The 72,089-nt window shown below is 43.1% G+C and overlaps 2 protein-coding genes across 3 annotated transcripts; one reads left to right on the top strand and one right to left on the bottom strand.

Annotated features, from left to right (window-relative positions):
• The first annotated feature begins 25,163 nt into the window (after positions 1-25,163).
• Positions 25,164-36,271, top strand: KRR1 (KRR1 small subunit processome component homolog). Of its 2 annotated transcripts, none has more exons than XM_034771798.1 (10): positions 25,164-25,271; positions 29,387-29,559; positions 29,884-30,018; positions 30,350-30,475; positions 30,570-30,653; positions 31,862-31,918; positions 32,609-32,779; positions 32,920-32,997; positions 33,132-33,225; positions 35,228-36,271. In XM_034771798.1, the coding sequence occupies exons 1-10, from the start codon at positions 25,199-25,201 to the stop codon at positions 35,368-35,370; spliced, it is 1,134 nt and encodes a 377-aa protein (XP_034627689.1). In that variant the 5' UTR covers positions 25,164-25,198; the 3' UTR covers positions 35,371-36,271. The 2 variants fall into 2 exon arrangements, with proteins under 2 accessions (XP_034627689.1, XP_034627678.1); XM_034771787.1 differs by having other exon boundaries at positions 29,384-29,559.
• A 9,168-nt stretch (positions 36,272-45,439) lies between these two features.
• Positions 45,440-58,985, bottom strand: LOC117877999 (glioma pathogenesis-related protein 1-like). Its single transcript, XM_034771771.1, has 6 exons — positions 58,552-58,985; positions 52,383-52,628; positions 50,263-50,372; positions 48,211-48,293; positions 46,640-46,666; positions 45,440-46,551 (listed from the first exon to the last, which is right to left on the bottom strand). The coding sequence occupies exons 1-6, from the start codon at positions 58,729-58,731 to the stop codon at positions 46,400-46,402; spliced, it is 798 nt and encodes a 265-aa protein (XP_034627662.1). The 5' UTR covers positions 58,732-58,985; the 3' UTR covers positions 45,440-46,399.
• Between the last annotated feature and the right edge of the window lie 13,104 nt (positions 58,986-72,089).

Below are 72,089 nucleotides of genomic sequence, written 5' to 3'. Positions count from 1 at the left end.
TGAAGGTTGAGGATTATTAAATTCCAAAGATGTAAATTCTTATTAAATCAGTTTGGGGCTCTTCTCAGAACTGTGATCCTTTTCAACAGGTTTATCTCCTCCTTTTACTGAGGCTACAAGGATTACAGCAGTTCAGTTAAGTGGAACAAGATGAAGATGCTGCCTGTTTCGTCTGTACCTTGATCTTCCTCAACCATGCAAAATCTCAAATTACAGCTACATCCACTGAAAACTGCTGGTGATATCCGGTATTTTTCCTTGTCCAGTTTTACCAGGACTGGGTCTCCTGCTGTTCTTCTCGTGAAAGTTTTGGTCTGTGTTCTGACAGCTAAGTAGCCTGGAGACTTAGAGCAGATATATAAGAGGACCACTTCAGATGAGATTTACCTCTATGGCTGGCAGCATTATTTGATCTGTCAACTCCTAAGCAGCTGAACTAAACTTACTCTGGTGACCAGTGTGCCCAGAATATTCCTAACTCTTAAAATTGCTCATTTGACCTATGCTGTCTCTGTTGTTGACTACCATTATTTCCTGTCTCCTGCATTATAGAAATTCATGGGTGCTGAATAAGAGGTGCTTAAACACAGTGATTAAGGTGGATATTTTCAATTCTACTTGGAGTTTTCACAGTGCGATTTTCAGTAGTGTAAAGAGCTGTATGCGGAAAGGTCTATAAATAATGTTGATATTCATATATTTTAAGTTCAGGAAGAACCATTAGATCATCTAATCTGACCTCCTGCATCATAGGTCATTCTCTTTCACTGAGTTACCCCTGTATTGATCCCAATAACTTTGACTAAAGCATACCTGCCAGAAAGCATCCAGACTTGATCTGAAGAAATCAAGAGAGAGAGAGAATTCATCTCTTCCCTTGCTAGTTTGTTCTAATGGTTTATCACCCTCATTATTAAAAATGTGTGCCTTATTTTGAATTTGCCTGGCTTCAGCTTCCAGCCATTGGTTCCTATTATGCCTTTCTCTGCTACATTAAAGCCTCTGTTAATGCATGGTATTTTCTCCCCATTAAGGTACTTAGACACTGTAATCAAGTGATCTCTCAAACTTCTTTTTGATAAGCTAAACAGTTTTAAATATCCCACTGTAAGGCATTTACTCTAGTAATTGAATCATTTTTGTGATTTTTCTGCATCCTCTCTAAAATGTGGACACCAGGACTGTACACAGTATACCAGCTTCAGTCTCACCATTGCCATACACAGAGATATAATCACCTCCCTGCTCCTATGCACTAGTCCCTTGCTTACACTTCCACACATCACATTAGCCCTTTTGGACACAGCGTTGCACTGGGAGCTCATGTTGAGTTGTTTGTCCAATATGATCCTTAAGTTCTTTTCAGAGTCATTGCTTTCCAGGATATAGTCCCTGTTCTGTAGTTATGACCTGTATTCCTTGTTGCTAGATATATGACCTTGCATCTGGCTATTTTAAAATGCATTTTATTTGAATGGGCCCAGCTTACCAAATGATCCAGATCACTGTGTATGACTACTACCCTGTCATCATTACTTACCACTACACCGATCTTTGCGCAAATTTTATCAGCGGTGATTTTATATTTACCTCCAAATAACTGATACAAATATTGAATAGCACCGGGTCAAGTACTGATCTCTGCAGAACCACAATAGGAAAAAAACTATTTGACAATTCTGATTTACCATTCACAACTACTTTTTTGTAGAGATTTGTCAGTTAACCCAGCTCTTACTCCATTCAATATTTGCTTTAATAATACTGTAGTGCTAATTTACAATGTTGTATAGTACTAAGCCTTATGAAAGTCTAAGTATGTTACATCTACACAGTTACATTTATCAGCCAAACTTGTAATCTCCTCAAAGAATGACATCAGATCTGTGTGACAATACCTATTTTCCATAAAATCATGCTGGCTGGCATTAATTATATTCCCATTATTTAATTCTTAATTGAAGCCTATAGCATCTTTTCCATTATTGTGTATGGAATTCATATCAAGATAACCAGCCTATAATTACCCAGGTCATCCTGCTTGTCCTTTTTCAATATTGGCACAATATTAGCATTCTTCCAGTCTTTTGGAATTGCCATGGTATTCCGAGATTTATTACAATTATCAGTGGACCAGAGATCTCCTCAGCCAACTCTTTTAGGATTCTTAGGTGCAAGTTATCCAGGCCTGCTGATTTCAAAATGATTACCCCTAGTAGATGTTGACTAACGTTTTCTTTAGTTACCAATGGATTGGAAAGTATGCCATCATCCTCATATGATGAGTACTTCACCCTGCTTCTTTCCAAATACAGAACAGAAATATTTATTGAACACTTCTGAGTTTTCTGCATTAGCAGTTTTACTATCTCCCTCTACTAGTGGGCTTAAACAATGTTTAGGACTTATTTTATTCCCAATATATTTAAACTACACCTCTACCTCAATATAACGCAACCCAATATAACACTAATTCTGATCAACGCGGTAAAGCAGTGCTCGGGGGATGGGGGGGACTGTGCACTCCGGTGGATCAAAGCAAGTTCGATATAATGCAGTTTCACCTATAACACGGTAAGATTTTTTGGCTCCTGAGGACAGCGTTATATCGAGGTAGAGGTGTACTTATTGTCCTTGAACATTATATCCTCATACGATTGGAAAACAGACATCTCCAGCATCCATCAATGTAATTGTCAGTAGGGCCTGTCCTTTCTTGCCTGTCTCAAAAGTGTCTGTCCAACATATTTGCTACCATGAACAAATTAATAACATTAACTTGTATATTTTTCTTCTGAAGCAAAGCCAGGAGCAGGAGTTTTTGCTATATGAAGATGCAGACTAACTTTAGAGATTTTCAGAGCTTCATGCTACGTTTCAAACCTGCTCAGACTTTGTGACTTCTAAAACAACAGCCTTTGGAAATGTCCACAAATGTTTTCTCATTACCCATTCCTGTATTAAAAACTTGATCTCAGTGATAAAATGCCTGTCTTCGTCTTTTTAAAATAATTACTGTCAGATGTTAAATTTAGGGGAAAAAACTGTTTGCACCACTGGGCTTTACTGCTCAAAGGCATATAATTGCAGAAACTCCTCACAGTCCTTTCAGGTTCTTACTGAGAGGAAGAGGCTTTTACTGTCAATGGGATTTCAGCTGCTTTGTGTACAAAGTCTTTCCAGGACACAAGAAAAGCCTCATTCACAAATTGAATATAATATTCTAAATTAAACCAATTATTTGGTTGACATTCCACCCTGCTGAGGTAAAGGATAATGGTGTGTTTGTCTGCTAGGAAAAACACATGCATCCTTTCAGCAATAAGCAGGCCAATGATACCCCAAGCCAGGCTCAGCAATGTACTGTACCTGTTTCTTGAATAGTCTTAATTATGAGCCAACCAATGAGAATGCTTTGGCATAATTTCCTGGTAATAACCATAATTTGATGTTTTGCATAAATGTCAATGTATTTAGACTCAACTCAACTATGGTTTGGCTTTTTTTCCCAACTATTCTAATTTGCCAAGCTTATGCTTTGAACGAAGTGAAATACTTCAAAATTATATAAAACTTGATTTAAAATGGTTCTTTTAATAGTTCCTTTACCACCCATCAGGCCATTGCATTCCTCTTTAGATAATGTGACTTTTTAAAGACAAACCAGCGTTGGACAATTTTTATTTATTTGTAATACAGTAGCACTGCCAGACCCCAACCAGGATCAGAGCCCCATTGTAAAGACATATATAGTAAGAGAAAGTCCCTGCTCCAAAGAATTTACAATATAAATAGACAAGAAAGATGGGATGAGAAACAGGGCTAAAGTGACTTGCACAAGTTCACATAGTAGGTTAGTAGCAAAGCTGGGGATAAAACTTAAATCTCCTGTCTCCCAGTTCAATACCCTATCCACTAGACCAGTGATAATCAATTAGATCTACCCATGGGCCAATTTGAGAATTTTATGACAAGGGGCGGGCCATTTGTGCAAATGGCTGACAAAATTAAACTTCAGCTGCCAATAAATAAATATCTTGATTGCAACATAAGTATTAGTGTTTCTATCTTTAACAAAGTTTATAAATCAACATTATTGTCTACAGTGCTTAATTTATAATGAAAGATGTGCCAGGGCTCAGCGCTGACAAGCTCTGACATAAATTAAGCATTGGCAAAAGTGTGTTTTATGTCACCTTTGCACCACTCACTTCTTGAATTGCACTGAGCACTCCTTAGCCATAGCTGAAGACCCGGGCTAGAATGTACCAAAGCAGTATAAAATACATTGAAGATTAAAAGAAAAACAATCAAGTCAAAACCCAAAGCAAATCAGACTCTATAAAGTCTGTGAAGTAAAGTTTGTTAGATGTTGGGTTTTAAAACCCACTAGTACGTTTTTAAGCAAAGTATGAATGACCATATGGAAAGTCACAACTTAAATTATAAACCAAATTATGATTAGCTGCCGTGTGTTTGTGAGTAACCAGCTGTTACTTTGACAAATCAGTAAGGAATTTTCCACTGATCAGGCTCCCTGTTATTTTTCTTTGAGGCAAGTATGGAGGAAGGGGAGCATCATATGAGATTCTTGGGACAAATTCGCCACTCTGCCAAGTTCACTTCATGCCACATGAATTTAAACTGACCAGAGACTGATCCTGGAGAACTTCCCCTGTGTCAGGGGAATCTCCACAGGCATTAGACTGGTGGAGACAATACATCTGCCTCTTATGCCAGCTGCACCTCCCTTGGCATAAGCGGTTGGAGGGAGTGTGTTGTAGAGAATAAAGTTCTACTATATGAGATCCTTTGCTGGCATTTGCTCCGTTTGTGTTTGAGTTTTTGCCAGTGGCAGAAGTTAGAGTAGTACTCTTACTTCTTTAATTACCACTAGGGTCAGGCGATGGCCACTGTCCACTACGTACAAGTGCAGCTCAAATGTAGTGGAGCATTGGGCCTTACATGCCTTCTGGTACAACAAGCACTGAAGAGTTCAGGAAGGAGATGAGAGAGTTCTCTTCAAATTGTTCTAGACTACAGGTGCTTATTGGCCTGCTTCTGCTCCTAGACTATTGTGTCATATTCTGTCCTTTTAGTCATTTAAAGTAATACCTTTACTCCATGAATAGTCCTCCTGATGACAACAGTGGGCTTGCTCACTAGGGCCTGGTCTACACTACATGGTTAGGTCAACATAAGCTGCTTTGCATCCACCTGGCTGTGGAAGTATTCACTTAAATTTGGTGCCTGCCGACATAAGTGCTTAGTAACTCCACTTCCCTGAGCAGCACAGAGTCACAGTCAATATAATTAGGTTGACGCAGTGTCAGTGTAGACCCTGTGTTGCTTACATTGACTGTTACCGGAAGCCATCCCACAATGTCCCACATATTACCAAAGGAATTGAGACCCCCTCCCATACAGGCCCATTCACTTAAATTACTATCTATCACCTATGGTAACCCCAGGATTTACACTAGTCACTGTTAAGGGATAACACAAAATAGGGTTTATTAACAAAACACTCGGTGGTTTAACACCCAAAGCAGGCAAAGAACTAAAGCAAATGCAGGTTACAAAGATCATCTACTTTACTCAATTTTGCGCAGGAGACAACCAAAACCAAAACCAGGAGTCCCAGGAAACCGAACAGGAGCAGTGGACCAGGAACTCAAACCAGGAACCAGGGGACCAGGAACTTTATGGAAGCATATGCCACCATGGAACCAGGAACAGGTAAGTGTCTTCTATCTTCTGTCTTCCTTCTTCTCTGATGTTACCACAAACGTACATAGATTGCCACTGGAGCGGGCAGAACCTTGTATACTTTGCTAGGCCCTTATATAAACTTGTGTTATCTGGCAGATTTTCCCCCAAGGGCAGGTGATCTTTCCTGCCTTTCCTATGTTTTCCCACCATTGTCCCTGTTACTAGGTAGAACTCTTCTAGGCTTGCCCAATCAGAGGTAAGGAGTAGCAAAAGAGTGCCAAACAGAGCAACAAGAAAGTGAACCAATATGGAGGTTGACAAACAACAAAATAAAAATGGTGGATAATCCCTAACGTGCCCTGACAAATCAATACAATTCATACAAGCTCTGTTGTTGAGGACATGCGCCACTGATGCAAAGAACCAAGTCCATGTGCACGCAGTCTAATAACTGCGGTGGCTGTATGCCGATATAAGTTAGGTTGACATAATTTTATAGTGGAGACATGGCGAAAGTTACGTACTGCTCAATGTGAGTAGATGGGGCAGGATTTGGCCTTGTGTAATTATGTATTTCAAAATTAATTTGTGAGTGATTCCATTGACACTTTCTGATTGCACTGCTGTCCCAGTAAAATAAAGGGCATGTTAAAAATCAATTTCACTCCCCCACAGATAACAGAGAAAAGAACTATTGCTAATTAAAATGTCTTATCTACTGAAAAGCTTAAGCAGTTCATCGGAGCAACTGAATTATCTTAATGGTGCAGAAAACTCAAATGATGGGGAAATGACTTCTTCATTATAAAATCCTAGAACAATGTGTCAAATCAAATCTGGTTCCCTAAAGTCCTTCAAAGAAAAGACTTCTCAGTTAGTCACAGAACATAATATGGATACTCCTGAAATGTCTTCTGTTTAATGAGCAGCTGTTATTGGCTAACCTCATTTAAATAAGAGAGAATTAGTGCCAGCTGCAAAACTCATTCACTGGATAGTGAAACTTGCAGTTGGTATTATGCTTGCTATAAATATTTTTAATTAAAAATTGTTTTCTGTCTCTTGGATTGGTATAATAGTAATGATGCTTAGTGAGAGTTATCAAAGTTCTAATGGGATTCTTCTTCATGTATTAGCTGGGGCTATTTATTCTGCCATAATTTTGCTATAGCAGAAATCTACACAAGATGCTTGCATATTTGTGAAAAATATATGGGTTGCAAGCATAGATTGCAGATGTGTTCAGGCAAATTTTCACAGGCATTATCCAGAATTCTTTAAAAATTATAGGGTCAGAGTCAGGTTATTTAGGTCTGACTTTGAAATCCGGAAAACAGATTATCATTTTTAAATATCTCCGGCATATTATATCCCACCACTGTCAATAGAATTTTTAAAAAGGAAACAGTTTTGTGCTTTGCTACCGTAGAAAGAAGAGAATGAATATGGGAAATAACTTACTCTGGTTGTTAAACTGTACCACGTTTCCCCATGCTGAGTAGTAATTTACTCCGTTTTAAGATGCTCCCTAATAGGGACTGTTCATTACGTTAATGTATCACTTGACATGAATAAGAGTGGCAGAGTTTGGCCCATAAGAGTGATGACCTGCAAAGAATTAAATGAAGCAGGACCATGCAGACCTGACCGCCAAAGGGAATGAATTGGAGGTCAGTGGAAAAGGACAATGTGGTATAAAAAAGAGTGCTCATAATCAAATACAACTGAGTGACTGAAAACAGCTCTTCAGCTACTTACCATGGTAACTAAGCAAATACACTGATTTTTTTTTAAATTAGTGGGCCCAATTTTCCAATGGAATTACACTAGTATAAAACTGGAGAGAAACAGTGGTGAATTAAGCCAGTGTTTAAAAACAGCATATTGATCTTCTAGGATATTTTTTACTTTTAAAATTCGTTTCATGCATTTATCATCCCTGTTTTACCAGTCAAACTGCAAGTGAATCTGACCTAGCCAGTTGTACACAACACAGATTGCTAATGAGTGCTGTGACGCTGCGGGCTGGAGAGTGCCTTGAGGTATATGTCCCTCCTTTTTAGGCTTTGTCTACACTACACAGCTTTTAGCGACATGGCTGTGTCGTCACAGCCGTGCTGCTAAAAGTCATGTAATGTAGCCGCTGTTTGTCAACTCTCCTGCTGACAAAAAACTTCCACCCTCCAACAAGCAGCATTTGCATTGACTGGCACTTGTTGCGGCAAAATTTTTGTCTTTCAGGCAGGAGTAGGAGGTGTTAACACCTCTGAAAGACAAAAAATTAATTTAATTGCCAGTGTAGACATAGCCTTATAGTTTTAGTCCCCCCTTTGAGAAGCATTGCCAGCAACCTGACAGGCAGTCTATTGAAGAAAGAAAACTCCATGCTGTTTCTTTGCTAAGATGTAGATTATCGTCCCTGCCCCCTTCCTTGCCAAAGAATGGCCACTTAGCAGGTAATGGTCCATTAGCCTTGACTCCTGGCTGAGGTGTCAGTTTGCCCTGTGTCTCTGAGGAACTGGTTTTGACACTCCCCAGACTTATCTGGGAAACGTACTTCAGTCATGATTTCAGCTTATGTTCATAAATTTACACATAATGTGCTATCTATGTGCATTTTGCCATGATATTACTGATCAGCAACATATGAGTTTTTTAATGATATCTCACAAGGCATACCTTGTACAAATATTACAACACTGTGTAGGGCGTGAACATAGGGGTGTATTCTGCCACTGATTCCCAGCCCAAGAGACATAATCATGCTAGCTCTCATTAAGCTAGCGCACTAAAAATAGAGTATAGCTGTGACAGCATGAGCTGTGGTATGGGCTAGCCACCCCAAGTACATACCCATCCAAGATCTTAGGTGTGTGAGAGACAGCCTCTGCCCTAAAGAGCTTGTGATCTCTTCATCATTAATTCCCTCTGGACCTCCTTCAGTTTGGTTTCATTTCTTTCACTCCATCAAAATTGCTGTTGCCAATGATCTTTTCCTGGCCAATGCTCTCATTGTCTACATCTGCTGCTTCCTCCTAAACTTTGTACTTCTTCAACAATTTTTTGCTCTCCTCATTCTTTGGATGTTTTGTGGGTATTCTTCCTCCTTATTTCCCAGACTATCAGCATGTTTCAAGGTTCAGCCTTTGGTCTCTCCTTTTTTCTCTCTATGCTCAGTTTTCTAGGGGAACTTGCTCAATCTCATAATTTCCACTATTTTCTTTATGCTGCTAATTACCAAAGCTATGTTTCTTATTTTGTTCAGACTTTCATCTCAAACTATCTTTCTGATGCCTCCACTTAGAAATGCCATGCCAGCTCAACCTCAGTATGGCCAAGACTAAGTTTCTCACTTTTCCTTGCACAATCTTGTCTCTTCCTCCCTTCACTATCAGTGTTGATAATGCCACCATCCTCCGTGTCATGCAGGCTCACAACCTCAATGTAAATAGACCCTTCTCTACGTGAACAGTCGTTTCTAATGTTTAAATTGGGTTAATAGCGAGGAGTAACATGAATTATTTGTATATAATGTATATGATTGGTGATTGATTGGTCTCCATTTCCATTTTTTGTAGGACAAGAAGTAATTGGCTTAATTTGCAGCAAGGGAGCTATAGGTTAGATATTCGGAAAATCTTTTTAACTATATAAGGATAGATAAGCACTGGAATATGCTTCTGTGGGAGGTTGTAGAATCTCCATCATTTGAGGTTTTGAAGAATAGGTTATGCAAACACCTGTCACCGATGGTCTGGTGTATTTGGTCTTGCCTAGCACAGGTGCTGGACTAGAAGGCTTCTAGAGATCCCTTCCAGCCCAACCTTTCTATGATTCTGTTTGTGGTGAAGCACAATCTGCTAACAATGACAAAATGGCAAAGATAATGGGGAATAATGTGTGATCCTATAATAGAGCAAGTCTTCCCATAATGTGAAAGCCTCACAGTATTTGTCCATCCTATACAGTACTGTATGTTTTTAGGCATTTCAACAGCTCGGCATTTCAATAGCTTTTCTTATGGAATGCAGCAATGCTGACAGCATCGTGCTGGAGCAATATGGTGTGCTCCTTGCTTGACTGAGTTTGCAGTGAGTATTATTATCTTCACCTTCTGACATCTTGACAGGTCACTAGATTCCAGCAACAAAGGTAGAAATTTGAAGAAGCCCAGAGTAGTCTGTACTGCAGCAAAATAAGAGAGAGAAGAAAAATGAAATAGATGACTTTAACATCTGTTTGAAACAGTTGAGGGTATGTTCCCAGAATGATAGAGGGATAGAAAGAAGTTTTCTTTGTAGATGGATGGATAGCAGGCAGAGTTCCTATTTTATATTTTTAATACATTTTAGGGCACTCAGGCCTAGATCCTCAAAGGTATTTAAGCACCTAATCCAGTGGTGGGCAACCTGCGGCTCACGGGCCGCACGTGGCCCGTCAGGGTAATCCACTGACCGGTCACAAGACAGTGTTTACATTGACCGTCCACAGGCACAGCCGCCCGCAGCTCCCATTGGCCGGGAACGGTGAACTGTGGCCACTGGGAGCTGTGGGCAGCTGCGCCTGCGGACGGTCAATGTAACACTGTCTTGCGGCCCGTCAGTGGATTACCCTGATGGGCCGCAGGTTGCCCACCACTGACCTAATCCCATTGAAATCAACAGGAGTTAAGCACCTAAATAACTTTGAGGTTCTAGGCCCTAGCAGCCTTGTATAGGTGTTTTATTGTTTGAATCAAAACAAATAAACCTAAACTGGCTCATAAGAGTATCATATGAATTTTCAGATTGAGAGATTATTTCCAGTTTGCATCTGTTCCATTTAACATTCCTTTATAGTCAGAAGAATATTAATGGTTCTAAGTGGTATGTAGACAACCTTTGATTGCCATTTTATAAAATAAGTGAAAATTATAGGAGCCAGCAGATTTAAAGTGGCTATTGTTTGCTCATGCTGTTGATTTCCCTTCCACTGTAAATTAGAAGAACTGAGCATAACCGTAGCCAAGATAAAGTTGCAGTATTTTTCATCAGGTATATGAATCAAAAGGTAATATTGATTATTTAATTATGTAGTAATGATCCAGATGCAGAACACTTACTGAGGATTAATGACCATAAAGGTGCAGTTAATGGCCTACCCCTTGAGCCATCAACACGAGTCACTTAGTAATCCCCAGAAAGTGTCTTGCACCACAATCATAAAGTGCTGCTAAAAGCTAAACATTGATTAAAACACAGGCATATGGATTTTTTTTTTTTATGGGTGATAAGATTGAATGGGAATTACATGGCATTTCTAGAGGATGAATGCCATGTACATTAGCTCATCTGATTGCTTGAATTATCTCAAAATCCCAAATTGTTCTTTTGGATCTGTACATGTTATATGGGGAAGAGCCAAGTGGCTATAGAGTTCTGTCTACAGATTAGGAAATAATTACTGCACTTCAGAGTAAATGGGTAACAATAGCAATGGTCTGCTCTCTCTCATCACACACCTGAATTGCACCTAAAGAAGGTGCTGCTGCATAAAAAAGAAAATATACATATATGGCAGCTAAGGCCTTAATCCAGCATATTGTTTTGAGCAGATGTATGGATTCCTGTATGTGGATCCTTTTGCAGACTGGAGTTCTATATTACACCTCTACCCTGATATAATGCTGTAATTGCGAGTCAAAAAATCTTACCGCGTTATATCGAACTTGCTTTGATCCGCTGGAGCGCGCAACCCCACCCCCCCGGAGCACTGCTTTACCACGTTATATCCAAATTCGTGTTATATTGGGTCGCGTTATATCAGGGTAGAGGTGTACTAAAAGAAATAACTTTAAAAAGGGACTATCATATTAAAGACTGTCTCTAATGACAAATTGGATCATTCAGACAATGAAAATAGTATAAATACTCAAGAAAAATATATTGTACAATGTTAAACATGTATCTAAGTTTGTAAGAAAAATTATGGATGATATCATATCTCTCTCCTTGCTTTCAAGTACTTAGGTTGTAATAAATTGTGATAGGCAAATACATTCTTGTCACTTAGCAACCTTTCCTGGCTTTTGAAATGAAGGTATTTTTTCTGTTGTTTTCGGAATTGTTACCTGCTTATTGTGACACTGCACCCCATATTCTTCACAGTGAGGAACAAAGACTGAATTGGGGGAAGTGCTGGACCCAAGCTAAGGGAATTTTTAGCCTATGAATGGAACACCTGGGGATTCCAAGCTGTAAAGCAAGTGCAGCTTGCTCCTTAAGAATCTGCAGCCTTCTTGTATCATCTCTTAGGACGAGAATCTGCTATTCATATCTGATCTATGTAGTATATTAAGTTTAGTTTGCATTTTTTGTTTATTTGCTAGGTAATCTGCTTTGATCTGTTTGCTATCACCTATAATCACTTAAAATCTATCTTTTGTAGTTAATAAACTTGGTTTTGCTTTATCTAAACCAGTGTGTGGGAATCATAACTCAGGGGCAAAAGGCTATTGCATAGTCCTCTCCACATTGAGGGAGGGGGCGAATTTTATGAGCTTACATTGTACAGTCCCCTGTGCAGCGCAAGGTGGTATAATTTTGGGTTTATACTCCAGAGGGGGTGTGTGCCTGAGGAACTTTGAGTAGCTTTTCCATGCAGGGGATGGTCAGAGAGTCTGCTTGTCACTGCAGTTGGGTGTGTCCCTACCTGTATGTATGCTGGTGAAAGTGCAGGCTAGAGGGCTCTGTAGCTTGTCACAGCAGTACAGTGTGAGAGGGAGCCCGGGCTGGTGGGTTGGGGGGCTCAGTGGTACCCCAGTTTCAGGTGGTATCCAGGGGGGAACCCATCACACGTTTGTCTTCCTCTGTATAGTTAAATTAAGATATCATTTTTTAAAAATGGAAGGGAGGATCACCAGATTATTACAGGAACATGGCCAGCTTCATAACTAGACGTAGCAGAATTTGCTGCCTGGTTTTTATTTTGTTTGTTTATAATTTCAGTTGACAATATATGTTTATTTTTAAGCATTTTTTCTGATTTTTATAGATTTTAAATTTTAGCAGGAAATTTTAGGGGAGCAGAAAATGTCCAATTAATTACTTATTGACAGCATATGTTGAGATTCAAAAAGTTAAAGCTTTATAACTGTTAAAACACACATTGTCAGAGAAAGCATCACAATAACATATCAAAATATACAAAGTAAATACTCTTAAATCAAACTCTAATACATTCTCAAGCAGCATTTCTGTGACTTTCCTGTTCTGCAAATTTCAATTATTATCGATAGAAATGTGTTTTCATTGGTTTGTGTGGTATACGGTAAAATCTGTACATTTACCCATAAAAAATTAAGCCTTTTAAGTCTATTCATAACTATAATAAGGGATCCTAAAAACCCTGTAACATCCAACAAGCTCCAAACACTCACCACGTTGCCAAGTTAGCCAAGCACGCATGCGTAACACAGCATACCTTCACTGCCAGTTCTGGCGGTCAGTATTTAAAAAATCCTAGGAAAGTGTCAGATGCACGATAAGACCTCAGGAACTAAATGCTCAACTGTGCTGAGCTCCTTTTCAGTGCAGCTGGTGGTAAAGGTGACTCGAAGATCCCTTTTCTGCTCCCCTAATGCTGAAGGGCACTCCTTAGCATGTTAAATTGTGCCAATTGAGGCTTGGCCACAGTGTTGTGTGCTAAACTTCTTGGGGCAGTTTCAGCAGGTGGTGCAGAGCTGCTACCCCAGTATTAATCCACCCAAGGATTCCTATAATTGGAAAATTCTTGTCTGCTCCTGTAGGACAACATTCCAGTTGCCACGCAAAGCAGCCAGAACAAGGGCCAGGCATGTGTCTCCTGGTTCCTTGGTTCCACAGTCAATGCCCCACCCTCTTAATAATAGTTCTATCCCCACCCCGCACTGTGCCATGTCATTCAATCTCTCTGTGCCTTAGTTACTTCATCTGAAATGTGGCTAATATAATGCCTTTAACACACACAGTGGTCTTTCATTTGTAGATCCTGGAACACTTTACAAAGGTGGGTGAGTGTCCGTGAGGATATCCTGTGGTATTTGAAGAAAGAGGGAAGAGGCTTCCTGCTAACAGGAAGGCCCTCAGATACTATGTTGGTAGCCTGGTGCAGAGAAATTCCTCCCTCCCTCAATCTATCAGGGGTGAGGTAAGAAGCTTCCCTAAGTCCCAGCTTCCCATTCTATTAAGAACACAATTATCATGCATTTCTAATCACTTGTAGCAGACCTTCAGAATTGGACAAAAGTGTATTTCAGGCAATAGTATGGAAATATTAAAATCTGTCCGATCCTTACATGGGAGAGCTGACTGGGGAAAGTCAAGGAAGAGCAGGGACTGTTCCCGAGAGGGTACAAGTACTCCAAAAGGACTGGAAGGAGGTGAGAACTTGATCCCATACACTCAATCCCACCTTGTAAACACTGCGCAACAGCTCTGGACAGCGATGCAGTGTGGAGGAAAGTAAGCCATACCCTACTACGACTCTAGTAAATGAGCAGTCTGTTTTACCCAGGAGCTCACTGAAGCAAAATGCCTCCTGGTGCTCATTCTGGAGCACTGCACCTTCCTGTGGGCTTTGCAATTTTCACAATTTAGTCCCAAATGAGTGGGGACAGTGTGTACAACATCTCTATATAAATGCTTGCATCCCATCACCCCAAAACTCTCAACCTTATGAAACTGTTCAATTTTGGTTGTGTGTAGGAGCAGTTGGTGTTTATACGGTGCATCAACAAAGGGAATTGAGTGATTACTGCCACCTAATGGTAGAGAGGAAAAATATATAACTTTTGATAGACAAAGTACATTAAACTGCAAAAGACACCCTTTCTGGGGCCCCCTTATTTTCCCCTTTCTCTTCCACCAAACACCAGCCTAACTTGAGCTGGCAGTTGACAGCAAGATTTAGTCCCTTTGAAAGGGTATAGAAAGGCATTATAGCTTTCTATGTGCCCGGGGCACAGCTATGCTGCCTATGTAGCACTTCCATTCTCTAACAATGCACTGAATTTGCATTTGTATATAGTCTTGGGTTAGATCCACAAAGGGACTTAGTCATCATATACATTGACTGCGGGTGGGCAAAACAAACAAGGCTAGGTTTGGGGTGGGGTGGGGAACAGCTAACTACGCTCAAGCCAGTCGATGGCCTCTGAGTCAGCAGAGTATAGCTTGAGAAGAACTCCAGAGACACCACTAAGAAAAGAACGACCATCCAGCATGTATGCAGCATCCTTCACAGCTGCACAGTGGGCAGTCCTGGATGCCCCAGTCCTGGCTAGTCTTAGCACAACGAACCACTCCACACCTGAAGCTGTTAAGCTGGCTCCAGAGGCAGTATGGAAGCCCAAAGCCAGAAAGTTCCTGGGAGAGGCAGCGGCTCTCTCCCAGTCTGCTCACCACAGCGAGCTGATGATGATGTCAGCTGGATGCAAAGTGTTCAGCACTGTCCAGACAGGATTTCTACTATGCAGTGTGTGGCAGGGTACAACCTATATATCCAGTGGCAAGTGTGGCATTTGCTGTACCCTGTGATCAGTTTATTGGCTGCATTCAGATGCCAGATGTAAAGAGGAGGAATATTGGCTAGGACTGGTGACCAGATAAGATTGGGGTGTGTCTGCTCTATTTCTCAGCAGTTTGTCCTGAATTTGGTATTCTAAGGCCTTGGCTACACTTGAGAATTCACAGCGCTGCCGCGGCAGCGCTGTGAAGCGCGAGTGTAGTCACGCTGCAAGTGTAGCGCTGCAAGTACTCCACGTCTCCGAGGGGAGTAGCTTGCAGCGCTGCGAGCGAGCGTGCAGTGCTGCAGGCGCTGATTACACTGGCGCTTTACAGCCCTGCACTCGCTGCGCTCGGGGAGGCGCGTTTTCACATCCCTGAGCACAGCAAGTTGCAGCGCTGTACAGCGCCAGTGTAGCCAAGGCCTCAGTTGTGATCCACGGAGGCACGGTGACAACACACACATAGAAAAACAGCACATACAATCTGACAGGATATTCATGTTCAACAGATCAGGACTTTTAAAATGATACCTCAGAAGACATATGTTGGACAAAACGTACCATAATCATATCACCAGGGGGCTTCCAGGGTGCTACTTTGAGGTATCAAGTGTCACAGGGAATTTGAACCCAGGTCTCCCATTACTTGGGTGAGGCCCTCTAACCACTGGGGAAATGGTTATAAAGGGGGGAGGGCAGTATCAGCTGTATTTTGGGTGGGGCCCAATGTGTTAGGCAATCTCTGAGGCCTGTTCTACGCTAAAACTTAGGTTGACCTAGCTAAATGGCTCAGGGGTGAAGGGGATGTGTGTGAAAAATTCATATCCTGCGAGATCTAGTTAAGCTGACCTAAGCCCCAGTGTAGACACCACTAAATTGATGGAAGAATTCTTCCTTGATCTAGTTACCACCTCTCGGAGGAGTGGAGTAACTACAGTGACGGAATAACCCCTTCTGTCAATGTGGCAAGTGTCCACGCTACAGCAGCACATTTGCAGCACCATATATGTAGCATCCATAGTGTAGACACAGCCTGATAAGAATGCCTATCGGATCAGGTCCCGCAGACAACATAGGCAGGGGAACTCCTAGTTTGAGTACCCTGCAGGGGCTTAGGTGTAAGATAGGTGCCAGCTGTCAAGACTTAGGCAGTGATGCATGTGCTCTCTGGCAGATTTTTAGGCACCTGGGGATTTCATGAATGGAAACTTAGGTGCCTAGATAATTTAGGTGCCCACAGTGTTAGGCAGCAGATGAGTGGAAGTTTTGAGGATCTGTAGGCACCTAAAGTGGCAGTTAGATGCCTAAATCCCTTTATAGATCTAGCGCTACTGATTTTTTTTCCATCTGCATGTCTCAAATCACTTTTATAAAAGTGAATAAGCATCATCATTCCTATTTTACATATGGGGAAACTGAGGCACAAAGGTTAAAGTGACTTGCCTTAGGCCATGCATGAAGATAATGGCAGAACTGGAAACAAAACTGATTCCTACCCTGGTGCCCCATCCTTTGTCTGTTATAGGAGACAATGCTACCCATTGAACTAACCAATTACAATACTGAATTTGAAACACAGCCATATTTAATTTTTATCTCAAAGTAATTTTTAAAATGCAAAATTAATGTAATGTTTAAAACATTTTTAACTGAATAATTTGGTGCTGAACATTTGTTTGCAGTCCCTCTTGTCACAAAGGATAAAATGAACATAATGAGTGAAGATGGCTGATTGCTTTTCAGTAGAGTTCAAGCTACCGATGTGTTCTATATGCAAATAAAGGATTGCTGTGTATCTGTTCAACATGCATAAAATAATTCACCACCCAGGATTAGCCGGATCAGTATATTTCATCTTCACTGATGCAACTGAATAGTCATACATGCATTTAAATGTTACTATAGTGGAAGGTAATACAATGGAGCTGTAGCTTTTTCTCATTCAGGAAGATGTTAATTTGTTTTAAAAATTGTTTAAGAGAAATTTCTGTTCTATATATTTGATTTACTGAAGAAAAGGAAATTGTAATAGTGCAGAAGATAGGCAAGCTCACATAACCGAAGTATACTGGCAAAGAAACCTCATTCACTGTGCTTCAGGTAATTGAGTTTTGCAGTATAACTTACAATAGGAATATGATCACCTGACCCATGAAATACTTTAAATTTCTTTTCATGTATAACCAGTTTGTCATTCTTGCAAAGAACGTTATTTTTAACAATGTAAGTTCCTATATACTCTCTATAAAGGACCACATAATGGAGAATAACGGGCATGTTCTTGATTTTTTCTTTCTTTCAGAAAACTGACCAATTGTAGACGCAGAATTCAAATGACTGCTTCTGAGTTTAATGGGGCAGATGTTAGGAGGGTCTTTGCTATGTATTATCTAAAGAACAGAAAAATATTCATCTGGTGAATCTTAAATTGCATTATTTAACTGAAAAATTGCATCACTTCAGGGACATGTTATATTTTCTTAGATACAAGCACTACTAAAATACCTGAATTCTAATTTGGGAGGTTGAGGGGGGGTTCCCTTCGTGCTGCATAACAGTAAGGCTGCCTTCAAAGTTCCAAAAAATGGACTGAAAACCTGCGGCCCCAAAAAAAAAGGAGAAAAGAGGGGTTATCTTGCATCTTCCTCTCTCACCTCAGTTTAAATTTTTTGGAGTTACCCTGGCTCTAATCACAAAGGAACTTAGATTCCTAAGTTCCCGTTCTAGGCTCCACTGTGATCAGGACCGGCTCTACCTTTTTTGCCGCCCCAAGCGGCGAAGCAAAGAAAAAAAAGAAAAGTGGCTGCAGCAGTGCCACTGCAGAAGAAAAAATGAAAATGTTGCTGCCGAATAAGAAGAAATGAAAAAGCTGCCACCGAAGTGCCGCCGAGAAAGGAAAAAGAAAAACCTGCCACTGAAGAAGAAAAAGAAAAAGCTGCAGCCAAAGTGCCACCTAAGAAGGGGGGGAGATGGCAGAGTGCCACCCCAAGAACGGACAGAGTGCCGCCCCTTCAGATTTGCCGCCCCAGGCACCTGCTTCCTTAGCTAGTGCCTACAGCCGGCCCTGACTTTGATCCACAAAACTCCTGCCGAACACTGTAGGCACTTAATCTCACTCTGCACCTAAGTTTCTGCCTGTGGGCATGCACATGGTCTCTAGGCATCCAGTCAGCTATATCCAGCTTAAGCCCCAGAACAATTCATGAAGCAGGGAGGACAGGTGTTCAGATGCCTAAGTAGCATGTGGAGCCTGATTCAGAGGTTGCCTACCAGCTCAGATCTAGTTCAAAATCTGGCTGCTGGAAGAGGAGGACGTGCTGCTACTGCCTTATAACTTTTAGTCCTGTGGTTAGAGCACTCATCTGGGATATGGGAGAGGCAGGTTCAATTCCTTAAATAGTCATTGGGCCAGAGAGAGAGAATGAGAATGATTTTGTAGACCAGTGGTTGGAGCACCTACCTGGGACACCTAGCTGGAGGAGTCTCTGCGACTTGAAGTCTTTAAATCACAGAATTTGGGGACTTCAACAACAGAGTCAAGGGAAAGGGGTTGGGTCAGCTTTTGTGGCCTGCATCATGCGGGAGGTCAGACTAGATGATCATAATGGTCCCTTCTGACCATAAGTCTATGAGTCTAGTCCCCCTCCTCCAATCATTCTTCCATTATTTATCCACAGTGGAACAGCTTCAACAGGAGAGACTAAGAGAGCATCACATTAGAATATCCTATAGTCCACTGGTTAGAGATCTCTCTGAAGAGGTGGGAGACCCCTCTTCAAATCCTTACTCCCCTTCTGGCAGAGCAGGGGAAGTGAACCTACATCTGAGGAGAGTGCTTTAACCACTGGGATAAAGTTATTAGATGGGTTGTGGCACCACCTCCTCTGGCTATTTTATGAGGCAGCAAGAAGGCACCTAACTCATTCCCAAAGAAATAGCTGACCCAGGCTCTGAGACTTGCTGCCTCAGGGATTTTTTTGCAATGTAGACATACCCCATTCTGCCCAAGCCACCCACCACCAGTAGCAGTTTCCCATTTGTGGATCGCTAAGCAGAGATAGATGTCTCCCTGTAGCCCAGACTGAGGGTACATCTACACTACAATCGCTATAACGGCACAGCTACAGTTCTGCCACTTTTAGCTCTGTTGTGTAGACACTTGCTACAGTGATGAAAGAGATTTTTCTGTCACTCTAGTAAACCCACCCCCTTAGAAGGCAGTAGCAAGATTGACAGAAGAATTATTGTGTCAACATAATGGTGTCTATGCCGGGGTTTAGGTTGACTTATCTACTTCCCTTGGGAGTGCAAATGTATCATACCCCTGAGAACATAGCTAGCTTGACCTAAGGCCTGGTCTGCACTAGGAAATTAGGTCAATACAACTGTGTCGCTATGGGGTGTGAAAAATCCATACCCAAGTGACAGAGATAAACCAACCTAGCCCCCAGTGTAGACAGCACTAGGTCAATGGGAGAATACTTCCGTCAGCCTCCCTGCTGTCTTTTAGGGAAGTGGATTACCTACGCAGACAGGAGAAACCCCTCCCATTGGTGTAGGTAGCATCTTCATTGAAGCTCTACAACGGTGCAGCTGCAGTGGTGCCACAGTGCCATTATTGTAGTTTATGTGTAGATAAGCTCTAAATTGTGTAGACTAGGCCTTAGACACGTATCACCAAGAGAGGAAGGAGCTTAGGACACAACCTTCTCATCAGAATCTCCAACTAACTAGCTTAGGCTGGCGCCTAGCATGTTGGCTTTTGTGGATCACATTCTAAGGCACCTGTCTCCCCCCATTCATTGTACAGGGAGCCTAAGGGCCTAACTCAAGCTTGTGGATCACAATGTCGTTCCTGTGATTTTCTAAGCAGCTAAAAGTTAGGTGCTATAACTCTCAGCATTGCAACATCTAAGTCCCTTTGTGGATCTAGGCACTTGTGCCTGCATTTCACATTAATTTTACTATTCCTCCCCTCCCCTACACACACTTCACTGTCAGGGGCATTTGTACTTGTAGACATGCATTTCAGGTCAAAAAATCTGCTTTCTAGTAAATTCAGAAAATCTGAATAATCTCTTCCTGAACTCAGTTGGGAACCTTTCTGATCACTTATTTTCAGACCTCTCTAGGTTAATAGTGTATGTGTGGGGGGGGGGGGGGGCAGTAATGAGGCATAAAAAACAAGGTGAGGGGGAGAAAAAGTATGTGCACATAAAAAAAAAACAGAGAATTTTCCACTTTACAGAGATTGTGATACTACTGTATCTCCTATTCCATGCTTAGGAAGATATTATGGTTACTGCATGGGAGGGGGAATGTTAAGTTCTATACCTGTCCACTTTATGTGATTAGTGTGGCATATGTAGTCATGAAACTGTGATAGTCTTCTCTTTCCTCTATACTGCACCTTTATGTTTCTAAATTCTCTCCATGGATGCACAGTTTAGCAACCATTTTGTTATCAGAGTTCAGACTGTCTGAAAAGTCCTTTGTTCTTGCTGGTTCTTGTTTTGCTGTTCTCAATCTAAAATAAAGGTCATTCTGATTAAAATTAAGTTTTTCCATTCGCAAAGAGTGAGCAGATATTATTTTTGGTCTGTCATGCATCTTGAATTATCAAGCACCTGACTACATGTATTGTAGTTTTAATTAGGTCAACATTGTTCTCTTTGTCACTTTGAAACACACCAATATATCAGTGCATATTTGCATTAACTTTATTTTCACCTTTGTTTCTGGAGAAGGACAACTTCATAGGAAAATGTCTGCTACTGTGTATCCAAATTACAAAATCACTTTCAAAGATCAGTCACTCATAATTCAACCTCCTGTGTTCCTAGAGAACCTAAAACCAAAGCCCTTAGCCTAAATTCAGTTTCACCAGATCTTTGAAGTTTCTTAATAGAAGAGTATCTCCACAATATCTATTAAAATAAAGTTTCAGAGTGGTAGCCATGTTAGTCTGTATCAGCAAAAATGATAAGGAGTCCTTGTGGCACCATAGAGACTAACAAATTTATTTGGGCATAAGCTTTTGTGGGCTAAAACCCACTTCATCAGCTGCATGGAGTGAAAAATACAGTAAGCAGTATAAATATTACAGCATGTGACAAGATGGGAGTTGCCTTAACAAGTGTGGGGGGGGTATCAATGCTAACAATTCAATTCAATTAAGGTAAAAGTGAATTGAATTGGCCTCGTTAGCACTGATCCCCCCCACTTGGTAAGGCAACTACCATCTTTTCATGTGCTGTAATATTTATACTGCTTACTATATTTTTCACTCCATGCAGCTGATGAAGTGGGTTTTAGCCCATGAAAGTTATGCCCAAATAAATTTGTTAGTCTCTAAGGTGCCACAAGGTCTCCTTGTTAAAATAAAGTTGCCGTTTTGACAGCACTTCAGAATTTAGTCCTATGTCTTCTGAAGAGATACAGCACAGGCAACACCTATAAGGGTTTGATCATACTACCCTATGGAAATGCAACCATGATGACTCATTGATAGAGTGACTAGATGTCCTGTTTTTGGGGACTTTTTCTTATATAGGCGCCTATTACTCCTCACCCCCCGTCCTGTTTTTTCACAGTTGCTATCTGGTAACCCTACTCATTGATCATTTGGCTGCAATACCCACATCCTGCAATGCTGCCGCAGTCAGTCATGCTGTTAGTCAGCAGCAATCCACTTGGTGCTGCTGCTGTCTTTTTCTATTTGTTTAGCTACACATATACAAGTATCAAACCCTGGGGCTATATTACGATGACAGTATACTGATGGCAATTTATAACATGTATGTTACTTTTAAGGACTTAAATCTAAATCTGAAGATTACATTCTACCCTGTTGTATGCTATTTCAAATGGTTTAGTACAGAATATAGTGCATTGTGTACAGTAAGCATGTTACCAGCATGTGAAATTTAATTATAACTGTGTCAAAGACTAAGGTTATGTCTACACTACAGTCTATGACGACAAAACTTACGTTGCTCAGCGGTGTGAATATTCCAACCCCCTGAGCATAAGTTACACCGACATAAGCATTCATATGTACAGAGCTATGTCAACAGGAGGTGGGTTTTTTATGCTGATGAGAGACCTCTCTCCTGTCAGCACAGAGCTTCTTCACTAGACACGCTGCAGCAGCACAGCTGTGCCACTGCAGCGCTGTACATATAAATCTACCCTAAGTGGAGTACTAGAATAGTTTAACCCAGAGGTTCCCAAACTTATTTGGCCTACCACCCCCTTTTCAGAAAAAAAATTACTCAGCGCCCCCCTGGAAATCTACCTTCTTTAAGCGAACAAACAGAAAGATGCAGTGACAAATTTGCGTTCTTTTATGTACCTATATTTCTACCTACGTCCTACAATATAGTAAAGAAAAATGTGTTATTAGAATATCGCCCACATCAGGTATACAGTGGTTTTTGCATAAGACGACAAAAGACAACCAAACTAAAATACTAATGAAACTAATAAACTGGGTTTTGTTCTTTGCTCAGCATTAGATATATGTATTTGATATTGAATTGTCAAATATCAAACTAAATTTATCAAGAAATAATTAATTTAAAAAATAATCAACATGCAATTAAAAATCAGTTAATAGTTTTAACTTAGTTTGCCCTTATTTAAATAATTGTTCCTTATTAACACACGCCTTATTTACCACTTAACACAGATGATTCGATAGATATAAATAAATGTTAATAGTTAACAGTTTTTTTACGATTTCATTCCCCCGTTTTTGTTAATATTGTAATAAAATATGACAAATATATTGACTGTACACTTCAAATAGTACTGTACCGACACAAGCCTGCTATGATTTTATTAGTAAGCACTAGAGACACAGAAATGTACGGTAGATATGTAAGAAAATGTATAAAAATACTCATGTGTAAATTGCTGTTTTATTGAAACAACAATAATACAATTTGCTTTGTATGTGATCCGTAATCCGTAAAGATCGAAGGTATCGAATATGAATAAAAATTTTTAAATACTTATTGCACTATTGTTAACTGCTTTTTACGCAAGTCAGAAACAATCTAAATTAGATTTCATACATGTCGCCTATTTATAGTATTGTATTGTAAACAAGTCATTACACGCACATATTCCTGCCGATGCATGCTGGACTTCCCGACAATGCGCGACACGCTCGCCTGCCAACACTTGCTTGTTAAGAGCTGTTGGCGGACTTGACACCTGATCAGTTATAATTTGTGAATTTATTTGGAAAATAAAGTAATCAGTACAACTTTAACTCTATGTTACACAACAGATGAAACATGTATGAACGTTTTTTCAAAATTTTCTTATATTCTCTTTATGCTTCCACCGCCCCCTTATTTTTATTCAAAGGCCCCCAATTGCACCCAAGGCCACTACTGCCCCCCTGGATCATTCCAGCGCCCCCAGGGAACCTCTGGTTTAACCACATTTGGCAGTCCACCAGTCCCCACACTTTCCCACTCTTTCAAGAAAGCAGAGTACATGAAGAGGTGCCATTTCACTAATTAACTTTTATAGAGATAGCTGAATTTTCATTTCTTTTTTATAGAAAATACCTTTACCAAAAAAACCCAAATTTTTGCCAGAAAACTTTCATTTATGTTAAAATCCTAAAATCCTTTGGTTTATGTTTCTTCATTATCTTCCTCTCCTTTCTTCAAAAGTAAAATTTTATCAATTTTTCTCATCAAAAACTAATTTTTTTTAAGTTTCGGGGTGTGGGGAATCACCTTTTTTTTTTTAAGCACTCCTGCTCTTTTATTTTCGTTAGTGATTTGTTTTCATGGTTTGTAGCCTAGTAGAGTATTCACAGTGTAAAGGGTATTTATTCCCCGGAACAATAGCTATTGCAAGTGTTCATTTGCTTTACTTTTCCTATGAGGCCTTCAGAGGTTCCCAGAAAACACAAAGATGAACATACACTTCAGGATTAAAAGCAAACATGTCTTCAATTCCTTGGCTTCGTAGGGTTACCAGCCCTCCAGGATTGTCTTGGAGTCTCTGAGAATTAAAAATTAATCTTTAATTGAAGATTGTGTCATGTGATGAAATCCAGGACCCCCCAGAGGATTCAGGGAGCTTGGGGCAAAGCAATTTCAGGGGCCCCTTCCATAAAAAAGGTTGCAATACTATAGAATACTATATTCGCTTGTGGGCCCCTGCCGCCCCCCCCCCCCCCCCCCCCCGGGCAGCCCTGATGAAATCCTCAGTTTAGCAACCTGTCTTTCAGCATTCTGGGTCCACTGAAAGAGAAACGGGCAGATTATGGTTTCTTTGGCAGTGCTAAGTTGGATATTTCAGCACTGGGGACCCAATAAACACCTCGCTACCCTGGAGAGAACCTCCTCGTGCAGAGCAACAAACGGGGCCGGCTCCAGACACCAGCATTCCAAGCAGGTGCTTGGGGCGGCAATCTGCAAGGGGCGGCTGTCCGTGTGTTTTTGCTGCCACAAGCAGCACACCGAATTGCCACGGCGGATGGAGGTGGCAGTCCGTGTGCAGCGGCGGGAATTCGGCGGTTTCTGTCTTCAGTCTTCCAGCTACCGTGGAAACGCGTGTGTCACCCCAAGGGCACACAGACTGCCCCCACGGTCCACGGCGGCAATCGGCGCCCTGCTTGGGGCAGCAAAAACAGTAGAGCAGGCCGGCCCTGGCAACAAAGGCTGGGCCGGGAGCATGGATCAGGCGCTCCAGGAGGAGTTGCTAGGCAGCGCGATACCCAAGCTGGTCGCCGCCCGACTCCCGAGGCGGTAGTTGCTAAGGCTGCGCGCGCCACGCGGCCTGGCACGCAGGCGGGGGGGACTACGAGCCCCAGCATGCAGCGCGACTGGCCCAGCCGCAGGATTGTAGTGACAACGCTTCTGGACGGGGAGGGGGGCAGGACGCGCGGAGCGTCCGTTCGTGCGTGGGGTGAGAGGTCACGGGGGTGACGGCAACATGGCGGCCCCCAGGAAAGCAGAGAGCGGCCAGGTGGCTCCGGCGTCCAAGGACCGGGGCAAAAAGAAAGCAGGTAAAGGGGAGTATCGCGTCGGGATCCGAGCGGGAGTCGTGTGTTGCGGAGCAGTTAGACGGCTTGGCCTGGGCCCCGCGCGCCGGCCTAGGACCCCTCCGCGCGCACCCGGGGGGGCGCGTTGCTGCTGCCGCCGTCGCCGCCGCTTCGTTCTGGGGGCCTGGGCGTGTGCTCGCCCCTCTGGGCTGCGGGGAGGGCTGTGCTCGCGCTCATCTCTGTGTGCGGGGAAGGGTGAACACGCGGCCTGTTGTAAGGCAGTTGGTGCGGTTGGGGTGAGCTGCACGTGGAGACCTGAAAACTAACACCCCCACCCCATGATGTGCAACCAGGATCCACTGCCTGAGCCAGCCCAGCTCCCCGTCCCCTGCCGGCCAGACCCCCCGCACCCCTGCAACATGCACACCTGGCCCGTGCTGCTCGGGGACCTGTCCTGAGCATCAGCAGTGAGATGCCATGTGTTGTGCCCTGCCCCTGGGCTGCAGGCAGAGATTCAATGGGCGGGAACAATACAGTAGACGCTTAGCAGCAACATTTCGGTGCTCTTTTGCTATGTTGCTCCTAAGCGGCTGACCAAAGCCGTATGAAGAGTTAAGGGTGTTTCACCTTGGCGGGTGTGGGAACCCCAAGTTTTGGGCGGAATGGGGTAGGGGAGCCCCTAGTGGGCAAACTGGCAGAGTGAGCCCCGCTGCTGAGGATGCTCCTTCTGGCAGCTTCATGCTCCACCCTGGCAAGGGATGGATGGCTGGGGACCGCACTGTGTGCAGCCTGTAATGAGGGGGAGAGAGGGAAAGGGGTGGCGCCTAGCATGGACAGTAGAGAGGCCCCACAGGGTAGTGGCCTGGGGAGGAGGGGTCACCTGGCCCCCACTGCAAAACAGTACACCCACACGCTGCCACTGGCAACTGAAATGGAGGGGACAGCTCAGTGCACAGGGGTCCCTGATACTCCCCACTGCAATATAGCAACCCTCTGCTGCTCACAAGCCCCACATGCTGGGGAAGGGAGCAGGAAACCTTCCAGCTGTGTCTGTGCTCCTCTGATCCCAGTTCCCTGTCTCCCATGTGCCCCTCCCCCCCCAAATTCCTCTCTTTCAGACCTTCCCGCCTACACATGCTCTCCATGGAGGTTCTGTCAGGCAGGGCAAGTGGGCAGGGCAGTGTGCCCTAGGGCTGTGTCCCTGGAGCTGTGCTGGAGGGCCAGGGTGAGGAGGGGACTGGAAAGATGCAGTTTGGGGGGGTAACTCTTCTACATGCCTCCACATCTCCTCCCTGGATGTGACATCACAATGTCACAAATGTTGGTCTTATGCAGCAGTTATGTTGCTATTACCAACTGGACAATTCACAGTAGGGAAAGTGTTCCCAGGGGAAATGTTGCTTGTAAGCAATGGTTGCTCTTACAAGGTGTTAGTACAAACAAGTGTCTACTCTACATCCGTTTGGGGCAAGTGTAAGCCAGAGTCACAGTGGCACTACACTTCTGTAGTCATGCCAGGAATGGGACATGACATAGAATGAGTGTGCGTAGGGATTTACCAGAAGTGGGTGTGGTAATGATACAGGGCTATAACTGGTCCAGGGTGGGTGGCTAGTAGGGATGGTCAGTGTACAGTGGGCATGGATGGCTTCCTGTTTCTGTTTTTCCCCCAAAAAAATAATAAACAGAATAAAATCAAAATTTGTATCTGAATCCCTTCATCCCAGTTGCTTCTCACGCAGACATCCCCAGATAACATTTATAATGACTGACCCTTGTTCGGGGTCAGGCCCCAGGGGTGTATCGCAGACCATGTCTACATTTACGCAGACTATGTTTACATTTATCTCTACATATGTAGCTCCAGATAAGGTTTCCAGATGTACTAACTGGAGACCAAAAGTCCGATTGCTGCGTGGGAGGGGTGTGTGTGCCAGGTCATGAACCCGTGCCAGCCCTGCTCAGCCAGGGCAACCTCCCCCCAGAGCAGAGGGGGTTCACCTGGTGGGAGAGGAAGGGAGGTGGAGAGCAGCGAGCAATGTGGGGAGGGGAGAGGAGTGAGCAGAAGGCAGGGCAGGGGTGTGGCCTTGGTGAAGGGGCAAGGCCTTGGGGGAGAGGTGGGATGTGGGGGGCTGATTTTCAAAAATTAGAAAGTTGGGAATCCTAGCTACACACTGCAGTGAAAGGCTCTGGTGGGGGGAAGCAGTGCTGCCTCTCCCCTGCCAGAGCCTTTCACTGTGGTGGGTAAAGGCTCTGGCAGCAAGGAGGTGATAGGACACTACACAGATAAGAATAGCAGTGTAGACATGGGATGCACTGATGGGGCATGTAGAGAGCTGTGTAGGGTACATACACCGAGGGTTCAGGCATACAGGGCATTCTACTTGCTGAAGCTGTGCCTCACCATCTCCCCTGCCATTTATACCCATGCTAGCTGGGTGTGCTGTGTCTGTATTCTACACACCACTGTAAGTATAGCTATACCTTCAGATCATATCTGACACCAATAGTTCGTTACAGAGAAAGGAAGCAGGGTGGGGACATGGAGACTAATGGATTTTCTGTCTTTCAAATACTTCCTTGTTACTTGTAAGCAAATAATACCAAGAATTTCAGACATAAATGGGTCAAGAATTATCCAGTCCTCTGTAAACTAAATGTTAGGGGTGAAGGGCTGTCTTTAATTATTTTGAATTACTGTCTGCTTTCTGCTTTTCTCCCTCATTTATACCAATTTCCCACTCCCACTGTGGTGGTCATCTTTGCAAACATTTGGAAATACAGTTTGTTTTAAAACACTACACTAAATAAAGGCCTAGTTTTGCAGACTTAGGGCAGATCTATACTAGAAGCGCTACATTGGCATAGTTGCAGTGTGTCTGGTGAAGACGTTCTATGCCGTTCTACATCAGCACAGTTACTCCACCCCTGTGAGAGGTAGAAGCTATGTCAGTGGGAGAGCGTCTCCTGCTGACATCGCGCAAGTGTGGACAGCACATACGTCTCTGTAACTTGCGTCGCTCAGGGAGATTTATTTTGCACCCCCCTGAGCGACACAAATTAGATCGACTTAAGTACTAGTGTAGACCTACCCTTCGTCACATACATAATATTTAGCAATGCGAGAGTTCTCATTGCCATCACCGATAACAGGTTTGATTGCTAGAGTTCTATTGCACCAATTGCTCCAATTATGAGGAACTTTTGACAATGTTGGTATGAATTATTTTGTAACATTAAAGTGAGGTGCTTAAAGGCAGATTGTCCTTTTCACCTGCCTCTCTAAACCACTCAGGAGCGGCGCCAGGGTTTTTGGCGCCCTAGGCGGGGGTCCTTCCAAGCTCCCGGTTGTCGGCAGCAATTCTGCGGCGGGGGGCCTTCCGCGCTCCCGGTCTTTGGGGCACTTCAGCGGCGGGTCCCGGAGCAAGTGAAGGACCCGCCGCAGAATTGCCGCCAAAGACCTGGAGAGCGGAAGGACCCCCGCCGCCAAATTGCCGTCAAGGGCGGCAAAATGCCGCCCCCCCAAATCCTGGCCCCTAGGCGACCGCCTAGGTCGCCTAAATGGAAGCGCCGGCCCTGAAACCACTCCAGATAATAAAGAAATGTTAAGTTACTCAGTTTGAACAACACACTAAATAATTTTATTGTGGATTCCCACTCCTCAGAGCTCACCCTAATGACTAAATAAAAATTAACCCATAAATGTCTGTCACCAAATCTTATTTTCTTGTTTTCTGCACAGAAAAATGTCTAATAACTACACACTGTCATTAAACTTGTCTGCCTGGTAATCATTTGTTTTTATTATAATATCTGTTAAGCAGAACAAACAGACTACTAAAGATTGAAGCCTCTCTTATCCATAGGTCTTCATTGCCGTTGACCTTCCTTATCTGCTCCTTGAATAAATAGAGGAATTTAAGATCCTCCTTTAATAGTCTTGTACATCTACAGCTACTCTTGATTTCAGAGGGAGTTGTTGATACTCAGCACGCCCCAAAAATCAGACCCACCCACCCCAAGATTTAGGACTGTTAATCTAGTTCCTTTTGTAATCATTAAATGGGGAAAAAAACTAGTCATTGTTGCAGGGAAAAGCACTCTAAATCAAGTGATTTTTTTTTTATTTGTAACAGTAGATGAGTCAGAACTTCTCACTGTTCCTGATGGATGGAAAGAACCAGCCTTTACAAGAGAAGATAATCCTAGAGGGCTTCTGGAAGAAAGCAGCTTTGCAACTCTGTTTCCGAAATACAGAGAAGCTTACTTGAAAGAGTGTTGGCCATTGGTGCAGAAAGCCTTGAATGAACATGTATGAATAATTCCTATATATATATATATATATATATATGAATTAAATTTATTTTATGCCATTTCAAAGATTTATTACACATAATGTTAATTATTTAAAGCAAAATCATAAATATATTTTAAGTATATATTTCTTAATATATTAATTCACCTTTTAAGAATTAAGAATGGAATTCTGCATTCTTATTTTAATGTATTAATGTATTAAGTTGACAGTCAGTTTAGAAATCAAACCTGCATCCAGCATAAAAATAGTAATGTTTTATTCTGACAATTGACTACGTGTGATTGACCATTATTTTTAATTTCTTTATAAATATTGCAGCATGTGAATGCGACGTTGGACTTAATTGAAGGTAGTATAACTGTCACCACAACTAAGAAGACTTTTGATCCATATGTGATCATCAGGGCAAGAGACTTAATAAAGCTTTTAGCAAGAAGTGTTCCATTTGAACAGGTTTGTAACTAAAGCCACTAATTTATATCAACTATTTAGTATTTCAATTTTAATATTGAATGTATCTATATTAAATTATGTTAATTTTACATTCCTATTTTTAAAGAAGTTTATGATTTACAAATAAAGTCAAATAAAATATAATTTTCAAAAGAAAAAGTACATCTGGGAATACTGAAACTGTGCTTAAATCAGAGTGTTCAGTTGACTTTCATTTAGTAATAAATGATGAATTTGTGCTCACAATGACATAGTGCTAGTGGTAGTGCTGATTGCCTATATGTTTGCTCTTCTCTTTTATTTCTAACATAGCTTTGATTTTCCTTTTTAGGCAGTACGCATCCTTCAGGATGACACTGCGTGTGACATCATTAAAATAGGGTCTCTAGTGAGAAACAGAGAGAGATTTATAAAAAGAAGACAAAGACTCATTGGGCCAAAAGGATCCACTCTGAAGGTACATCTTACAAATGTAATAATCAAGATCTTAATTGTGTGAAGTTGTTTATCTAAGCACCAATTTATACTAATTTATTCCCTTTTTTGTGTAGGCTCTGGAACTGCTAACAAACTGTTATATCATGGTTCAGGGGAACACTGTTTCAGCTCTGGGACCTTTTAATGGGCTAAAAGAGGTGAGAGAGAGAACCCACTAGCTTTTTTAATAGACCCCTACCACCAGCCCTGCCCCACCCCACCCCACTAACTTTCCAACTAGGATCCAGCACCTACCCACTCCCAGCAACTAGCTAGCACGTAGCTACTTCCGAGACAACTCCTCATCCCAACAACCTGAGCATTCTTTAAACCCTCCAGCACCCACCCACTTACCAACCAACCCAAGCATCCCTAGATAGCCTCCATCTGACCTACCCCAGTACTCACTTGCCTTCCATGTGCTATCCCTGCCATTACTTGGGGCACAGAGTGTTTAACCATCAGGTGAAGTTGATAGTTATATTCAAATTATTTGTTGGCATGCACATTAACTCGTTGAATAATTTGCATGACTGTCACATGTGGATCTGCACTCAACTTGACCCCTTCCTGCTTTTAGCGGTCTGATCGCAGGAAAGGTAAGTGGGTCAACCTACATCATACACAGTAGGGGCAGAAACAATGCAGAAATACATGAGTTTCATGAGGATGGAAATATTGCTCTTGCTATTTGCTTATCAAGCTGACCAACACCGTCTCATTGTTTCCTTGTATTTCCCTGTCTTTCTGTCTGTATCCATCTATTGTCTCTTACTTAGAGTGTGAGCTCCCTGGGGCCATGCTTTTGTTCTGTGTTGAGCACCTAGCCCAGTGCGCTCCTGGTCCGTCGCCTGGGCTGCTAGGTGCTACAGCAATACAAACGATGATAATAAATATAAAGGTATATGAGTACCGGTATTTTTCAGAGTCAGTGAAACTGGTTTCACTGTCAGATTGAGTGCTGTTTTGAGTTGCAAGCTCTGCAGGAGAATGTTATAAGCAGTTGTTTCCACTGGAATTATAACACAATTCGTGGAAACCTTTCTGTTGATTGTGGGTATTGTAAACCATTTGTTTGATAAAAATCTAAACGTGGTGGTAAATTGTGCCTTTTTAAAATTGAAGATATCACTTAAAAAATTAAAAATCATATTTCTATCTGAAACTTTTTTACTTTTGTTATGGGGAACTACTAAGTATTTAGTTTTAAGATAAGTAATTCAAAAAGGTTTAGAGAAAAATATTTCTCTAAAGTTCCACTTGTGCAAAGGAGTTTGAAGAAATCATTGTATATTTAGGACTTTCATGTACGATAATTTAGAATCTTGATTGTGTTTTCCCTTCCCCTTGCTTTTTTTAAACCTAGGTTAGAAAAGTGGTCCTGGACACTATGAAGAATATTCATCCCATATATAACATAAAGGTGGGTGTGGTCCGGTGTATTATATTAAGGCTAGTACATTACTGTGCATTTTGTAAGGGGTTGCATCTTTGTTTATTTTTCTGTATTAAGGCATGTTCCTTGTCACAAGGCACCTTAATTGATACAGCTTTTTATAAATTAAGTATTCCTGTGATACTTTATTTTGAGGGTTTCTCCTATAATGAAATTTTTTAAAGAAACATTTGCAGTATATTGCTTTGAATATACTTCTGTGTATTAGGGTACACAGTCAGTGTAATCATAACAGTACCTGACAAAGCACCAAAGGAAAAGTGCATATTCATCTGTGTGTCTCCATGATTAGCAGCTTGATACTCATTAATATTATATCAAGGCAGCTTCCCTGGTACTGTTAATGTCTCTGTCTCAATATAACGCTGTCCTCGGGAGCCAAAAAATCTTACCGTGTTTATATCGAACTTGTTTTGATCCGCCGGAGTGCGCAGCCCCACCCACCCAGAGCACTGCTTTACTGTGTTATATCAGAATTCATGTTATATCGGGGTAGAGGTGTAATTACCTCGCATGTCTGACTGCTCCTGCTTAAACCACCGAATTTCCTTGTGAGTGTAGGTGATTCACCTATGTATTTAAATAACTGACACACTTCCTAAGTTCAATTATATGTTTTAAATAATATTTCTTTTTAATATTTTGAAATGATTAAAGACTCTCATGATTAAACGGGAGCTGTCAAAGGACCCTGAACTAAGAACACAAAGTTGGGAACGATTTTTGCCTCAGTTCAAACACAAGAACTTGAACAAACGTAAGGAGCCAAAGAAGAAAAATGTTAAGAAGGAGTACACACCTTTCCCACCTCCGCAACCAGAAAGCCAGGTCAGTCTAAGCCCTGTATAATTCGACAGGAAAGATAAAAGGTCCTGAAATCTTGCTCGTAAGTAATTGGGAACATTGATCAGTTGATGCTGGATGCTTCCTCAGTATCAGTCTCTAACACACAAATGTGTTTTTTACAGGTTGATAAAGAATTGGCAAGTGGTGAATACTTCTTGAAAGAAAGCCAGAAGAAACGAAAGAGGGTGGAAGAGATAAAGGTAAGGCAGTTCTGATTTGTTTCAGCCTTCAGCAAAAAGAAAATGGGTTTGTTTTTTTGGTCAGTACAGTTCTCATTTTGTCTGATGTGACTGGTAAGTCAAGTGTTTGACCCTTTTTTTTTTTTGTATTTTAGGCAAAACAAGCAGAAGCCATTAGTAGGAGACAAGAGGAAAGAAATAAAGCTTTTATCCCTCCCAAGGAAAAGCTAGTTGTAAAACCTAAAAAAGGTAATGTTTGTTTCCTGTCTCTAGAATCCTTTCTACTGTTTTTTTTAAAGCTACTTTCCTTTGGTTGGTGGCTATTTAGCCAACCGAGGTATATGGAGCGTTAAGTATGAAATTCACCTTGTGGGTGAGGAGGTTCAGTGCAAGGCCCCCTCGCTATTTAAATCCATCAGTGGAGCTGCATGGGGCAACGGAATAGATGAAGCAGCCTAAAGCAGTGCTGCCTTTGAACGTTTAGTGTAACAAAGTGTCGACTCTAGAGAGTGACATTGGGAGAAAAGCTAGCAAGGACCCACTGGATCATCAGGCATGCCGAAGGTGTGTTTGCTACTTCAGTCTGTGTGCTAGAATAGGAGCTATGAAGGTCTGTTGATTTTTCCACTTTAACAGTTTCTTTAAATTAAAAGAAAAGATGAACTTGCTAATCATACTTGGTTGATGTTTAAAGCATAAAGACATCACTTAGAGCAGGGGTGGGCAAACTTTTTGGCCTGAGGGCCATATCTGAGTTCCAAAACAGAATGGAGGGCCAGGTAGGGAAGGCTGTGCCTCCCCAAACAGCCTGGCTCCCGCCCCCTATCCGCCCTCTCCCACTTCCTGCCCCCTGACTGCCCCCCTCAGAACTCCTGGCCCATCCAACCCCCCTGCTCCTTGTCCCCTGATCGCCACCTTCCGGGACCCCTGCCCCTAACCGGAATGCAGACCTGCGAAATGGGTGGAGGACTCAGGAGAGCAGGGGCAGCCTGCTTTCCCCTTCAAAGTTCCTCTTCTCTCCGGCCGGCTGTGCGGCCACCTGGTGCTCCTTCTGAGTCCTCTGCCCATGTTCGCCACGTTCCCGCCACCCCCACTGCCCGCCTGCTCCCCTGCCCCCGCAGTGCAGCCTGCCCCCCCCCCACCGTGGGGGGTGTGCCAGTGCTGAGCTGCCCGAGTGCCCGGCCCAGGGGCCCCCTGTTGGGGGGCCCCATGCCAGGGCACCCTGTGTTCACTGGTAAATCTGCCCCTGAGCCACGCCGCCCGGGCGGAGCCAGCCACGCCGCCGCACTGCCGGCACAGCGAGCTGAGGCTGCATGGGAGGGGGAACAGCAGGGGAGGGGCTGGGAACTAGCCTCCCTGGCCAGGAGCTCAAGGGCTGGGCAGGGAAAAAATTGAGATGCTGAAAAAGTATCCCGTCCTGAATTGGAACTAAAGGTCACACTCTGTCTATTTGCAAAAAAATGTTAATCTGGAAAAAAAAATTTGGTTGAGATCAATCAAAATGTTTGTTTCAATATTTTTGAAACTTCTACATTTCAACCTTCTTTATTTTTAACATTTTACCATGACTTAATTTGCTAAACAAAAAGTTGTTTTTGACTGAAAATCAGAATTTTTCACTTAGAAAATGTTGAAATGGGACACTTTTGGCAACTTTGAAACGTTTTTCAACAAAAAATGTAGAAACAAGAAATTCATCAAAACCAACCCTTTTGCACAAGCAGTTTAGGTTTTGACAAAAGGGTATTTTTCTCATGAAAAAAAGATTTTGTCAAATAATTCTCTACTAGCGCTACTTTTACCTACTGGGTATACTTAATGTAAATCTGTCAGCCTTCCAAAATAAATTACAAAAACATTTTTGAAGTAAAAGAGAAGAACTGAGATCCAAAAATGTCAGCTCAAGCCTATGCTCAAGTAGGAAGTAGCTTATGTGAGATAAGAACACTTGATCCTATCTCATGATTTCTGCCCAAGAGAAAGGCGGGCGCAGGAAATCCCACGGTTCTGGTTTATATGTGGTATTAAAACCCTTTTATTAAAATCACTGCTTGCAAAGGCCACTGGCTGGAGAAGACAAAAACACACATGCCAACCTGCCATCCCCCCATCTCTTTCTTTCTGTGTTCATTGTTAGACACAGCTCATTGTGTATAAACATGGAATCATTTTGTAGACTGTTTCCAGTAGATACTGGAAAAAAATTAAGAGGGATGTTTCTCATATTTGTTCGTTGGTTTTTATTGTGTAGCTTCTACTGAAACAAAAATTGATATTGAAGCAATCAAGGAAAAGGTGAAGAAAGCAAAGAAAAAGAAGCTGGGAGCACTTCCAGTGGAAGAAGTTAAATTAAAAATTGCAGCAGATGAAAAGAAGAAGAAGAAGAAGAAATGATTTGCCAGCTGGAACACTTGCATTTCTTTTACACTTGCAAAGAAACTGTTTTCGTACTTTGAAGATTTAAGACTTGGGGTTATCAGCGTTGCTATGCTGCCAGTGAACACTGATGAAAAGATTCAAAAACATGTTTGTGACAAAGAGAATATTTTGGGGATTTATGGACTTAAATAAGCAGTGTAAAATCTTTGGCGCTTGAAAAGAAAATCATTTGGTATCCTCTGTCACATCATAAACAATTGAAAAGGTATAATAGTATCTTTTCACCATTCACATCATATGTGTGAGAGCGATTAGGAGTTTTAAACCTTACATGAAGGTTTTCAGTATTGCATAATACAAAAAGCAAGTTGGGGAAGGGAGGTTGGTACAGAACGCTAAACATCAGGCCATAAGAATTTGACAGGAATGTGTTAGGGGAAGGGGATTGTTTGTTTTGGTTTTTTTTGAAGAAACGTTTCTCTAACAGACTGGCACTGTATAACAAGCTTCAGATATGGAGATGTTAAACCTGATAACTTTTGTAAAAGCAACCAGTTGTATTTTTATATATTATATGTCATTCTGTTTATCAGAGCTAATATTTATTTTTCACACGTGTGGTGTGTATTTCTTAACTATTTGTCTTCCACACATTATAACGTGACTGCAATGTATGTGGCATTGTTTCCATGTAGAGTATGCAGGTACCTATCATAAGACACTTGTTTAATTTCTTCAGTTTCTGGAAGCAGATTTGAAACAAACTAAGCATTATGAAAGAATGCAAATTTCAGTGCGTGACACTGACATTTTATACCCTAACTCTGGGCCAAGGGAATAAAATACTGAAGGAGAAGTAACTGCTTGAGAAACATACTAATAAAAAAAATAGGTGGCCTGGATGATGGTCTATCATCCAGTGTTGGCCATACGTGATTATTTATTTATAAAATGGCATTAGGAAACAAGGTTTAACCAATACAAATAAGTCAGAAAAGGAGTGGTGATGTGGAGGTACTTTTTACGTTTTCAAGTTGCATATAAAGTTGAAATTAAAAAATTTAAACTTCACTCATTAAGGCTAAGTCTACACTAGAAACTTGCCAGTGTAGTAATGCTGACTAGGGGTGTGGGTTTTCTTTTTTTTTCTCAACACAAGTATACTGTTAAAAGTCCGAGTGTAGTTACAGCTATATGATGGCATACAATTGTTTTGCTGGTATAGCTTATTTTACTGGTATAAGCAGGGTCTATGCTAGGTGGGTTTGTCGGGCTAGCCATCCTGGCAAATTGTTTCTATTGTAGACCTAGCCTAAGTGTAGGCCCTATAATGAGCTCTGTGCAAGTGGATTGCTTCCATAGAATGGCCCCACATTTCAACTGGCAAGCCCACATGGAACTCAATAATAGAAGTACTTATGTATATATTTCTCCATTAAAAATAAAGAATTTTGGAACAATTATTTAGCTGATCAAAGTTGAACAAGGATATGGCAGTATCAAAGCAGTGCGTAACTAAAATTTAGTTCTTACCCTTACTAATTAACTCGTGAAAATTATTGGTTACCATTTAATTTATTTTTTCTTAAGAGTAGCATACCTACATCATGCAATATATGGTGCCACCATCAGAACTGCCCTTTATTAAGTCTCAATTCTTAATTTAACTTTCCGAGTGAGTAGGTGTGACTGGTTTCTTCGAGGACCTGATGACTCAGAGGGAATATCTAAAAACCTTAGAAAATCTTAATGTGGAGATTAAACTGATCAGATGACTTGATCAGACTGATCTTAAAGGTTGTTAAAGGGAATGAGGCATGATGCAGAGATTTGCCCTTTGGAGTTCATTGTAAGATAAGTACCTAATTTTTTGAGCCCTGGTTGTAGAGGGTTATATATAAAGCATCTCTTAAAAATGAAAGTTAAGCCATTTTACTCCAGTTTTTGCTATTTCTAAGGTCTACACTGGGGGGCGAATCGATCTAAGCTATGCAACTTCAGCTATGTGAATAACGTAGCTGAAGTCGACGTACTTACCGTGGTGTCTTCACTGCCACAGGTCAACTGCTGATGCTCCCCTGTCAACTCCGCCTACGCTTCTCGCTCTGGTGGAGTACCAGAGTCGATGGGAGAGCGCTCGGCAGTTGATTTATCACGTCTTCACTAGACGCAATAAATTGACCCCTGTTGGATAGATCGTTCCAGAGGTAAGTGTAGACATACCCAAGGGACATAATAATATTCGGTTCATTTTCTTTGACTAATAAATATATGTAGGCCTTTCTCTTAATTAAACCTTTTATTTTGTAAACATGTTCAGGACCTTTTTATTTTATTTCAGTAAATGGAGATTAAATTGAAATAAAACTCCCAGGAGTAACCAACTGGCTGGCATTCCGTTCATACTCTTGAGATTCGTAGATTTTAAAGCCAGAAGTGAACATCGTTTAGTGATCATTTAGTCTGGTCACCTACATACCACAAGTAATAGACCTCATAAAGTACATTTCCCCCATGTCTGTGAAAGAGTAGATGGGATTTGGACCCATGATTACTTGCATACAAAGCAAGATCCATTCTACTGGACCAATGCTGCTCAACCTCTTCAACTTGGTGACCCCTTATTTGAAATTGAACATTTTCACAACTCCCTTGCATTTACTTTAAAAGTAAGTATAAAAAAATCAGTCATAATGATAAGCCTAAGTTAGTTAGTTGCATGTGTGTTGAGATGTCAGAATACCTGAGGTTGAAGGGCAAGGATGTGGTAAGTATGGGAGTGAGATTTTCTTTGGTTTAGATTGTAATAAAACTTTAAATACCTTGCAACTGTGTGACTGACATTCTGGAGTGCAATCAAGACCAGTGAGGGGTTTTCACCACTTGCCAGGCAACCTGGGGTGCCTCAATGCTTTGCTTCTGTAGCTCCCACCGTGGGTCCCTCACAAGCAGCCAAACAGCATGGAGGTTGCACTTGGAGTGTCTGTATATAGCTGCAGCCTGACAGCACACTCTGGCTTCCACCAGCTTTGGTGACCACTTGCAGGATGACCCCAACACATTCCCAGACCTGAGTTTTCCCCCATAATGTGTATTCTGCACCGTCCAGCCCTTTCCTGGACAGTTGAGATATGTTAGGTCTATTGCCCCTGTAAGGAAACAATAGCCAATGATTTGCTACTTTAAATGGAATTACCCAAACAATTCAATTGGAATGCCACACTGCCTTAGTTTTGATTAAAGAATAAAACAAGTTTAAGTATAAAGAGAGAGAGAGTTTAAATGAGTACAGGTACAAAGCATTACAGTCAGAAATGGTTACAAGAGAGAAAAAGATGAAATGCTTTCTAGTGCTAAAACTTAACAAACTAGACTTGGTTCAAGAGAAAATTCTTACAACACATTCCTAGTAACAGGACTGACCAAATTTCAGGTTGGGCTCTCTCCCAAAGTCAAATGGCTGTTGCTTTTGTCATCTTAGGAGAAAGAGAGGTAGGGAGAAATACCTTGGGATGTTTTTGTCCCTCACTTTTATATTCCAGTCACTCTTTGAAATGCATTTTCCTGAGGGTTACCCCTAGATAAAGTTAATTCCTGCTGTGAGATTGGAGTCATTTGAGCATTGGCCTGCTAAACCCATGGCTGTGAGTTCAATCCTTCAGGGGGCCATTTAGGGATCTGGGGCAAAAATCTGTCTGGGGATTGGTCCTGCTTTGAGCAGGGGGTTGGACTAGATGACCTCCGGAGATTCCTTCCAACCCTGATATTCTATGAAACCCAGTTTCTATGAGTCATGGAGCCTTGTGATAAAAGAGATTCCATGCTGCTGTTTGCTAAAATGTAGATCGATTGGTTTTTGCCCTTCTTTGCCAAGAAATGGCCCCTTGACAGGTGACTGCCCATCAACTTTGATGACATCTGGCTAGAGGCCTCAGCTTGTCCTTTGTCTTTGAGAAACAGGTTTATCCATTCCCCAGATGTGACTGGTAGCAACATTTCAGTCATAATTTCATTTTATGTTGATAACGTTACATATAATGTTGCTACACATTTCACCATGATATTATTAACCAGTAAGTTATTAGTTTTCAAATGATACCACACAAGGCCTACATTGTATAAAGATTAATACTGTGTAGTGTGTGACAACATGGTGCATTCAGTTACAATGACACCTGTCACCCCCAGAGATTGTGACCAATTGGTTGAAACACATTGCATGATCCTATCTAGTTACTGCATAATCTGTCCACTAATATAAAGAAATTTTAATCACCTAAAAGGTTAATCTAATTTTTAAAAAATCATCTAGACAGACTCCCTAATTAAAAGTATGGTTACTTTAAGCTGAATATGAAAATTACCTAAAAACTAAGTCCTATCTATAGTGAATCCTTAGGATCTTTAGGACCAGGCACACTTACCCACCATGAAAATCAAATTGAAAAGGGAGGCTTAATGACAGTCAATGTAGGTTTAATGGGCACCACTAATACGGACAAGTTATTTAATAATGGTAAGAACCACATGTGCGTTGCATACTGCTTTATTTTGTTGTATCCTTGTTAACGTTTGATTGGCTTATATCAAATTGATTGCGTTAAAAAACATGTCTTGTTTTTCTCTTAAAATATTTATTTAAGTGTGTTCATCAAGTCTTGGATGGCCTACTCTATGGAGTGTGAGAGTGTATAAGGTCCATCCAAACTTTGGCACAGTGACGTTGACTCTCCTAGAGTAAAGACAGTACGTGAATACCCAAAGCTGAATAGTACCACTTTGCACAGTTGCAAAGGAATACGTAGTATTACTCCTGGGGCAATTCTGTGCCACAGTGAATAAACCAGAGGGTGTGTGGCGCTAGAACAAAGCAGCTGCACCTGGCAAGCCCCAGCTACGATAGGGAAGAGAAAGAGCCTGCTTTCTTCACAGCGCCTGTTGGGCCAGATCAGGAGGCAGGGGTTAGGGGAAACAGACATTGTGGGGCTGCTGGGCGGTCAGACAGGGGCTCATAAGGACCAGTGTGGGAGGACAGACTGGGACAGGGGCTCAATGGGAGTGGAGGTGCAGGGCCAAAAGGGCGGGAGAACTGTGCAAGGTCATGTGTAGAGTGGGAGGCAGTGCAGAGTTACAGGGGGAAGGGAGATGGCTGAGTAGGGGCACAGAGACACATTGGGTCAGGGTGCAGGGGTACATGGAGATGAGGGGAGGGGCTGGCTGAGGAGGTGCAGGGACACATGCAGATGGAGAGAGTGGGTATCTGTGGGGGGAGGGCAGGGACACATGGGGACAGGGGCAGCTGTGCCTGACTGATGGGATAGGCGAGGGGTCAGCCAGAGTCTGCGTGGGGAAAGCTCCCTAACAATTCCTCCCTCCCCTCCAAAAAACCCTGTTCCTCATATTTTCCCACCCATACCCAACAACCTTTCAAGTTTACACCCAGGCTCCTTCCTAGCAATTACTTTCCTCTCCCTCAGCTTCTCCATTACCCCTGGCTTCCCCAAGCCTTTGCACTGCTTCAGAGGGGTGCAGGAAATACATTTCTGTATTGTAGTTTAAATTAATTATTATTCAGAATTCTGTATTAATATGCCTAGTAAGGAATCTATTTGTCAAAAAACATTTCCTGCATCTTTTTTGTTATTGTTATAGACATACTTGCTGACAGGTATTTTGAAATAAATTACCAAAATAATTGAAACTGGCATGATTATATTGTGTTATTTTGACAAATAAAATATGCAGAATTTTAAAATATTGTGTGCAGGATTTTTAATTTTTTTGGTGCAGAATTCCCCCAGGAGTAACATAGGTTGCAAGGCTGTGGAGAATCAGGCTAGCTAAATGCAGGATTGGACCAGCTGGAATGAATTATTAAGTAATGTGTTCTGAGCAATTAGAGTCAGCAATTAACAGACAGCTCTTTCCTTTGGGGAAAGGACATTGCTAATTTATAAAGGTTTCTTCAAATGTTGCTAGTCTAAAACTATTACTTTTTGATTAACTTCACTTAGAAATCAGCGCTTTTTTATACTCATAGACTTTAAGGTCAGAAGGGAACATTATGATCATCTAGTCTGACCTCGTGCACAATGCAGGCCACAGAATCTCACCCACCCACTCCTGTAACAAACCCTTAACCTATGCCTGAGTTACTGAAGTCCTCAAATCATGGTTTAAAGACCTCAAGGTGCAGAGAATCCTCCAGCAAGTGACCCGTGTCCCACACTGTAGAGGAAGGTGAAAAACCTCTACAGCCTCTGCCAATTTGCCCTGGAGGAAAATTCCTTCCCAACCCCAAATATGGTGATCAGTTAAACCCTGAGCATGTGGGCAAGACTCAAGAGCCAGCACCCAGGAAAGAATTATTTGTAGTAACTCAGATCCCACCCCATTTAACATCCCATCACAGACTATTGGGCATAGTTGTTTAAGATCCTGAAAAGGGGTAAGCATGTCCATTTGTTTTCAGTGGCTTCTGTAAATGTTTGTCAGTTAGACCTCAAAATACTCTGGTATTGATATTCTAGTATCTGATTGTCTTGCCTGACTGGAGTTATAAAATAGCACTGTGTAATGCTTGAACTGTTGTATGTTTTTGTCTCTCAGCTACACCTGCAATTTGTGCTCTCAGAGATTAGAGTCTGAGGTAACATTTCTGTTTGATTTTTCTCTAATGAGTCATGTGGCTGCAACTGTTCAGTGACTTGAAACTTTTATTCCCACGAGTCTTACAATGTACTTATTTAGATGTTGGTAATAAGATGCTTTTAATTTAATCTTTCTTTCCTAATCCTGTCACTAACCTTACAGATTTCACATATATGTAGGGAAGCCACTTTCTCAACCATTCGGGCTTGTCTCCATTTATAGTCGGAAATATTTGAAGCTATTGGGATAGTTCTCTTCTCAATCTTAGTTTACTGTATGACAGATGCAACACTGAAACTAGTCAATCAAATACAAAAAAAAACCCCTTCTATCTTGTAATAATAGAAATGAGAGTAAAAAGAATAAATTGCCAAAAACATATTCAAGGGACCCTGTCAACATGAAATCTAGTAAACTAAAATATGAGTTCAAAAAGTAGCCTGGAGTACAGCACCTGTCCCTTGGTATCCCTACTTGCTTCTGTAGTTTTACAACTGTACTTTTCCAGTTATTAAACATACTTTCTTTTTTCCTTGTAAGTGTTTGAAAGACCCATTAGACAATAGTAGAAACTAACTAAAGCCCTAATACTCCAAATACTTATGTATATGAACAACTTTATATGTGAGAGTAGCCCCATTAATTTCAAATTGTAACTCAGGTGGGTCATTTGTGCACTGAATTTGATGGGACTACTCCCTGGCCTGAAGTAAAGTTATTCACATATATGTCTACGGAATTGGTCTTTATTTACCTATACAGGGGAACAATGAAACTAACTAGGCATAAAATGCTGACAGATACAACTATTCAGATTTTTTTTTTGTAATGAATGCAACAACAGTAGGATTGGGGGGGAGAAGGAGAAACTTTGACGGAGTTGTGCAGGGTTTTTTTTTGTTAAGCTGATGGTGTTCCTTTTTCAGCCAAGGATCATGTCACCTGTGCTGAAATTTGGCTTTAGATATGACTGCATTTTATTCAGAATGTTGCTATCCCCAGAGAAACTTTGATAAGTGAGATTTTAAAAAAATAGTATATAGTGCATATATGAGAGAGAGTGAGAGAGCCAAGAAATGCAAAATTAAGGTTCAAGTAAAAAGAAAAAATAAAGAAAAAGCCATATCGATCTTCGGGTTTTATATTGCCACCCATCACTACAGTATGTGAGCACCTGCCAAATAAAATCGCTAGCAATAACTAAGTCCCCAGTGAACTTCATGGAATCTCTGTCGCTTCTGTTTCAGAGTAAGAACTCTGCTTGGGGAAGAGTTTATGTATTTTTAAATTCATTATGTTTCTTTTATGGTTGGCTTGTTCAGGGGGTTTGGGATAGAAAGGTGATACACTGGAAAATCAAGAAATGCCTAATTATGTTTCTGTAAACAATTTAAACTGATGCATACGCCCACCCAGTGTTCATTCCTGACTTATAACTGGTTGCATATAATCATTCTTAGCTAATTTTGTCTCTCATTTCAAGAGAGGATGTGAGTATATAGCTCTAATGGTGTGCTATGTAAGGAATTGAAAAGGGAAGGTATAGTGATTTTTTTTTTTTTTTTTTTTTCCCCAGCAACAATCTACACTGGTTTGGGCTGTCTGGTTCCTAACTGATTGGATTATAATGTTTATGGACTAGAAATACAGAGCAGCTGAAGCAGAAAAGGGGTTGTGTTTAAGGCTGATGGCCTGTATGTGATTTGCATTTATTGTATAGAAAGTGAGGATTTGTAGTTCATAATGAAAATGTGGATGAGTTATGATGACTTACTGGGATGACTGGAAATGGAGTTTGGGTTTTTTGTGGCCATTGAATGGGTGTCATCAGGTCAGTTTGTTTATTGATCCTTAACTTTTTTAAATTTCTTGACTTTCAATCATTTTGATAAATTCTGTGTTTGGGGTCTTGCATCTAAAGTTTGATTTACAACCATCTTAATTAAGCTTTTTGCATGGGAATTTCCATAGGGATGTTTGAGTGTATGTTGAAATGTCATGTGAATGTTCTAAACTTTTTAAACTCTTCCTGGGAGAATAAGGAAGTGTAGTAAAATAGAGCACAAAGTAAGCTATGTCAGGAAGGAGAAATCTTGCTGCGTTTAACTTCACTTCCCACAAAGCAGGAGCAGACCCCATGTGCTCCTCTTTTATAGTAGTAGGAGCTGGGCTGCATATAATTAAATCTGCTCATAAAGGACAGCTCTGCATGTGACTTCACTCAAGCAAACACCTGCACCAGGCTCCTTAGTGGGTTATGCTGTCCATCCATGTAAAGTCACTTGTAGGATCAGAGCCAAGGCCTGAATCTGATTAATTGGGTTCTGGAGTCTAAGTCCAAAGATGTGTTGACTGACGCTAAAAAGCCCTGCTGAGATCTCAGTCAGTTCTCAGATGTTCATACAATCACAGAGAGAACATGAAGGCCCGGCTTGACAAAGCCCTGGCTGGGATGATTTAGCTGGGAATTGGTCCTGCTTTGAGCAGGGGGTTGGACTAGATGACCTCTTGAGGTCCCTTCCAACTCTGATATTCTATGATTCTATGAAGTCTGTGTGTGTGTCCGTGTCTGTCCCCCTCCTCCAGTCAGTGTCCTCCAGCTCCTGGCCTGACCAGCAATCACTGTTCCTCTGTCAGTCCTTCTGTGAGTACTTCCCCAACTTCTCAGCCCTCCAGTCTTTAAAGGGCTGTATCAACACCTGAGTCTCTTTGTTTCGCTCCTGGGGATTTTCCTCTCCTCCAGAGATGAGAAGAGAGCTGGTGATCCTAGGCTTCAGTCATTCAATTCTGTTCAGGATCTGCCTAATCATTTGTTGATAGCCCATCAGAATCTCATTCAAAGACAGACAGGCACCATTCCCTTTGTGTTTAGCACAAGGAGTATGCAGTTTAAAAATACAGTTTAAAATGGTAAGGGCTTACAGAGTGTGAATAACACCAAACAGTTTGTAGATTGCACATAGATTCCCCAAATCATTGCACAGTCCTGCTCTCTTTGACAGAGCCCCAGGATTTGTCACAGGTAGGGTGACCAGATAGCAACTGTAAAAAAACGGAGCAGGGGGTGGAGGGTAACAGGCGCCTATATAAGAAAAAGTCCCAAAAAATGGGACTGTCCCTTTTAAAAATGGGACATCTGGTCACCCTAGAGGGGATGCTGAAAATCCTTCTTACTCACCCAAATGTTCTGGAAGAGGTGAGACGGGCAAGTGAGGGCCTTGTCTTTTATTTTGGGGGCCTCAGAGGAGTGAGGCCCAGGCCTGCAAACACTTAATGCATATAAGTAACATCATTCTCACAAGTAATCAGTTAAACTAATGGGATTGTTCACATAGGCAAAGCTACTCACATGCCTAAGTGTTTGCAGGATTGGGCCCCTTGTAGGTAAACATTGTTTAGGCTCTGTAACTATTGAATTATGATGCACGTTGCATAAAGTGAAATCGGTAACTTTTAATGAACGTTTGAAGTATTTTCTTCTATTTGACTTGCTTTTAGACTTCATTAAACTCTAAAATGCACGAGCCTATTGTTCTTTATATTCTGGTATAATAGGGTAGTACCCACACCATGCTAGGTGCTTTCCACCCAGTCCCTGTCTCAAAGAGCTCACAATCTAATCAAAAGATCTAAGTGAAGAAAATCTAATCAGTAGCTTTACAGTTACAAATGTTTACACTTCGCATGCTCTGGGAGGGAATGTGCATTTCAATAAATGCGCAGGTATATCCGGTGCTCAGCGCGCAGTACTAACAAACACTAGTCGCCTGTTGCTAACTGGTGCCTGTCAGGAAATGCACATATGACTGAGAAGCAGGAGGATGAGGATGGGCACCAGAGGGCCTGTGGCTGGACTGAGGGTGCCTGCTAGCTAAGGAATTTGTGACTCTTCTCATCATCCCCTCAAACATTTAAATAAAAACTAAACACCTACCGTGTCAAATGCAAAAGGTTACAGGCCAAATCTTGCTTCATTTACTCACATGAGTAGTCCAATTGACTTCTATTGGACTACTCCTTTGGGTAAGGACAGCAGCAATTAGCTACATGTTAATATGTCATCAAGCTTATGCAGTTAGGTCCTCAAATATCAGAGCACATAAAAGAGAAGGGTGAATGCATGCCCTTAACTCTGGCCCTTAACCAAGCAAATTACAGTGAGCCTTCACCTATATTCAGATAATTACCTTGGATTAAGGGTTGTGGGTGGCTTTTTTTGCACGTGATTTGAAAATAGATAAATGCACTCATCATTAATAGACTAGGCCTCATTCTACAGATCATTGTGTTAGATTTCCCTGCACTAATAAATCTGCACGTGGAATAGGGGAAATCTGCATGTGGAATAGGAGTAGAATAGCCTGAAGTATTCCTGCAATCTTTCAAATGCATATTAGTCACTTATAGATAATTGGGGATAATGCTTCTGTAGAAACCAGACAGCTCCAAAAGTCAATACAATTAATGATGGCCTTAAAACTAGAATAGTGATACAGTATTGGTCACACATGGCTTTATCCCAGTCTGGATACCACCCAGAGTTACCTATAAATAAAACAAGAGGAATTATTTTCAAGCAGAACTGTACTTAAGGTAACAAATTCAAGAAACAATATCTGATTGTGATACATACTTATGACTTTCTCACGCTCTGGATTTTCTGGCAAGAGAAGAGAAAGGAACATAAGCTTATTTACCCGTTAGAAACCATTTTAATGAAAAATAATTGAGAACTTGAGTACATAATGAGAAGCTCCAGGACCTTTGCTTTTCTCACCTGGGTGTAATACAAATATGTCTATTTCACTTTAATAAAACATTGAAAAATGCCCAAAAGAGGAAACTTGAGAATAATGTATTTCCACAATGATACTTCCGGGCCTGGCTGAGACAGAACTTGCTCATAACCACCTGCTTCTTTTAGCCCCTAGTAGCTGAAATGGAGGAAGTAGGTTTTGATAACTGCAACTAATGCTACTACTGTTTACTTAGGCTTGGAGCCACAAAGGGACCTAGGAGCTGCAATGCTGAATGTCGCAACACTTAACTTTTAGGCATTTAAAAATCACAGAACAAACACTGATCCACAGAGTCTCAGTTAGGCCCCTATGCAATAAATGGGGAGAGAGTAGTGCCTATTAATGCATTCCACAAAAGCCAATACACTAGATGGGGAGCAGCCTAAGATAGCCAATAGGAGATGCTGATGAGAGGGGTGTGTCCTTAGCCCCACTCCCTCTGAGATAGCCCCATCTCCCTGCAGCCTGGACTTAGGCCCTATCTTTACTTAATGATCCATGAATGGGAATCCACTGCCTGGAGTCAGGCAGTTTAGGCACCTCTTGCAGGAATGAGTTAGGTGCCCGCCTTGCTCCACCCAAAACAGCCAGAGGAGGAAGTGATGCTGGTGCTGCCACCCACCTTATAACTTTTAGCCCGGTGGTTATGGTGTTCTTCTGGGATGTAGGAGAGTTAGGTTCAATTCCCCACTCTCCCTCTCTGAGCGGAGGGGAAGGATTTGAACAGGGGTCTCCCCCTTCCCCGGGAGCAGGTTCTAACCCCTGCGCTTTGGGATATTATGTTGTTGGGGCTCCCTCAGTCTCTTCTATTGAGGCCGTTCCACTGTGGATGAATAACAAAAGAGAGATTGGAGCAAGGGGACTGGACCCTGGGTCTTCCACCTCCCCAGGTGGATTGTAATGTTGTGTTCTCTGTCTCTGGCCCAATGACTATTAAGTATTTATCCACAGTGGTACGGTCACTGGGCTGAACATTTTCTGAAAACTTTTCCAGCTGGGCTGCTTCATGTTCCGTTTGAAAAACCAGCATATTGCCTCTCTGCCTCACCATCTCAAGCACATGCTGGGGAGCGAATCATACGCTTACAGAAGGTTGGGCCTAGCTGTGATCCCAGGCTGGCTAGCCACTCCCTTGTGGTTTTATTGCACTGGTGGGGGTATTAGCCTGGCTCCATCCTACTGCTCACTAATGTCTCTTGCTACCTGGGGTGGAAAAGGGGTTCTTCATATTCTCTTTTCCTCCTCCATGTGGATCCCCACCATACTTGGCTTTTGGATGTAGGATCTCAAACGTACTTGAGAGCAAGCCACCATTGTCTTATGACAATGGTCCATTGATATTGTGTCTTATATATGGGTCTTTCCATATGATATCATTCAGTTAGGGACTTTCCTTTTTACTTACCACATAGCTTAGCCACACACTTCTCACCGTTGCATTTGCTGCATGCTGCTCCTGCGTTATAAGGCTGTGTTGGATAATTCCCACTGCAAAGAGGAACAACTTTGTTCTGATATTGACCTCCTTGGGAAGAATTTGAATATCTTGTGTTCATATTTTGTTGCAATTATTTTATCATGCGGAAATTCTACAGCAGAGTCCCTTGCACACAGAACATGCAGTGAAATGGAGGAGAGCAGGAATGACTGGACCCAGGGCCGGCTCCAGGCACCAGCGTAGCAAGCTGGTGCTTGGGGCAGCACATGGAAGGGGGCGGCACGTCCGGCTCTTCGGTGGCAATTCAGCGGCGGGTCCCTCAGTCCCTCTCGGTGGGAAGGACCTGCTGCCGAATTGCCACTGAAGAATGAAGCGGCGGCGGTAGAGTCGCGGCGGAAGTGCTGCATATCGCGATCGCGGCTTTTTTTTTTTTTTTGGCTGCTTGGGGCGACAAAAACCCTGGAGCCGGCCCTGACTGGACCCCATGTTTAGGAACTCAGACAAAACTTCATTAAAACTATCTTCTTTCCTGAGTTTAACACTGCCAGATTTCAACTTCCAGATGCTGAGAACTTTGGAAGTCTGGTATTTAGCTATGCCACTGAAAGAGTTACTGTTCTCTTTTGTGCACATGGCACCTTTTAATATAGAGGAATCCCTGCCAGGCTGGCTGGGAATCTGTAAGGGAGCGATTTTATTTCAGTTTATATCAGACTGTTATAGGAATCAGTTGTGTCTCCCTCTCTCTCTCTTTTCGCACCCTCCTTCCTTTCTAGAGAGTTTCTGGGTGAAATTCTAGCCCAACTGAACTCAATAGGGCCAGGATTTCATTTGTTTTATCTCAAGTAAACCCTCTTGAGGACAAAGCACTCCAATGAAGGATTAAGTGGAATTTAAGTGGTCCATAGCTTTTGTGCTCTCCCCCTGCATAGGGTTGAATGTCACTAAATCAAATGGCACGCTCGTGGAACTAATGCCCAAATGAAGTATCGTTTGATTCCTTTAACTCACATGCTAAAGGATAGAATTTGGGTATACAAGAAACACAGCATATAGAGTTTCAATCCACTATTCAGCAGCGGTAAAGGACACCAATAGGATGCTGGCTCACACAGTATCAAGAGATGTATTAGAAGTCCAAGGATACTGCATTACACTTTATACAGCACTGTTTTGAGATATTTTACGAGTACAGTCTTGTATTATAGTCAATCTTGGTTACCCTAGGGTATGTCTGCACTGCAATTGGGGGTGAGGGAGGGATAAGTGCATCATGTAAACTAACTAGCCTGAGAGTGGAGTACAGTGAAGTCACATCAGCATGGGCTTCAATGTGGGGCTGTACAAGCCTGCCCAAGACCCTGGGTAATTACTTGGCCTGCGAGCCTGGAACCCTAAGTACTTGGGTGGCATGCGTAGGCTAGACTCCTTGCTACTGCGTCTTTACTGCTGTTAGTACTTGCTCTAGTTCGATTAAAGCTAGCTCAGGTATGTCCATCCAAACTACCACCACACCTCCAACTGCAGTGTAGACATACCCTATGTGTAGAATGACATAGTTAAGTTGAAGAACTACTCCCCTCCCCCAAAGGGCCACTGAATAGATAAAAGGAGTGGAGAGGTTTACACAGATAAAGGCTCTGTGTTTTAGGGCTAAATCCCCTGAATTTAAATTTCAAAATTTGGGTTGAGCCCCCCAAAAGTCTTAAATTTCTATGCATGCTCAGAAGTAGCATCATCTGTATGGTTTGCCAGTGACACACCAGTCAGTAGATCAGTTGCTCAAATATTCAATGCAGTCCATCTTCCAGCATCTCCCCTATTTTACCTTTTTCTTTGGCCCCATTATTGATTCCAGTGGGTAGCCCTCTCCCCGATCAAAGAGAATTGGGCATGGCTTTCTCTGGAGGATCCCATTGCTGCTTCAAGCATTATCCATATGAGTTTACCAGAAAGTAACATGAGTCACTCCTCCCCCACACCACAGCCTTGTAAAATAATTGTAATGAGAGGACTTACGTTGGCCCATAGTTGCAAATAAAATGTGCTGCATTAGATCCCCCAAACCCTGTTACAGTAGGGCAAAAGTGAACAGCGCAGCCAACTTTGTAACTTGTTGCCCAAACAATCTGAAAAGAAGATATAAGCTACAATTAAATACCTGATTTAACATTCATGGGACTACAGAGAGACTGCTACTGTACTTGTGACACACAGAATTGATGAACTAAGAAAAATGTATCTGAAGGGACTCTTTACTTGTCCCGTGCGTTGGCCTGGCTTGACATGAGTAATTGGACATGGGTGAGGCCTCATTTCTTGGGAGACAGGACTAGGAAGGTAAATGGATCAGCAGGCTGGAAACAGAATGTCTGTACTAGCTAAGAAAAGGTGGAACATCCAGGGAACCATTTACAATGGATAAATCAGGCACATAAAGATGAGGTACAAGTTAAGCCATGTCTACACTAGAGACCTGACCCTGGCACAGCTGTACCGATGCAGCTGCACCGCTGTAAGATTTCCCATGTAGCCACTCTATGCCGACAGGAGAAAGCTCTCCCATCAACATAATTAAATCACCGCCAATGAGTGGTAGTAGCTATGCTGGAGGGAGAGCATCTCCTGCTGACATAGTGCTGTCCACACTGGTGCTTCTGTTGGTGTAACTTATGTCGTTCAGGGCTGTGTGTTTTTCACACACCTGAGCAACATAAGTTATACCAACAAGTGCTAATGTAGACAGAGCCTAAGTCATGTGTGGAAAGAGAATGTGGTACAGGGATTGGCTTCTACAAAGTAACCAAGCCAGTCCCAAAATATGTAATGCAATGTATAGTCAACACAATGTAAAGCCGGAGAAGACATTAAATTCTTGAAAACACTGGCAAACGGGAATTCTTTCCACTGATGCATTTTCATATGTTGATCTTGTGTGACTAGGAAAATAACTTTGCCAGGGTAGTTGACGTCTTCTAGCAAACGTGAGGGTTAGGTGTTTTTAATCTGTCTCATTTACTTAATTGTAGTCCACTGACCAGCACTACTTTTCTATCTGGAAAAGTGTTAACAGTTCAAAGACATGACGTGCAATAAAGGCCCAATTCAGCTCATCTCTCACTAAGCTCAATTTTCCCATATGCTGAAGTCAGTTGGGTTATGTACATTTATCTAAGAGCACAGTTTGGCTCAAAGTACTTAAAGTTACCCTTTATCCAATGAGAATGAAAGGCTCTCAGCTGGATTCCTGCCTCTCAACATTCCAGGAATGTGACTTTCTGCTCGATAACCATTCCTCCACCCTATTTTAAACTTTTTTATAACTAGCTTTAGTGAATTTATTGCTCACAAAAAATGCTGGTATGATATTCCCAGAAACTGAAATCCTCTTTTTGTCTATAGGCAAAGCTCAACAGCTCAGCCTTCATGTCCGCATGATCCTTAGTCTCTTTTCGGTGAGACTGCCAACAAGAGACATGAACCTTATCTGCTATGAACTGGACTGATGCCATAAATTCATTTAACATATATTCCACTGTACAGCCAGAAGGCAGTTTTTAATGGGACTCTTTATAAAAGCGAGAGCTGTATATTTGTGAGAATACTTAGATAGTTGATATAAAGCAAACCTCCTACTTGCACATAAAAATGATGCATATTTTTCATAAATATAAAACCAATAAAGTTGTGCATTGCAAATAGCTTCTGGATTACACAGCTGATAACAGTAATAATTATTTTTTAGTCATTACCAATCTGAGCCTGATTTTTTGAATTGCTGACCTAAAACTGAAAGATCCTGTAGCCAATTTCCAGTCTTGCCCCATTCTGATTTTGACCAAACTCTTAAATAACCTGTACTGCTATTACTAGCCTGAGGGTCTGTATCTGATTCCTCGCTAGAAGGGAATCTTTTTCAGGGAAACAAAAATAAGATTAAATTTAAAAGGTTAAAAAAAAAAAATCCTCTTTATTTCAAGGGCCCTTTCTAAAACAGTGAAATAAAAAGAGCATTGCACAATGTGATTACAAGACTTAGAAAATAGTTTGTTGAATTGGAATAGGAATCTCCCATTTTAAATTACAATGGACAAAAATAATTCTGAAGTTCAGATGGAGAAATGTAGCAAATGACTTACCTGAGTGTAATGGCCACACACCTTGGTGCAAGTGTTAGTGTCATAGGCATAGTGTTTGAACTCATCGTACCAATTAGTGAGGGCTGCAGTCACAGAAAACATGCGAAGAGAGCCAGTCCAGATGTTTTCTCCAACAGAAGTAAAGGTAGGGTGGGCCTTCCCACGTATCTTGAGATAGATATTATGTTTAAACTGACATTTCTTTGCCCATGCTCTGGCTGTCTTTGCCAAATCTGGGTCCCAGCTCTGCCAAATGTAAAGATAGACACAAACCATTTTCAGTTACATTGGCATAACAGTAATGCAAAGGAATTTCCTAGAGAGGCCATTCACGGATGTGAAAATTTCATATGTTCTGCATATCTATTCATTCCTGGCCTCCTTGGAGATTTCCAAGAAAGGGCTCTGGGAATTTTATGGAACTAGCTGATAAACAGTCCTGTGTACTCATTTTTGATAAGTTTAACCACTCATTCAGACAGGCACATCAAATTTCTGTTTTTGCTGGACTCCTGGATTTATAAGACAAACACTAAACTTGTTTGGAAAACAAATATAGGCATTTAAGCTCTCTTTAGTAAAAAATGGGGATTCATTACTGTGTTAAAGAACTAATTTTCAAGAGCACCATAGGCATTTCAGAGCAAATCTGTCCAGTTTTATGGACAGTGAGCAAAGTTCTGAGAGTGCAAATGTTGGCTCCAAATCCATATTTGCATAAACAAATATGAATTTGCCTATGCAAATCAGACAGTCAAATGGCTGTCTATGCAATTTGTGTACTCAAATGCCTATTTGCACAAGTGTTGGTTTGGTTTTGCTTTTTCTTCTTTGTACACACAAAGCCTCCTGGGACAAATGTAGAGTTGTTGTGTCTTTCTGAAAACTCAACCCTGGGATCTTACAGTTGTATCTTTAAAAAGACCTCTTTTTATAGTGAAAATTCAGTGACCCAATCAATTCCATGCTTGCATGAGGTATTTTGGTTTTTAGAAAATTTTTAACTTGTGGAATTTCTCTGTTGCATCTTCTGTAAATAAACTTTCTTCTTTTCAAATTAATTATCAATACTGACTACTCTGTCAAGGACTAAATGATTACTAGAAATGTAAAACTAACCCAATGAGACTGTACATTTTATGAAATGTAGCTTATGACATTTATCTAAGTACAGTACTTGAAATATGCTGAAAACTGTATTATGTTACAGTAGTATTAAACTGAGGTCATTTCTAAATATATTTTTAGAGAGATGTTTTATAACCCACTGCAAACATATATTTCTTCCCTTTCTTTTTGTAGCTAAGACTGTAAAAGTGAATTGTGCATAAATCAACAAAAGCTAAGATAGTTTTATCTACCATTTAGTCACTAACTCAAGTTGAGGTGATTTCCTTTCAGAACAGTGAGTTATAATGTCAGCTTTTATGGTTTAAATTGTTGACTTTGCTTGGGTTTGTCTCACAAAATTGATATAAAAACAACTTGCCTGACAAAATATTAGTTAAGTTTGTTTTTTCGTATTTCGGTTTATCAAGCTTTTGTCAGTAATTTAGACAAACTGTTACTTGATATTTCCTTAATTTTTAAAGAGAACAAATACAATAGATCTGCTTGAACGAATATTTACAAGAGACTGCTTTCCAATTCCAGCCTTAATATTATTGCAAGTTAAGAGTAATGCTCCTGTTTACATCTGTGCAACCCCTATGAATTATAAGAAAGAGACTCAGTCAATGGTTGCGAGTAGTGAATTTGGTTCAGAGAGTTTGGGGGAGCAGTTCTGTAGTTTTTGTTCTTCTTTACAATTCAATTTTTCTCCTCTACCCCCCCAAAAATCTGTTTTTTTCCTCTTTATGTGACTACTTCTAGCTAGAGTTGGTTGACCCCTGCAAAAACAGTGTTTGTAAACACTCAGATTTGTTTGACCATATTTATAACTCTTATTTGCTTTCTGTGTGAATGCATCTTTGTTCACATAAACAAAGATTGATTCATGTGAAAAGCCAATAGGAGTGTGTGAGGAATGGCTGGTCTTTGTACAAATACCACATGGAAAACATATTCATTATTTTTCATTAACTCCTCATCACACATCAAATTAGGGAGCAGAAACAATGCCATATGACTTGGGTGACCAATGGCCCACGACTGTAACAAACAAGCAAAGAATATCCCTACATTGCATCTGGGAGCACGGTTCCCAGTGTGGGTAGAAAGATGCGCTGGCTCTGCTCCTGCTAACATGCTAAAAATAGGAGTGTAGCAGGGCAACATGGGCAGTGGCTCAGGCTAGCCACCAGATTCTGTACCTTGAGGTTGTGGGCAGGTTTGCACTCAGGCAGCTAGCCCAAGCTGCCACCCATGCTAGCCCAGTTACACTCCTATTTTTAGCGAACCAGCTCGAGCAGAGCTAGCTCTTGTCTGTTTACCTGTGCTGGGAAGCACGGTACCTGCAAAAGTGTCAACGTACCCAAAGTGAACAGTTTGTTGTTGTACTTAAAGTACTGCACAGGATCTTTTCAGGGGGAATAAGGCAGAACGCCACATTTATTAGTAATACATGTATTCATTAACACTGTATTATATGCATATAATATATTACACTTACACTCACACACACACACAAACCCATTCCGTCTTGTTGTTACCAATTAGTTGCTCCCCTTAACTTCACTGGCCAGGTGAGTTAGATGGGGGAGGGGGTGGAGCCGGGCTTCTGCCGATCCGGATCGATGCTCCCATGTTGACAAGACGAGACCCGGGGTCCTGTGCAAGACACCTCACTTTTATAGCAGCTTCCCTCTTATGCAAATCTAGACCAGATTCAAACTCTGTGTCTGTGTCCATTGGTCCTTTGTGCTGCTTTCTTTTGAGTGTTGTCCCAATGCTGCAAAGAGGGTGTTTCCAAAAGAAGGTGCTTGCTTCTAACCCCCGAGGCCGTGGGTATGTCTGCTTCTCTTTAATGAGCCCACTTGACACGTTTTATTGTCCTTGGGTCTGGCTTCCAGCCCCGCTCCAACAGTTGAGGCTGTCTGGAGGTGCTGCCTTTCATGCCTTGCTCATTCGCACCTCATTCATTCAACAGGGCAATTGATTAAGAGTGGGGGGGGGAGAGCTCTTGTTCTACTGCTAGCAAACAGAAATTTTTCTTCTATCTTATTCTATCCTTAGGGGCTATAATATTATACCAAGGGCAATGCAAAGTTTCTAAATGAGGCTTTGATACAAAGTCCCATGAAAACAGAGGTCACATGTGGGTAGACCCACCACAAGCTTATATGAAGAGGCACAATGTAAAGTCATATGAAAATTATCAGAGATTGATCTACATTGTGAACAGCTGAAAACTGCTGAATACTTGCAGGAAAGTGACAGATCCAAATCCCATTGCAGTCACTGGGAGTCTGTCCACTGATTTGAATGGCCTTTGGATCAGGCCCAAAGAGTGCTTTCCCACAAACTGAGCAAGGGAAAAGGGTTACATTTGTCAGTTAACTTGTTTGCAATGAAGAATCTGACAGTCTCTCTTCCTTGGTAATGCCACTGTAACCTCCCAGTAAGATGTGTATAGTTATTTTGAAATTGACATTTTCTTTAGATTCTGAAGACACCACAAACACCGCCAGCAGCCTCTTCTTGTATTTTTGTTGCTTGCATGCAGAGAAAGAGGAAATGCTTCTCACATACATATTTCCATTTTAAAAAGGTTGTTCTCAAAAAGGTGGAACGTCTTGAGTTCATTCTCTTATGTCTTTAGATCGAAACCTGAGCCTCATCTGAGGACTGGTCTATACTACAGAGTTAGATCGACATAAGGCAGCTTATATTGACCTAGCTCTGTAAGTGTTCCAAATAATATGTAGCTCCCACCAATGTAAGTTGCCCTCTACACTGACTTAATAACTCCACCTCTTAGGGAGATGTAGCACGTAAGTTGCTGTAGTTAGGTCGTCGCAGTGTCAGTGTAGACATGGTTTGCTTACATTGACCGTTGCTGTCTTTCAGAAACTGTCCCACAATGCCCCATGCTAGCAGTTAAATCCGTGCAGGCGTTCCTGGTGAGGACGCACACCACCGACACAAGGAGTGTAGTGTGGACATGTAACATTGATTCAATTACTATGGTGGCTATATATCAGTGTAACTTAGGTCAACTTAATTTTGTAGTGTAGATTTGCCCTGAGGTAAACCAGGGCTCCAAGTGAAATACTGTAATCCTCTTGTCGTAGTCATACTTAACTTTTAATTGTTGAAGAGCTAAGCAGTATGTGGTTTTACACTACATTGCATTTTGTAATAGATTTTTGGCACTTCCCCTATTGCTTCCTCCACATTAGATACCTCATTGGAGGGGGGTTTGATTTATTTATTGATTAATATACAACCCTAGTGCCCTTTGAATAAGACATACAGGACTCAGGATGGTGATAAGCACCAGTAAAAGAACCTCGACGGGGATAGCCAGAGAGAACCCAGATAGAACCTAGTGAGAGAGCCAGCTTCGTCTGGAAACTTTGAACCAGCATGTACTGTAACTAACAAACACTATTCTCATAACTGTAAAAAGAAAAACCACTTTCCAACTTCCAATTTGTGGTGTTTATCCAGAAAAAAAGAATTGCCTCTCCAGTTGTTGTCTCAGCAAAGTTACTCATGGCTTCTGTGTGCATAGGTTCTGCTGCTTAGTGGCCACCTCTTTCCTGGTAGTGGATTCACAGTCGCTGGTCACTCCAATTGCCATATACGCAAATGAGTTTATTAGAATGTTGGCAGGGATCTTGCTGAGCAGGGACACAGTACATTTTATGTGGTGGCAGATATTTCCCTGGAATATATTTGGCCACAGCTCCAATATTAGGGCTACCATATGTCCGGATTTCCCCGGACATGTCCGGCTTTTCGGTCTATAAATAGCCGTCCGGGGGGGATTTTTAAAAATCTAAAAATGTCCGGGATTTCCCCCCGGTCGGCTATTTATAGACAGAAAAGCGGTGGCCAAGCACCGCTGGGCAGCCAAAGCCCCTTTCCGACTCCCCCCTCCCCCCCCATCCCCTGCAGCCTTACCACGCTGTCCGGCCCTGCAGCTGTCTTCCCCCTCCTCCCCTCCCCTGAACACTCCGTCCAGCAGTGCCGGCTTGGGCCCAGTCCGGCTCGGGCCCCAGCAGCGCCGGCCCCGGTTCCGGCCGAGCGCACCCGCCCGGCCCCGGCTGAGCACCTCCGGCCCGGTCCCAAGCCCCGCAACCCTGGGCGGAGCTCCGGCCGGAGCTCAGCCCGATTCCTGGGCTCTTTAAAGCCGGCCCTGGTCCGGGGACAGGGAGGGAGGGTTGGATGGGTCAGGAGTTCTGGGGGGGGGGCTGTCAGGGGGGCAGGGGTGTGGAGAGGGGTTGGGACAGTTAGGGACAGGGAGCAGGGGGGTTAGATGGGTCTGGGGGGGCTGTCAGGGGGGCAGGGATGTGGAGAGGGGTTGGGACAGTCAGGGACAGGGAGCGGGGGGGTTACATAGGTCGGGGGTTCTGGGGGGGCTGTCGGGGGGCAGGGGTGTGGAGAGGGGTTGAGGCAGGCAGGGAGCAGAAGGGGTTGGATGGGTCGGGAGTTCTGGGGGTCCTGTCAGGGGGCAGGGAGCAGTTGTGAATAACCCTCTTTTGGATGAAGTCCTGAGACAGCATTGCAGGTAACCAAACAGCTATAAACTCTACAAAGTGACTTGATGACAGTGACCTCTTCCAGGGTAGATTTACAGCACGCAACACTGAAGAGAGAGGGGGGGGGGAACCAACTAACGGGCATATTTAGTGCTTCACATAAATCACACAGGGGCTGCTGAGCTGTGACAGTTTAAAACAGGGAGGATTTTCATCGCATAAACCTCAAGCGTAAAAGTGAGGTTTGAAAAATCCATCTGAACCCTGGGAGAGGGACTGAGCAGGTATGTGTCCAGCTGTGATAACTGGAGTCTTACTGAAGTGGTTCGAGGCTTTGGGGTTGTGTTTTTTGTTTGTTTGTTTGTTTTTAAACTATGATTCAAGGAGGGGTGGCATAGCTGAAAAACTTTCGTAGCCAGTTACAAAAGTAAATCCTCATGAGAACAGTTAACACCATTGCAACATTCACCGTCTGTGTGCAAGTGAGGAGTAAAATTGTGTAAAATTGTTGAAGGTCCCCTTACCATGTGAAGCATGTTGCTGGCTGCTGGATTCACCCGGGACCGAAAATGGTTATGAGCCGTCACACACTCCTCAATAAACTGTTTGTCTCTTGTATCAGGTAAAGTACTTGACTCATAAGAGTAGCAGCAAACTGAGAGAGCCAGTACTACCAGCACAGGAAGGGACAGCGTGATTTTCATGGTTCTCGAGTCTCTCTGATCTTCCAACTTTGAAAGCAGAATATTTTGGCTATATACGGTGCTCTTAGCTCCCCAGACGGTGTTTTGGCTGGAAAGCTGAGTTTTATCTTCAAATTACAGCTGCTTAATAGGGTGTTCCTAACAGGAAACGAATCAGCTTCAGCAGCCCCAAAAAAAGAATGAGGAAATTGTGGTAAATAAATTTTGCACTAAAGCTGTGAGTTTCTGTTTTAGTGAGCGTTTGTATTGGCAGGGCAAAGAATAGGCCAGGGAGGGGCGGGGGAGAGGAGCATGCGATGTCGCTCCTGGCGGGGGTGGAGGGGGAGGAACAAGCAGCGTTGATCCAGCTGGTGGTGTGGGGAGCGGGGAGGGGACGTCCCCTGCCCCACTGCCACCCCGTCCTCAGTTTCAGACAGAAACGTCTAGAGTTTAGAATGGCCCAAATTAGTGAACTCTACAGCAATGCACTTCTTACATAAATGTTAGTTGCATAGCAACTGGAGTTCTTCAAGATTGTTGTCTGCATATATTTCATTTCTTGTTTCAGACTGAAAATAAGGTATAACTTTAACAGATCTGCTCTAGGTATTATTATGGGGAAGTCCTATGGTCTGTGTTATACAGGAGGTCTGACTAGATGATCACAGTCAGGGCCGTCCTCAGACATACGCATCGAAAATTTGGGGTACCCCTGGGTCTTAGTGTCCACCCTTCCTGCTCTTCCTATCTGTGTTCTGATCCCTCCTGCAGGCTCCAACCACAGCTGGCTGCTGCAGCCCGGTGAGTCTTCCTCTGGAGGGGATCTAGTTCTTAAAAGTGAAAAAGCCTGCCAGACCTATTAGCACAACACTGAAACTGTTAAAGAGCCATTCAAGTGGTAATGAAGCATTTAACAGGCATTTGCCAACCCCCAGGTATATACTGTCAGTTTCTGAATTTACTGACAAAAACAGTTGTGCATTGCTGTAATATTTACTCAGAATATGTTAGTCTACAGGACCTTAGTTTAAAATTTGCTTTAAAAATATTTCATTAGTGTGTTGCTGAACATTATAGAAACACAGCTCTAAAAAATCCTTGCATAGATTTTTAGATGCACAATCTGAGTATTCATCTTTAGCCTTAAATGCTTGGAGCTTCAGACCTATAGTTTTTTAAATAAATCCTTCAAAAGACCACCCTTATCTAAAACACACATGCGAGCCCGGGCTGCTGTCGGGCATAGGGCCCCATAAATCCTAAGGATGGCCTTGATCACAATGGTCCTTTCTGGCTTTGGAGTCTATAAATCTATGCACGGTGTGTGCCAGAGATCAGAACCTTACAGGCAGCAGTGTTCCTTGGGCCACACCTGTTCCCTTCATGCCTTTGAGCAAAGGAGGCATAAAAGGGGATGAAACAACCAACCGACCAACCCTCAGTTCCTTCACTAGTACCAAGTCAGTATGTTAGGGCATGGTTACACTTACAGATGTAGAGCGCTGTAAATTAAACCAGCCCTTGGAGAGCACAGTAGGGAAAGCACTGCAGTGTGGTCACACTGTCAACTGCAAGCGCACTGGCGTGGCCACATTTGCAGCACTTGCAGCAGCATTGGGAGCGGTGCATTATAGGCAGCTATCCCACAGAGCACCTCTTCCCATTCTAGTATCAGAGGGGTGGCTGTGTAAGTCTGAATCTGTAAAAAGCAACAGAGGCTGTGGCACCTTAGAGACTAACAGATGTATTGGGAGCATAAGCTTTCGTGGGTCAGAACCTCACTTCTTCAGATGCCCATTCTAGCACTGTGGCTTGTGGGAAGCGGGCGGGGCATTCTGGGTTCTGTCCCAATGCCCTGTGATGCATCGCTTCGCATCCCAGCAATCCCTGTGCTTCCATCCACATTTGGCGCCATCTTTCAACATTTTTTGTACTGCGTGCTCTGCCTTCCCTTTCGGTCTGCAGGAATGGAGCCCAAAGTGCTGAGGAATATGCTGATGGGTCTCGCCAGCAAGTCACGTTTAGCAGTCGAGTTACTCCTTAAGCTACAAACTGACAGTGAGAAGTCCGACAATGATATTGACTCGCATAACACATATGATACAAGATTGCTTGTGGCATTCACGGACATGCTCGCCACCGTGGAATGCTGCTTTTGGTCTCGGGAAACAAGCACCGAGTGGTGGGATCACATCGTCATGAAAGTCTGGGATGACGAGCAGTGGCTGCAGAACTTTCGGATGAGAAAAGCCACTTTCATGGTATGGTGTGATGAGATTGCCCCAGCCCTGCAGTGCAAGGACACGAGATTGAGAGCTGCTCTGATGGTGGAGAAGCGGGTGGCTATTGCAAACTGGAAGCTGGCAACTCCAGACAGCTACTGATCGGTTGCTAACCAGTTTGGAGTGGGAAAGTCGACCATTGGAATCGTGTTGATGCAAGTTTGCAGGGCCATTAATTGCATCCTGCTCAGAAGAACTGTGACTCTGGGTAACGTGCATGATATTGTGGCTGGCTTTGCACAAATGGGTTTCCCTAACCGCAGAGGGGCAATAGATGGGACGCATATTCCAATTCTGGCACCAGTCCATCTAGCCTCCGAGTACATTAATCGGAAGGGGTATTTCTTTATGGTTCTCCAAGCACTTGTGGATCACTGTGGGCATTTCATTGGCATTAAGGCTGGCCCAGAAAGGTGCATGACACATGCATCTTTTGGAACACTGGCCTGTTCAGGAAGCTGCAAGCTGGGACTTTCTTCCCAGACCAGAAGCTCATGTTAGGGGAAGTCGAAATGCCCATTGTGATCCTTGGAGACCCCGCTTACCCTTTAATGCCATGGCTCATGAAACCCTACACAGGGAGCCTTGACAGCAGCAAGGAGTGGTTCAACAACAGGCTGAGTCGGTACAGAATGACTGTGGAGTGTGCTTTTGGCCGTTTAAAGGGCCGCTGGTGCTGTCTGTATGGGAAGCTGGACCTGGCTGATGACAACATCCCCACGGTTTTATCCGCGTGCTGTACCCTCCATAACATTTGTGAAGGGAAGGATGAAAGATTCACTCAGGCAAGGAACTCGGAGGCTCTACAACTGGAGGCTGAATTTGAACAGCCAGAGAGCAGGGCTATTAGAGGGGGTCCAGCGCGGGGCTGCAAGGATTAGGGATGCCTTGAGGGAGAAATTTGAGGCTGAAAGCCACCAGTAATGCCCTGCACAGGAATGAAGAGAGGTGGTTCTAATGTTATTAGGAATCTGTTTGCTACACTGACTTGCCGTGCCTGTTGCTTTCCTGGGCTAAGGTATCTTTTACTTAATGCAATAATAAAGAATGTTTTCAAAGCCAAAAAATGCATTTATTGAAAAGAAACACAACTTCTTGGGAAACAGAAAGGGAAAGGGGGTCGGGTGGTGTGACGAACTGGGCCTGTTCTTACTGTGGTCTGTGAATGCTGACAGGGGAGTGTGGCTAGGATAGTCTGCATTGGGGGATGGGTTTGGGAGTCTGTCCGAAGGCGAATACCTGAGCATGTAACATGAGAACCCAGGAAGGGGTTGGAGGCCAGGTGACACCTTGGCCCGGGAAACTGAACAAAGGCAGTGGGAGGGGTCGCTGAAGGCAGAGTGCTGGAAGCGGGCTGGAGAGATGGCTGGGAGGCAGAGATGGCTCTGACCCCCCAAAGGGGGGTGGGCTGGGTTGCCCTGGGACCCCAAGCTGGACCTAACTGAGGGGGGCCCTGTTGTCTGTGCCTGCAAGACCTGTCTTGGACTATATTCCTGTCATCCAAATAAACCTTCTGCTTTACTGGCTGGCTGAGAGTCATGGTGAATCGCAGGAAGCCGGGGGTGCAGGGCCCTGACTCCCCCACACTCCGCGACAGGTGGGGAATGGTTCAATCACAGATTTGTGTATGTCCTGTTATCATACTCAGCCTTCCTGTCTGGAGTGCTGTGCGATGAGTGCTGCACTTCAGACTGGCTAAAATTCATGGTGATGGGGGTTGAGTGCAGTGGGTAAGGGTTGTAGTTTGCAGGGCTGGGTGGTGAAGCTACAGGTTTTGGAGGCAGCTGGTGGCAATAAGAACCCGGATGTGGGGGAAAGTGGGTTGGAGGTGACATGGGGGCACAAGGGAAAGAGTTTTGGGACAAGAGCTGCGGAGGGAGGGGGGGGATGGGCGCGGTAGTGCTCAGCCTGCATTGCTTCAAGCACCTGTATCGAGTCTGCTTGGAGCTCCATAATGCTTAGCAGCTGCTCTGTGCTTTGGTGCCGGTGATCCGCATTCTGCTGGCGGACCCTCCTTTCACTCTCCCACCACTTATGCGCTTTTTGATTTTCATTAAGGACGGCTGCATTACTTCATGCAGCATGTCCTCTTTGCTTCTACGTGGCCTCTTCCTAATTCTTTGGAGTCTTTCGGCCGGTGATAACATGGATGGCTGAGATCTCAAGGTTGCATCTGTAAAGGCAAAATGCAACACTTAACAGAGGCAGCATTGTTCACACCAGACAGAGCAATGATTCCCCCGTACTTAAAGACAAGTACAGTCTACACAATAGCAGAATTTGCCCCTCCCAAAGCCAGCGCACATTACACACGGGAGCCCAAAATGGTGAGTACGCACAGGGTCAAGGGGTACTGATTGTTTCATGGTCATACTGTTCTGTGGGTTTCTGTGCCTTGGGGAGAGCTAATAGCTGCATGGTGCCCCTATACTGAACACTGTCCCCACATTTTCCACAGGAGTTCGTCCTGGAAGATATCTCGCTGCTGAGGGTGACCTGGGAAGCAAGGGAGGGTCTTCTACTACAGTGCAGCTTCCGCCCTGGCCCATATGCAGCTTGCCTGTGTGCAGCAATGGTCCGCCTCATGGCACAGTGGGGCAGACATGTTAGCCTGACTGGGACTAGGAGCACAGTAGTTCTCCCAAGGAACCTGCTCAAGTGCATTGCCCAGTTTCTTTATGAGACCTTTGAAGAGATCACTGAGGCCGATTACCACGATATGAGAGAGCACATCAACACCCTATTCCACATCTAGGCATGCATGCAGCCCTAACCCTCCTTGCCCCAAGAGCCTGCACTGAACAACTTCCTTCCCAAAATAAAAGCTATTTACCAGGCACCTCCTCTGGTGTTTGTCCTTTCCCAATCACCGGCCGCTGCGACTGGCTACCTTCCTCCTGGCTTGAGAACAGTTCCTGGCTGGATGCATCTAGGAATGCCGGGCTGTCTCCTGCCTCCTCAGCACCCTCGCTCCCGCTTTCCTCCTCCTCCTCCTCCTGCCTCGTTGAAGTGTCCGTGGTGGTCCTTGAAGTGGAGTTGGGGTCGCCCCCAAGTATTGTGTCCAGCTCTTTGTAGAAACGGCAGGTCGCGGGGGTAGCACAGGAGCGGCGGTTTGCCTCACGGGCTTTGTGGTAGGCTTTCTGCAGCTCCTTCACTTTAACCCTGCACTGCAGTGTGTCCTGGTCATGGCCCCTTTCCATCGTATCCCTTGATATTTGCCTGAAGGTATGGTAATTCCTATGGCTGGAGCACAGCTGGGACTGGACAGCTTCCTCCCCCCAATCACTGATGAGGTCCAGCACCTTGCCATTGCTCCATACTGGGGCTTGCCTGGTGCGTGGAGGCATGGTCACCTGGAAAGATTCACTGAGAGCACTCCATGCCTGGCTGAGCAAACAGGAAGGGGATTTTCAAAATTCCCAGAGAATTTAAAGGGCGGGTCTCACGGTTGGTCACCAGAGGGCAGAGCAATAGAGTTCAAAGTGATGACCAGAGTGGCTAGAACAGGCATTGTGGAACAATCCTGGAGGCCGATCAGAGCGCATTAACAGACCAGGGTGTCCACACTGGCGCTGTGGTGCTCCAGCCGGGGCACAGCAAATGTTATTTCACTTGCCAAGGTGGAGTACCAGGAGCGCTCCAGGTGGAGTACCAGGAGCGCTACATGCCTTGCCAATGTGGACGCATCGTGAGTTTTTATACTGGCACTAGAAAAGGTTCAGAAAAGGGCAACTAAAATGATTAGGGGTTTGGAATGGGTCCCATATTAGGAGAGATTAAAGAGGCTAGGACTCTTCAGCTTGGAAAAGAGGAGACTAAGGGGGGATATGATAGAGGCATATAAAATCTTGAGTGATGTGGAGAAAGTGGATAAGGAAAAGTTATTTACTTATTCCCATAATACAAGAACTAGGGGTCACCAAATGAAATTAATAGGCAGCAGGTTTAAAACAAATACAAGGAAGTTCTTCTTCACGCAGCGCATAGTCAACTTGTGGAACTCCTTACCTGAGGAGGTTGTGAAAGCTAGGACTATAACACCGTTTAAAAAAGAACTGGATAAATTCATGGTGGTTAAGTACATTAATGGCTATTAGCCAGGATGGGTAAGGAATGGTGTCCCTAGCCTCTGTTTGTCAGAGGATGGAGATGGATGGCAGGAGAGAGATCACTTGATCATTGCCTGTTGGTCCACTCCCTTTGGGGCACCTGGCATTGGCCACTGTCAGTAGACAGGATACTGGGCTAGATGGACCTTTCGTCTGACCCGGTACAGCCGTTCTAATGCTCTTATGTTCTTATGAGTTAGGACGCCCGGGCCTGCTTTAATATGCTCTAACTCGCAAATGTAGCCATGCCCTTAGACTCAGCAGTCAAGGGGAAAAGAGGGTGGGTTGTGGAACACTCACAGACAACATATCAACAACTGCTGTTATGTACAGATAGATAACTTCCCTTTCTGCTTTGAGTTGTTGTCTGTATGTGTTCCACTCCTAGTGACTCAGAAGCACTAGTCAGTCAATGGTGGGGGGTACTTGGAGTCTAACTAAATAAAGATTGCGGGTAAGCCCTGCCAAAACCGCATCAGATCGATATCCGTCTATGACAGACTGCTTGTGAAGTTAGGTATGGTCTTCCAGGTATTTGTTTTTTATGTCTGTCAGCTATAGGACTGATTCTAAAAGAAGCTGCAGCTGCATGTGCTCTGGCAGAGGGTGCTTTACTCTTCCCAGGATGTTTTAGATTTATCACACATCCTAATGCAATCTGACACCCACAGGCGACATGTTATGGCAGGGGGGAGGAGGGAGAGGCATGCAGGATCACCTGCCCTACCAGATTTCTGCCAGGGTTTTCTGGCCCCGATCGGTCACATGGTGTGGCCAGACCCACTCCCTGCGCATTCCACAGGTTGACTGTGTACTACAGGGGTCGGCAACCTTTCAGAATTGGCATGCTGAGTCTTCATTTATTCCCTCTAATTTAAGCTTTCGCGTGCCAGTAATACATTTTAACGTTTTTAGAAGATCTCTTTCTATAAGTCTTTACATACAACTATAGTTTAGTTATATATTATAAAGTAAATAAGGGTTTTAAAATGTTTAAGAAGCTTCATTTATAATTAAATTAAAATACAGAGCCCCGTGGACCGGTGGCCAGGACCTGGGCAGCGTGAGTGCCACTGAAAATCAGCTTGTGTGCCGCCTTTGGCACACGTGCCATAGGTTGCCTAGCCCTGGTGTACTATGTGAAGAAGTACTTCATTTAGTTTGTTTTAAACCTGCTGCCTATTAATTTCATTGGGTGACCCCTGGATATTGTGGTATATGAAGGGGTAAATAACACTTCCTTATTCACTTTCTCCACACCTGTCGTGATTTTATTGACCTCTATCAATCCCCCTTTATTCATCTCTTCTGTAACTTGAACAGTCCCTGTCTTATTAATCTCTTCTGATATGGAAGCTGTTCCATACCCCTAATCATCTTTGTTGCCCTTCTCTGTATTTTTTCTGATTCTAATATATCATTTTTGAGATGGGGTGATCAGAACTGTACACAGTATTCAATGTGTGGGTGTACCATGAATTTATATAGTGGCATTATGATATTTACTGTCTTATCTATCCCTTTCCTAATGGTTACTAGCCTATTGTTAGCTTTTTTGACTGCTGTTGCGCATTGAGCAGATGCTTTCAGAGAACTATCCATGATGGCTCTAAGATCTCTTGCTTAAGTGGTCGTGATGCTGGCAGACCAGGTGCAGGCTCATGTCAAGGCCCGTAGGCCTCACTGAACACTGACAAATGAATAGCTGGAAGCCAGTCTGGCTTTCCTGTGTTTGTATTGTTAAAATAGATATTAGAGTTATAAGAATGTGTTTGGACTTTATGAAATGCTTGTGAGTTGTTGCGTATGTTAATCTCACTTATAATATCTGTATCCCATTGTCACACTGTCCAGAATGGTTCATGACTGTGAATGCCTACCTCTGGGCAGAGATTAAAAAACAGGGCAGACACCCAGGAGTTTAGCTAGGGGGGGGAGCAGCTGCTCCCCCACTGAGCATATTCACCAAAGGTGGCGCCTTGCCGCCGCTCCAGGGCTGGAGGGAGTGCCCACAGGGAAAGCCCAGCCCAGCTCCCCGGTCCCCACCCCGAGACCCTGCCCAGCTCACCTCAGTCTGCCTCTGCCTCCTCCCCTGAGCAACGCATTCTGCTTCTCCCCTGCCCTGGCTCCCAGCGCTTGCCCTGTGAAACTGATTCGTGGCAAGCCTGGGAGGGGGGGAGGAGGAGGAACACGACATGCTGGGGAAGAGGTGGGGCAAGGGCAGAGATTTGGGAAGGGGACCAATAGGGGCAGGGAGTGGGCGGAGTTGGGCGGGGCAGAGATTTGGGAAGGGGACCAATAGGGGCAGGGAACCGGCTCCAGCTCACCACTGGATACAGGTGCCTCCAAATAATTTTTGAGCGGTGTCATTTTCTTCTGGACAAGCTTCTGACACCCCCTCCATGCACCTGAGTATCAAGTTTTCCTTGGCATTTGGAATGGGGGCTGAAGGCGGGGGAACGATGACCCCTTGGGTTTGTTTCAGCAACACTACTGGGTGTGGGGGGGGGGGGGCAGGCAGAGTTGTAGGAGAGAGATCTTTATTGGGCACGCTGAGGCTGCAGAGTTTGTGCGAGGTCCCTGAGCCCCTGCTGGCGTCCCTGAGCCCCTGCTGGCGTCCCTGAGCCCCTGCTGGCGTCCCTGAGCCCCTGCTGACACAGCGAACTAGGTCCTCTGGAAACATGGCCCTCTGTGGCCCAGGTCAGGGGAGATGCTGCTGTCTTGGGTCTGGACTACAACAGTTCAGAAGCGTTCTGCCATTGCAGGATGTGTGATATAGGAGCAGTCAGAGAGTGTAACAAAGATCTGGACCCCCAGTATAGTCACGTGGAAAGAGAATGAGCCTGCAATCTATGACAGTTTTCAGAGTAGCAGCCGTGTTAGTCTGTATCCGCAAAAAGAACAGGAGTACTTGTGGCACCTTACTTGAATAGATATGTGGACAGAGTTGGCATCGGGCTTTTTATTGTTATGTTATTGATGACATCTTTATCATCTGGACCCATGGAAAAGAAGCCCTTGAGGAATTTCACCATGATTTCAATAATTTCCATCCCACCATCAACCTCAGCCTAGATCAATCCACACAAGCGGTCCATTTCCTGGACACTACTGTGCTAATAAGCGATGGTCACATAAATACCACCCTATACTGGAAACCTACTGACCGCTACACTTACCTACATGCCTCCAGCTTCCATCCAGGACACACCACACGATCCATTGTCTACAGCCAAGCTCTAAGATATAACCGCATTTGCTCCAATCCCTCCGATAGAGACAAGCACCTACAAGATCTCTATCAAGCATTCTTACAACTACAATACCCACCTGCTGAAGTGGAAAAAACAGATTGACAGAGCCAGATGAGTACCCAGAAGTCACCTCCTACAAGACAGGCCCAACAAAGAAAATAACAGAACACCACTAGCTGTCACCTTCAGCCCCCAACTAAAACCTCTCCAGCGCATCATCAGAGATCTACAACCTATCCTGAAAGATGATCCTTTACTCTCACAGATCTTGGGAGACAGACCCGTCCTTGCATACAGACAACCCCCCAACCTAAAGCAAATACTCACCAGCAACCACACATCACTGAACAAAACCACTGACCCAGGAACCTATCCTTGTAACAAAGCCCGATGCCAACTCTGTCCACATATCTATTCAAGTGACATCATCATAGGACCTAATCACATCAGCCATACCATCAGGGGCTCGTTCACCTGCACATCTACCAATGTGATATATGCCATCATGTGCCAGCAATGCCATGTACATTGGCCAAACCAGACAGTCTCTCCGCAAAAGAATTAATGGACAAAAATCTGACATCAGGAATCCTAATACTCAAAAACCAGTGGGAGAACACTTTAACCTGTCTGGTCATTCCATGTCAGACCTGCGGGTGGCTATCTTACAACAGAAAAACTTCAAAAACAGACCCAACGAGAGACTGCTGAGCTGGAATTGATATGCAAACTAGACACAATCAACTCAGGATTGAATAAGGACTGGGAATGGCTGAGCCATTACAAACATTGAATCTATCTCCCCTTGTAAGTATTCTCACACTTCTTAACTGTCTGTACTGGGCTAGCTTGATTATCACTTCAAAAGTTTTTTTTCTCTTACTTAATTGGCCTCTCAGAGTTGGTAAGACAACTCCCACCTGTTTATGCTCTCTGTATGTGTGTATATATATCTCCACAATATTTATTCCACTCTATATGCATCCGAAGAAGTGGGCTGTAGTCCACGAAAGCTTATGCTCTAATAAATTTGTTAGTCTCTAAGGTGCCACAAGTACTCCTGCAATCTATGTGGGCAAGACAGGCCCAGGTCGGGAGGGGAAACAGAGGCACAGAGAGGGGAAGTGACTAGCCCAAGGCCACTTATTTGGACAGTGGCAGAGCTCAGATCAGGGCCCAGCTCTCCTGATTCCCAGTCCAGTGCCCAATCCACTAGACCTATGCCACCTCCCACATATGTATTGGGTTTGATCCCCTCTTGTTCCACTCATTCAAATTGCCTTTATGGAAGGAGGCCTATATGGTCTGAAAAAAACCTTCTGGTATTAGGAAGGTAGCTCCTGGAGGCTCCAGCTAGATGAGGCATTGTGCTAGTAAGAGAAAGTCCCCTCACTCCAAACAGACAGAGGATGGAGTATTATCCCCGTTTTACAGACAGGGAACTGAGGCCCAGAGAGATTAAGTGACTCATACAAGGTCCCCCCAGGGAGTCTGTGGCAGAGACAGGAACTGAACCTACATCTCCCAAGACCCAGTCTGTTGCCTTATCTAGAAGCCCCTCCCCTAAGCTGCAGATGCCCCCTAAAGAATGGGAAATGCTCCAGAGCTCATGTCTGCACCCCACGGTTTCCAAGATGATAGCTGAGTTTTCTCTAGCAGCGGCAGGATTGGCTGCTTTAAATGCTATATTTACAATACCCTCCGCCCCAGAGATTGTACCCTGGACCTGTAGCCCCACAAATACCAACTCCCACAGCCTACCCAATTGTTACACCCATAGATGAGTGAATCTGATTTCCCCCCCTTTTCACTAAAAATACATCCAGGGTCAGCCTCCTCCCCCACACCGGCACAGAAGATGGCCTGGTCCCCACTGAATCCCTCTCACATATTATGCAGTCCCCCTGCATATCTGGGTTGGTGGGGTGCTCCCCAGCACCCCTCGCCACAGGTTCTTTTATGCACAATGTAGGCTCCAGCAGTAAAACCCAGAGACCTAATCCGAGCTCTCAGGCATCTCTCTTGCCTCTCTGCACTAAGCCTTCAGCCACTTGGAATTCCTCACTGCCTTCCCGAATGGGTTTGTAGTTGATATTCTGCGCATGTCACTGGTAATATCTTTGTCTGATCTTTTGAAGACATTTTGCTGCAGTAAATGAAACTTGGGAGGGGTTTTTTTAAGAGGTTTTTTTTAAAATTTTTTTTTTTTTTTAATTATTTTTATTTGGACTGAATGGCGCACTGGAGAGAGGTGATGGTACCTACAGTCACCTCTGTTCCTGTAGAGCAGGAGAGCAGCAGGGCCAGCCAGCTTCTCCCCCACCCCCCATGATTCCCCAACGATGGGCTTCTGTAGATAAATCTCTGATAATTTTCATATGCCTTTACATTGTGCCTCTTCATATAACCTTGTAGTGCTTGTAGTGGGTCTACCCATGTGTGACCTCTGTTTTCATGAAACTTTGTATCAAAGCCTCATATAGAAACCTTGTACTGATTTGTATCAAAGCCTCATGTAGAAACTTTGCATTGAACCTTGGTTACAGCCCCTAAGGATAGAATAAGATAGAAGAAAATGTCTCTTTGCTAAGAATAGACTAAGATTTCTCCTCACCCCTTAATGAAATTGCCCTGTTGAATGAATGAGGTGTGAATGAGGAAGGTATGGAAGGCAGGCACCTCCAGACAGCTGCAACAGTTGGAGAGGGTATGGAAGCCAGACTCAAGGACAATAAAACTTGTCAAGTGGGCTCACGTACTTGTAAAACAATATCATTCTTGTGTTTTTATTTTAAGTACAAAATAAATATGTATAACGAATTTAAAAATATGTAAATAGTAATTTGATATGTCGGGTGGCACCTTTTTTAATGTGTTTGCTCCCCCGATGTTAGAACCTGGCTACGCCATTGCAGGCACCCCTAACTGGTGGTGTGTTTTATTAGATTTCACCAACCCAGTAACAAATGTGAACTCTTGCATCACTATAACAGTCTTACCATGGAGTCACAGACAGTCCCCTTAGAAGTCTATCTTGCCACCCAGACAAACTGCACTTAGGGGTAAATGGTCTCTTACACCAAAAATCACACTATATTCAGGTTGCTCCCAGTCCTAAGAGACCAGTCATTTACCCCAGATCAATTGGTACCCTAGATCTTGCACCAAAGCTAACACCTGTAGTTTTATTACAGGATTGGCTATCTAAAAGTTTATTACCCTTTGTTTCCTATCTTTTAACTAGTTGCTGATACAGGAGAAGACCTTCCCTCTTATCCCATGACTCCTTACTTTGCTTCAGAGCCTTTGGTGATGGACCTTGACAAAAGTTTTCTGAAAGGCCTAGTACATTATATCCACTGGATTACCCATGTCCATGTTTATCACCCTCAGGAATTCTAATAGATTGAGGCATGGTTTTCCCTTTACAAAAGCCATGCTGACTCTTCCTCAATGCACCATGTTCTTCTATGTGCCTGATAATTCTGTTCTTTACTATAGTTTCAACCAATTTGCCTGGTATTGAAGTTAGGCTTACCAGCCTGTAATTGCCAGGATTGCCTCCGGAGCCTTTTAAAAAAAATCAGCATTACATTAGCTATCCTCCAGTCATCTGGTACAGAGGCTGATTTTAAGCAATAGGTTACATACCACAGTTAGTAGTTCTGCAATTTCACATTTGAGTTCCTTCAGAACTCTTGGGTGAATACCATCTGGTCCTGGTAACTTATTAC

This window comes from Trachemys scripta, chromosome 1 (assembly GCF_013100865.1).
Source record: "Trachemys scripta elegans isolate TJP31775 chromosome 1, CAS_Tse_1.0, whole genome shotgun sequence".
Lineage (NCBI taxonomy): Eukaryota > Metazoa > Chordata > Testudines > Emydidae > Trachemys > Trachemys scripta.
The sequence above is the reverse complement of the archived record's forward strand: the minus strand, read 5'-3'. Positions and strand labels throughout refer to the sequence as shown.

Excerpts from the sequence above, each read along its gene's own strand:
- LOC117877999 (XM_034771771.1), bottom strand. The coding sequence starts at position 58,731 with ATGAAAATCACGCTGTCCCTTCCTGTGCTGGTAGTACTGGCTCTCTCA. Across the intron at positions 50,373-52,382 it reads TGTGTGGCCATTACACTCAG|ATTGTTTGGGCAACAAGTTA; the intron begins GTAAGTCATTTG and ends TCTTCTTTTCAG. Across the intron at positions 46,667-48,210 it reads GTGTGTGGCTAAGCTATGTG|AAAATCCAGAGCGTGAGAAA; the intron begins GTAAGTAAAAAG and ends TTCTCTTGCCAG.
- KRR1 (XM_034771787.1), top strand. The coding sequence starts at position 25,199 with ATGGCGGCCCCCAGGAAAGCAGAGAGCGGCCAGGTGGCTCCGGCGTCC. Across the intron at positions 30,019-30,349 it reads GAAGTGTTCCATTTGAACAG|GCAGTACGCATCCTTCAGGA; the intron begins GTTTGTAACTAA and ends TTTCCTTTTTAG. Across the intron at positions 32,780-32,919 it reads CTCCGCAACCAGAAAGCCAG|GTTGATAAAGAATTGGCAAG; the intron begins GTCAGTCTAAGC and ends TGTTTTTTACAG.